Source organism: Arvicola amphibius, chromosome 4, assembly GCF_903992535.2.
Source record: "Arvicola amphibius chromosome 4, mArvAmp1.2, whole genome shotgun sequence".
NCBI lineage: Eukaryota > Metazoa > Chordata > Mammalia > Rodentia > Cricetidae > Arvicola > Arvicola amphibius.
In genome coordinates this window covers 68,571,710-68,643,019 of record NC_052050.1, presented here as the reverse complement: position 1 = coordinate 68,643,019, position 71,310 = coordinate 68,571,710, and the positions used below count along the sequence as shown (strand labels likewise).

The 71,310-nt window shown below is 47.0% G+C and overlaps 1 protein-coding gene, 1 long non-coding RNA gene and 1 other non-coding gene across 3 annotated transcripts; 2 read left to right on the top strand and 1 right to left on the bottom strand.

The window, feature by feature from the left end:
- Positions 1 to 17,803: 17,803 nt before the first annotated feature.
- On the bottom strand, positions 17,804 to 26,314 carry LOC119812710. Its single transcript, XR_005285116.1, has 3 exons — positions 26,096 to 26,314; positions 21,014 to 21,097; positions 17,804 to 18,038 (listed from the first exon to the last, which is right to left on the bottom strand). It is a non-coding gene; the product is annotated as an uncharacterized LOC119812710 (long non-coding RNA).
- Positions 26,315 to 28,515: 2,201 nt separating this feature from the next.
- Positions 28,516 to 55,006, top strand: Vdac1 (voltage dependent anion channel 1). Its single transcript, XM_042054988.1, is given in 10 exon segments — positions 28,516 to 28,537; positions 40,884 to 40,953; positions 41,565 to 41,614; positions 43,277 to 43,429; positions 43,531 to 43,583; positions 49,617 to 49,844; positions 51,436 to 51,586; positions 53,095 to 53,152; positions 54,023 to 54,057; positions 54,060 to 55,006. Coding segments are annotated over 10 exon segments (864 nt in total). The 5' UTR covers positions 28,516 to 28,528; the 3' UTR covers positions 54,117 to 55,006.
- On the top strand, positions 39,744 to 39,871 carry LOC119813839. Its single transcript, XR_005285285.1, has one exon. It is a non-coding gene; the product is annotated as a small nucleolar RNA SNORA20 (small nucleolar RNA).
- Positions 55,007 to 71,310: the final 16,304 nt, after the last annotated feature.

The window sequence follows — 71,310 nt, the reverse complement described above, 5'->3', positions numbered from 1 at the left end:
TTTTTTTCATTACTGAGACTGAACCCTGAGAGTGAACCCTGATTTCCCCGATAACACCCGGGAATGGAAGTTCCTTCCCTCTCCCATCTCCCATGGTCTGGAATGTACTGTCCACAGTCAAGGCTGCTACACTGATCTGTCCCAGACCTCTCAAGATGGTTTATGAGCCAGTCACCAGCCAGGGGACACACAGTGAACCCAGGCCCTCCCGCCAGTCAGCCTCACAGAGCATGAGCACAGAAGTCAGAGCACGAGGAACCCTTTCTGTTTTCCTTCCTTCCTCTCTCTTGTTCTTCTGCCTTTCAGACTGGCAGAAAAATGAAGAACAAATGACATCCAGCATTGTAAGGAGGAGGGAGCCGGATACTGACTGTGGATCCAAGTCTGTTTCTCAAATGTCATTTGGCAATGTCTGTAAAACTCAAATTCTATTTATGTGTGTATCTATGCATTTATTTATAAGTGTGTGTGCCCCTGCGTGTGCGTGTGCGTGCACGAGTGCACACATCACCCTGTCATAGCGTGTGTGTGGTCAGATGACAACTTCATGACGTCAGTTCTCTGCCCTCATGTAGGTTACTGGGATTGAACTCAGGTTGTCAGGCTTGACCAACAAGTGTTTTTGCCTGACCCATCTTGCCAGCCCTAATTTTTATTTATTTTCGAGACAGGGTTTCACTATGTATCTCTGGCTGTCCTGGAACTCACTATGTAGGCCAGGATGACTTCAAACACACAGAGATTCCCCCTGCGTTTGCCTCCTGAGTGCTGGAATTAAAGGTGTGCACGACCACACCCAGCATAATTTTTATTTTTAGAATGAGTGAACACGCGTTATTGAAAGGATCAAAAGTTCAAGTCAGCATCAATTGCATAGCAAGACCCTGTCTCACGAAGAAAGCGGGCTGGGTGTGCTGCCCAGGATCCCTGCATTGGACTCAGAGGTTGAGACAAGAGGATCAGGAGTTCAAGATTGTCCTCGGTTATCTACATAACAAATTCCAGACCAGCTTGGGCTACATGAGACAATATCACAAAAACAAACAAACAAAAAAACTATAGTGGACACACACACGAGAGACAGAGAGAGAGAGAGAGAGAGAGAGAGAGAGAGAGGATATGAATGAGTCATACAGGAGTAGAGGCTCATCTTGAACGCATCAGGCTCTAATGTTATGTCAGCCAGAGACTGGAAGATGCACAGCACTGCACACTAAAGAGGACCAGAGTGGCTGGAGAGATGGCTCAGTAACACTTGCTGCTATTTCAGAGAGGACCAGAGTTCAGTTACCAGCACCCAAGCTGGGTAGCTCACACCTGCTTGTGCGTCACTTCCGGAGGGCTCAAATGCCCTCTTCTAGTCTCCATGGGGACCTGCAGTTACATGTTACTGCACACAACAAATTCAAATTGAGTTACATACAACTCTCACAGATGTACCCACAAATTAATGCCTTAAAAAGGGGGCGGGGTTAGGCATGGCAAAGTACATAATCCCAGCACTTGGGAGACTGAGGAGGGCGCATCTCTGTGAGTTCAAGGACAACCTGTTCTACATAATAAATTCCAAGACAGCCTGGGCTGCACAGTAAGAGCCTGTCTCACTGAGAATAAAGATAATAATGATGAAGATGATGGTGGTGATGGAGACAGCTAGAGAAAGAGGAAATGAGAGACAAATCGCAGCCAGAGGTGTCCCTAACGCCCCCTATGTTCTAGTTCTTAGGGTTACCATAACAAACTGCACTAGCAGGTGGCTCGACACTACAGGAAGGTAGCGTCAATGGATTCCCTGAAATCTGGATGCCAGGAGACTTCTCCGCTCACTAAGACCTTGTTGCGTCCCGGCAGGTCAGCCCCACCCTTGCCACCACACTGGCAGAGCTCCTTAAGAAACCAAGTAATTAGTACTTCAGGGTAGCTTCATTCAGAAAATTACTGCAGCAAGGAGGTGTCTCATTGAGAACCAACTTAATTAAAAGACGTTTGGTGGATTCCTGTAAGAGACGAGGATGGCGCTTTCCAGAGCGGAATGGAATGTTTTACTGCATATCAAGTAGTTATTAAATCCTTAATATCCTAATTCCTGAAGAATGCCATTGTTAGGGACAACCGCACACAACAAAGGAGCGAATTGTTCCCTTCTCTTGGCTCCAAAAGCCACAGGAAATCAGAACTGGGCTCTCTGATGTGCCCCTTCCCCTGCCTCTGCTCGAGGTGAGATGAGGGAATGGGCAGCTCCGCTGGGAAACTGAGGTTTAGCTAGGTCTGGCAGCAGCCACTATAATCCTAGTACTCTGGAGACCAAAGCTGGGAATTAGGAGTTCAAGGTCATCCTCAACTACAAGATGAGTTTCAGGGTAGACTGGGCTCCATGAGACCTTGTCTTGAAACGAGATTAAAAAAAAAAAAAGTTGTGCATATTTCATACTTTAGGGGAATTCACTAGCAAACAGGGTCCAGGGCACCAACAGTTTCTTCTTCCCCCTGTTCTTAACCAGTTCTGATATTGGCGTCTAACATACCCACCGACTCCCCAGGGTCTCTGACTAAAGTTACCTTACTCAGCAAACAGAACTATGCAGATGTGAGCAAGCTGAAGACCTAGAGAGAGGTCATTCCCCTAACGGCTTGGTGACATCGCTGGGACAAGCGGCCGAAGAGATCCGCCAGCAGAAGCTGAGCCTGAAGATGTACCGGCATGGGGACCAACCAGGATGAGGCTGTGAGCCAAGGAATGGCAGCAGCAACTTCAAGAAGGGGGAAAGGGCAAGGAGAGAATTCTGAAGGCCACCGCTCTGCTGGCACCTTGGTTAGGACACAGAAAAACTGAGTCTCAAAAAAACCAAAACCAAAAAAAGATAAGAAAAACACATTTAGATGGGGAGGAACCCACACAACCTGCACAGATCATGTATGCACACAAAGCTGTGCACACATAAATATACAGATAGTTGTATACCTGAGATTCACACAGCCACGCACACTCCTGTGCCACACACAGAGCTACGGGCTAAGGAAGAGAGATGACTGTGTGCACTGTAGGAGCTAAGATGTCACCTAACTGAGCGAGGCCTTGGAAGGCTTTGTGAGTTCACAGACACCTGGGGCTTCCCTGTAGGCCCAACAGCTGAGGATGCAGGCGAGAAGAATGGCTTGGGTCTCCCACTGGTGGGGAGTAGGCCCCCCGGATGTTGGCTGCCGTTGGTGGGGCCGTTAACACGCACCTGTGTGACAGAAGCTGCGTGAGGCTAGAAAGGAGCAGCGCTCCATGCAAATGTCACACAGCAAAGAGGGGGGGTTGAGCCTTGTAGCTTAAGTGCAGCTCACGTCAATCCTAGAGCAGGCTCACGGAAGGGAAGGGGCAGGAAGCTGGCATTTCAATATAATGAAGAGACAGGGTGGGAGGCAGAGACCCCCTGCTTTACGGTTGGGAAGTCACCATCTGCTGCTTTAGCCTTTTTCTTTTTTTTTTCTTTTTCTTTTACATGTTATTATTGTGTGTCAGGAAGCACACAGGCCATGGCGGTCAGAAGACAACTTTCGGTGTTTGCTTTTGATTTTCGAGGCACGGTTCCTCTATGTGTCGTTGATCTCTTTCTACCTTTACGTGGGTCTCAGGAGCCAAACTCAAGTCACCCGGGTTGGGCGGCAAGCGCTCTAATCCTCTGAGCCGTCCCCGACACTGCTGATTCAGCTTTATCATCTCTGAAATGGCCAATGGGGACATTTCCCTAAGGGACACCCGGAGATTGGTTGAGAATGGAACTCAAACACGGTGGCTTCAGAAAATGGAGGCCTTTAACAAAATACTACCCCTCCTATTCGTGGTTCCACAGAGTAAGGGGTGCTGGTGAGAGTCCTTGGAGTCACCTCCCACCATGCGGTGGGACCTAATTCCCACCTGCTCTGAGTGACCTAATTCCTGGCCCTGGACGTGGCCCAATGCTGAGCTGGTCTTAGCCTTGCGTCTGACGCTGGCTTGCTGTGTGTTCCTCAGTAGCTCGCTTTGCCTTTCTGAACCGCAGTGGCCTCATCCTCTCCGGTTTAACTCTTGAAACTCAAGTGAGACTGTGCATCTAAATCTACCAGAGAGGCCAGGAGTCAGCTGGGAGCCCCCACTCGTTCAGGCAGTGGTGGGGTACCACTCTACAGCCATCTGCCCGTCACCGACCCTTCAGACTCTGTTCACAGATGCTGGGGACATCTGCCGATAGGCAGTCCCCACCAGCCTGTCCCCGATACCCACGCTGTGTGGAGACCACGGGAACCCTGGTCTCTGACCTACTGTGTGCACCTTCCTGGAGGCAGGTACTCCAGGGATTCCAGTTTCACCACGGAGCCCACCCAAATCTCACAGGCTGGTTGGACAGGGCCTGACTGCAGACCCTGGAGGCCTCCCGTGCCAGATGGGCTCTCATGTCTCCCTTGGGGCAGAGCACCAGGCTCTGAACACCTAGTCTGGTCCTGGAGCTAAGGGTGGAGATGAATTTGCCCTGGGGATTTGAACCAACCCAATCCACCCCCACCTGGGGTGGGGCCATTAAATGGGAAATCTGCTCCTCTCCGGGCCTAGTCATCCCCAAATACACATTACCTAGGGTTAGTGGGAGTGGCCATGGCCCCAGTCCCCAAAAGTCGTGAGCAGACAGCCTTGTTACTGAGCCCTAACCCTGCCCTGACTCATCCAGAAAGCATGTGGCCACAAGGAGCCCTGTCCCCTTTGCCTTTGGTTTCTGCTCCCCACTCAGGCAGCCTTGTTTTCAAGTCAAAACCCACAGAGCGCTTCCCCCCCCCCACTCTGATCCCCCAAACAAACAAAGGATGTTGGTCTGTGTTTTGGTTTGTTTTGAAGCTGCTGAAGAGAGTGAGGGAAATGGGGTCACCACAGGAGCTCCAGGGGTGGCAGCTGAGGGGTGCATATGGTGGCCAGGGTGGTGGTGGCCAGCCCAGAGGACTGTCTGGCAAGGTCACCCTGGGTGGGCCCTAATCTTTAGGGAATGACTCACCCACCGACAGGATTGCTCTGACCTGGGGTGGGGGTGGGGGGTCCTTGTGGAGGTCAAGGGCAGGGCCACATGGGGAAAGCAGTGGCTGGGATCCCAGGCAAGGCTAAGGAGGCCCTTTTTGGGGTGACATTAAGCAAAGCCTGTTTTTCTCTGAGATTCTGTTTCCAGCTACCAGGCTCAACCCTGATCCTGAGCTGCAGGGTCTAGACCCCTGGGAAAACACTATCAGGCCTGAGTCCAAAAGGGCTGGCTTTCCCATCCCAGGCCCCCTGCATCTCCCACTGGTCAGAAGAGGCTGGCATACTACCTGGGGCCCATGTTCCATGTCTATGCCCCTAAGGGACCTGTGACTGATCCTCAGAGGTCTGCAGGTCCTGGCATCAATAATGAAGAGGTCTAAAAAGTTTTAGCATTGACCCCGTTTCTTCTTTCCCACGCAGCAACCTGAATGCCAGCCAGCCCTTGAGGGATTGGTTTTTGAGACCAAGGTCTCAGGTAACCAGGACTGATCTGAAACTCCCCATGTAGCCAGAGACGAACTCGGACATCTGATCCTTGACTTCTACCACCCAAGTGCTGGCAACACAGGCTGGCATCAGCACATTGAATTTAAGCAGTGCCAGGGTTCAAACCCAGAGCTTCGTGCCCACTAGGCAAACTCTCACCAGCCTAGCTGTATGCCCAGCCATTTGTTTTGACACAGGTCTTTCCACACAGCCCAGGGTGGCCTTGAACTCATGCTGATCCTCCTGACTCAGCCTCTGCAGCTTAAGTCTCCCTCAGCGGTTCATGCTGAACTTAAGTCTGTGTGCTTTGGCCTTTTCTGGGTCCTTACTCCTTTTTAATGAAAGCCACAGCCCCTCTCGTGGGCACAAGATGTACAAGCCTAATTTTGCATATTATGTAGAGAGCCTCCTAGGCCTCCTAGGCTTAGTGCTTGGCCAGTTAGAGAAAATGCAAGCAGAAGCTGCCTGCGGGCCTGTTTCTCACTGTTGGAGAAGATCAAAAGACGGGGTGGGCTGTGTGGGACCCCACCTCTGGGCTCTGTTTTGTGGGTCTCCTGTCCCCAGAAGGGCTCTGCTGGTAGGTGTCGTTTGCTTTTTCATTGGCCATTAGAGGTGAATGGGAAGGTGCTTTGGGTAGAGAGGGCTCTGAAATCCACCCACCCCACGGAGACTCCACAGAGTAGTCTAGAAAACACTCCTGGGTGGACATCTCACATAAAATCACCAGTGGGCTGGGGGTGGTGGAGCACACCTAGGACCCTAGCACTTGGGAGGTGAAGGCAGGGGGACCAGGAGTTCAAAGTCAGTTTCGGCTACACTGAAGCCAAATAAAGATGGTGAGATGGTTCAGCAGGGGCTTGGTCCACAAGCCTGGTGACCTGAGTGTTCAATACCCAGATGCCACATAAAGCTGGGAGGAGAAAACTGAACCAGACTCCAGAAGGGCTTCACCTTTCACATGTGTGCTTCCTTCCCACTTCATATTCTCTCTCTCTCTCTCTCTCTCTCTCTCTCTCTCTCTCTCTCTCTCTCTCTCTCTCTCTCTCTCTCTCTCTCTCTCTCAAAGCTAAACAAACAAACCCCTCAAGTGGCCAGAGGCTAGCACTTGCTCCTTTAATCTGAGGATTCCTACCTCACTCTTTCTGTAATTTTTGGGCACCAGGAAGAAGGGATCCCTTCTCTTTGGTCATCTTCTAGCGCTATCTGGTGGCTAAATCTCTAAATAGCAACCGAGCTTCCAATAGACTTGGCCAGAGGGAGCTTCAACAAATGCAGCTAATCACAGCAAGGGAAAATGGTCTTTAGAGTGAAGGCCAGCATCTGTAGCACTCCCCAGATGATACAGCATAGACCAGGGCTGCAGAGTCACTAAGATACCTGTCTGTTGGCTTTCTGTTTCTCTGAAAAACAGCAAGGAAGGGTGAGTGGGCTGGGGGGGAGACCACCTGGGGGCCTTCCACAGAACCTTACTTCCCTGGTGTGGAATTGACCTTCACTGCCTAAGGATTCAGAGGCCTGCAGAGGAACGGGCACTGACCACCAGGATGGAGTATGGTGCAGACAGCCCACTGAGCTCATAACTGACGTCAGTGCCTGTAATGTTTCACTGAAGCCCTGTTGTCCACTTTTTGTGTATTTTAAGCCTAATGTCCTTTGAGTTAATGTGTGTGTGTGTGTGTGTGTGTATGAGAGAGGGAGTCTCTTATTTTGTAGCCCAGGCTAGCCTGTAACCGGTGATCTTCTTAGCCTTTTCAATGCTGAAATAATAAGCAGCAGCTTTTTTTTTTTTTTCCTGGAGACAGGGTTTGGTGTGGGACGTTTCTGTATTCTGTCAATTATGTTTTAAATAAACGCTAATTGGCCGGTAGCCAGGCAGGAAGTATAGGCAGGACAACCAGACAGGAAGTAGAGGCAGGGCAATGAGAACAGGAGTATCCTGGTAAGACGGAAGCTCTTTCTGCAGTCCTGTCCAGACACCGAAGAAGTGACCTACCCCGCTGAGAAAGGTACTGAGCCATGTGGCTAACACAGATAATAATAACTGGCTAATAATGGGCTATATAAGTTATAAGAGTTAATAAGAAGCCTGAGCTAATGGGCCAATCAGTTTATAACTTATGAAGACCTCTGTGTGATTTTCTTTGGGGCTTACCTGCTGTGGGAACTGGGCAGGACAGAAACCCAACAAGCAGGCCCTTCATGTTACAAGGGTTTCTCTGTCATAGCCCTGGCTGTCCTGGAACTTGCTCTGTAGACCAGTCTGGCCTTGAACTCACAGAGCTCCACCTGCTTCTGCCTTCAGAGTGCTGGGATTAAGAGCATGCGCCACCACTGCCTGGCTCTACATTTGTTTTTTTGTTTTTTTTTTTTTTTTTTTTTTTTTTTTTATGCTGCTCTGAATTAACACAAATTTAGTGAGTCAAAGAAACACTGGTTTGAGTCAGAAGTGTTGGTACAAACATATAAATCTCCACACTTGTGAGACAAAATACGATCACCAAGGCCCCTCTTGTCTACATACTGAATATGAGGCCCAGCCACAGTTACAGAATGAGAGCCTATCTCAACAAAGCCAAGCAATATTTAAGGGCTAGCATCTAGACCTGAAATGGCTTCCCTGGGTGGGAGCTAAGGTACTGTCGAGCAAGCTTCCTTCTTGGTTCTTGGGGACATCCATATGCTGGTCTCCAGCCTGAGAGCTGCATTCCTGCTATGCATGTGGCTTCCTCCTCCTGAGCCAGCAGGTGGCATCTTCTCTTGTCACAGGAGCTTCTTCTGAGTAGGCTCTACTGTCTCCCTGTCTGTTGAGTGAGTATGCATGACAGTGGTCCCATAAGGTAACAAGATAAAGAATTCCTATTGCTGCTGGGCAGCGATGGCGCACACCTTTAATCCCAGCACTCAGGAGGCAGAGGTGGGCAGATCTCTGAGTTTGAGGCCAGCCTGGTCTACGGAGCAGGTTTCAGGACAGTCAGAGCTACACAGTGATAACCTGTCTCAAAAAGCCAAAAAAAAAAAAATCCTATTGCTTCCAGGTGGTTGATCATATGTAACACATCAGTCCTGTATCCATGGTGATGCTAGAGCAAACACGCCCACCGCACTGCTAGTAATGTAAAAATAGAACATACAGGGGGCTGAGGGGCTGACTTGATAGTTGGGAATGCTTGCCGCTCCTGTAGAGAATCGGAGTTTGGTCCCCAGCCCCCACATCTCCTGCCCACACCCATCGTCCTTGCTAAAGCTGGTCCCTTTCCTGTCATGCTGCCTTGGTCTCTCGGTTGTCCCCACTCTCACGCTTTTCACCACCTCTCCCTGCAACCCGATCTCCTGGAAGGAAGGCAAGGACTCCTGCCTGCCTGGAGCCTCTAGGGTCCCGCACAGAGGCCCACCCGTGCCTCCCGCTCAGCGTTATCCCTTGATTCCTCATGAAGGAGGTTCTGAGGAGAGGATGTGGGGATGCTGAGGGTGAGGGAGACTGTGGAGGGCCTTTTCTGCCTCTTCACAATCCATCGCTCTTGAGTCTGATTAGCAATGTCTTATCACAGTGCCACTGTGGGATAGACAGTTCTTTGTCATGGAAGCCTGTCCCGTGTAGCGGCATCGCTGGGCAGGGCCCCAATGACTCCAGTATTCTAGTCACTTATCCTGGTGCCAAGATGAAACGCCTAACAAATGACTCAAGGAAGGCAAGGTTTATTCTGGCTAATGATTTGAGGGTACATCCGTGGGGGTGGGGAAACCTTGAGGCAGGGGTGTGAGGAGGCTGGTCACCTTGCATCTGCAGGCAGGAGAGGGACAGGGATGCTGGTGATCAGCTGGCTTTCTCCTGCCACCCTTTTATTCAGTTTGTTTTGGACCCCAGCTGTGGGATGGTACCACCCACATCCAGGGGCTTCCCTCCTCCGCTAATCTTCCCTGCAACCGCCCTCACAGGCACACTCGGCTGTTTCCTAGGTGATTCCAAACTCAGGCACGTTGACAGTGAAGATTAACTATGACATCCTCCTACTTCCAACCTGTGAGGATCAGAAATACCTCTAGAGGTTGCAGGATACTCCCCAGATGCAAGGATTGAATTTCCTTTAGGACCGGGTCAGGGAACCATCAGACACTCCAGTGGGGCCGAGACCTCTGCGTGAAGATGAACTGCAGCTAAGAATCGTTTTTTCCCCAGCCCGACTTTCCTCATCAGTAGATACTGACCGGTGCCTATCCCCTGAAAGGAAATGAGTTTACTTTTCAAGGGATTGCGTAGGCTTCCAAGCAAGCAATCTGTGGGGGTGCTGCCACCTGTTGGTGAGTTGTTGGAAGTGCATTTTTCGATGACCAATCCAGGATGGAGGGAAAGCAAGTAGTTGACAGTGGGCTGGCTAGTAAGGACCTCTCTAAGACTCAGCCAGGGAGTCCCAAGGAAGGCAGGGCAGAGCGTGTGGAGAGCAGAGGAGTGAGAAGAAATGGGGCATTTTACATCATGTTTGCTTAAATAGTGATGTTGAAAAGAAACCTGGGCTCAGTTCAATTCTCTTCTTCCTGTGGTTACTCACGATGACCCTACTGTAGTGATATTTTGTTTGTAATCTGACAAGTAAAGCTTGCCTGGAGATCAGAGGAGCAGAGCAGCCAGCCACAAGAGTTCTTACCTCTACCAATGCTCACATCAAAGGATCGATCCTGCCTCTCCAGACTGCATCCTTAGACTGCATCTGAACTCCTGCCCGTCTCCTCCCGCCTTATATTTCTCTCTCCACCCAGCCATGTCCCTTCCTGTCCCCACCTCCCTGGTACTGACTCCCAAGTGCGGGATCACCTTTGTGTAGCTCTGTTTCTCTTACAGACTGGATCAATTTCGTGTAGACCAGCGTGGCCTTGAACTAACAGAGATCCATCTGCTTGTCTCCGAGTCCCAGGATTTAAGCTGTGTGCCACCACTGCCTGGCCTCTAGTGGCTTAGCTCTGCTCTCTGATCTTCAGGCAAGCTTTATTTGTTAAAATACAAACAAAATATCACTACACCCACCTTCGTTAGAGCCACCGACTGTCTCTGTGTGTTTGTGTCAGGGAAGGGACCCAGTATCAATGTCCAGCTATTGCCTAGCAATAGCTGCCCTTGGTTAGACTGGTGGACATTCCAGCCCCTCCTCAAAACTGGCCTAAGTGGAAATCAGGAGGATGGCACAGCCAGGGGCCATACCTGCCATCTTCCCTGGAACCCACCTGTCCTCCTGCCCTTCTGGCTCAATGTAGCAGTATACGATAGCTAGAAGCAGCTCTAGTCAATGTAGCAGCAGCATATGATAGCTAGAAGCAGCTCTAGTCCGTGAAGCCCATGACCTCTGCTTCATCACACTGCCACCTTCATCTCTGGGCCACTCTCATCTTAAGCCAGGGGCTTCTCCAGGACTATACTTTTGTCTCCCATGATGCCAACTGCAGTATGCATGGGGCTGCATTCAGCTGGGGATTTTGCTAGTCCTAGAATCTTCCATGGTGCTGCTATAGATTACGTTCCTTGTAGCATCCCTGTTTGGGCGAAAATGGGATGAGGAGGCTGCTGGGGTCCTTTCTGCAGCTTCTTCTTTTTTTCTCTTGAAACAGGGCCTAACTGTATAACACTGACTAGGCTAGAACTTGCTACATAGGCCAGACTAGCCTCAAACCCATAGGTCCACTTCTTTCTGCCTCCCAAGTTCTGGGATTCAGGTAACTGGAGGTTTCTCTCCCGCTCGCCAGTTCCCAAATAACCACTCTGAGACTTACTATTAATTACAAGCTGTTTGAAGTATTAGCTCAGGCTTATTACTAGCTAGCTCTTACATTGAAATTAACTCATTTCTGTTAATCTGTGTATTGACTTATGGCCCATGGCTTACCGGTAACGCTCTGGCATCTCACTCTCTGGCAGCTGCTGGAGTCTCTCTTGATCCCTCCTTCCTGTATTCAGTTTGACTTTCCCGTCTAGCTATATTCTGCCCTGCCATAGGCCAAAGCAGCTTTATTCATCAACCAATAAAAGCAACACATATTCACAGCATACAGAAGGACATCCCACAACACAAGTGGGTGCCACTATGCCCAACTAGCCCCCATTGTTTGTTAAAGATAAGATTTCATGTAGTCCAGGCCTCAACCTTTCTGTGTAGACAAAGATGACCTTGAACTCTTGATCATCCTTCCTGTACTCCAGAACGATCGGATTACAGGCCCATGACACCATGACCGGTCTTTACATGTCATTTGTGTGGCATTTTGAGCAAAGTCCATCTAATCCTTTAATGAGACCTACGAAGGAAGCGACAGTGTCTGCTTCTCCCACGTCCTGTTCTGACTCAGTTCTTAGTGCTGGAGGGAGCAAGACGTGGATCAAAAACTAGGTGAGGGGCTGGAGAGATGGCTCAAAGGTTAAGAACGCTGGCTGCTCTTCCAGAGGTCATGAGTTCAATTCCCAGCAATCACATGGTGGCTCACAACCATCTGTAATGAGATCTGGTGCCCTCTTCTGGTTTGCAGGGACACATGCAGGCAGAATACTGTATGCATAATGAATAAATAAATCTTAAAAAAAAGACATGTACTTTGCAAGGAAATTTCCTGCTTTCTAAAAAAACCCTAAAAAACAAACAACTAGGTGAGTGAGGGACTTCTGAGAGTGAGGGACAGCACAGAAGCTGAGAGGCAAAAAGGCATCCAGGCATAGGCGTGCCTCCTCCTGGCATGTGGGTCCCAGACCCTGAAGAAGACACAGGGCTGCGATGGTTTGAATGAGAATGGCCCCCTTATCTTGTGTGTGTGTGTGTGTGTGTGTGTGTGTGTATGTGTGTGTTTCTCTGTGTAGCCTGGCTGTCCTGGAGCTCACTCTGTAGACCAGGCTTGTATTTAGAATTTTCTCTGGGCTGCCAACCAGCTTCCAAATAAAGACATGGAGAATGCTCAGGCTTAGGGCAGACTTGTCCCGCTGGCTCTCTTAATTTAACCTGTTTCTCCTCATTTACATCTTGCCTCTGGATTCTTTGCCTTTCTTTTATTCTGTATGTCCTACTTTCCTGATTCTTCCCTGTCTGTCTGGCTGTCTCCTGGTGTCTCCTTTTCTTTCTCCCTTCTTTCTTCTCTGAGCCTAAATTCCTCCTCCTATTTACTCTCCTATTTACCTTCTGCCTGAGGTCCCACCTACATACATTCTCCCTCATTATTAGCCATTCAGCTTCTTATTAGACCAATCAGGTGCCTTCGACAGGCAAGGTAAAACAGCAGCACATATTTACATAGTTAAACAAATCAACACATCTTTGCCTAGTTAAACAAATATTTCACAATAATGCTGGCCTCAAACTCAGAGGTCTACTTGCCTCTGCCTCCTGAACGCTGGGATTAAAGGCATGTGCCATCACTGCCCGGCTTTGGCTTATATATTTGAATGCTTGGTCCTTAGTTGGTGAACTTTTGAGGGGGGAAGAGTAGGTCTAGGTGGAGGAGGTGTATCAGTGGGGGTGGGCTTTGAGGTTTCAAAAGCCCAAGGCCAGGTCTTCTCTCTCTCTCTCTCTCTCTCTCTCTCTCTCTCTCTGCCATGTGTTTATGGTTCAGATGTAAGCCCTCAGCTACTCCTCCAGTGATATGCCTGCCTGCTGCCGCGCTCCCTGCTGTGATGGTCATGAACTGAAATAGTAAGCAAGCTCCTTTTATAAGATGCCTTGGGATGGTGTCTCTTCACAGCAACAGAAAAGTAGCTAAGCCAAGGGTTAAAGTTCATTGTTCATCCTCTCCAAAAGTTAGGTTGAAACTTAACTGCTAAGGTGACTGCAGAGGTCATTAAATCTCGAGAACTCCGAACTCATCAGATGATTAATGCCAGCGTAGCAGGAGCTGTATTCTCTTGCTCACCCAACCTTTACCTGCCATCATGTGATGTCCCCCACTCTGGGAAGAAGCACGGAGAAGCTCCTGCTACTCCTGCTAGGTCTGGTACGACACTTGCCGGTTTCTACAGCTGTGAGCCATCTGTTTCTCTTTATCGTAACTTACCCAGTCAGTGATGGCAGTACTAACGAACTAAGTGCAGGAACGATGGCTCAGCAGTTATGATGGGGCTCTGCTCTTGCAGAGGCCCCAAGTTCAGTTTGTAGCCTTCACTCTGGACAACCCACAACCATCTGTAACTCCAGCTCCAAGGAAGCTCGTGCCCTCTTCTGGCCATGGCAGGTACCTGACTTCATGTGTACTTACACATAGACACACAAAGACATACAGGTTTTAAAATGCAAAACAAAAACCCAGAAAAACATTCCGGGCCAGTGAGATGGCTCAGAGGGTGAAATTACCTGCTTCCAAGCCTGACTCCCTGAGTTCAATCCCTGGAACCCACGTAATGGAAGGAGAGAACAGAGCCAACTTCAGCAAGTTATCTCTGTCTCCACTCTGTGGCTCACACGCATTTGCACACACACACATAGTATTTAAAAAATATATATATATATATATTTTTAATCTTATATTATGAGTATTTTGCCTGCATATACATAAATATGCACACCTAGTGCCCAAAGAGGCCAGACAAGGGCACCACATCCCCTGGTGTAGATGGTTGTGAGCCACCATGTGGATACTAGGAACAGAACTTGGGCCTTCTGTAAGAATAGGAAGTACTTTAACTGCTGAGTTATCTCTATGGCCCCATTTTTTTTAAAGTGGGTTTTTCTTATTTGAGACACTCTCTCTATTATGTAGTCTAGGCTGGCCTGAACTCACAGAGATTTACCTGCCTCTGCCTTTGTCTCCCAAGTGATGGAATTAAAAATGTGCACCATTACTCCTGGGAAAATTATTTTCTTTAGTGTCCTGAAGTTCTCAGAATGGTAGTGTATACCCATAATCACAACGTTTGAGAGGCTGAGGCAGGACAATCTCTAATTCAAAGCCACTCTAGAATACAGAGGGATCCTTATTTCCAAAGAAAATTAAGAAGAAAGAAGTTTTGGATTATTTTAAAGACAGGTTAAGTGTGGTAGAGGATGCTTGTAGTCCTAGCACTTCAGGGTTTGAGGCAGAAGGATTGCCACAAGTTCAAAGCCAACTTGAGCCACAGGGCACAGGCTTCAACAGGCTAAGCCACCAGAGAAAACAGAGAATATGGTATGGAGGAACAGCAGCCATATTCTGAACACAGCCCCACTCTGGATTTCTTTTCTCTTGTTAAGGGCACACGCTCTCCAGGCTGGCAGCTCTCCCGTGCCTTAAGGTCCCTGGGGGCAACCTGTGACAGCCACATTCCCCAAAGAGAGGCAGAGACCCTTGAGGCGGGGTGAAGTTCATGAGCAGCATCCCCAGCCTTCCTTCCAGGACTCCTGGGTGTGCAACCTTTTCAGAATCTACTTCTCTCCATTTCTTTCCACCAAGCTGGGACTTCTTCAGGGCACAGTGGCAATCTCCTGTAGCCTCAGTATCCGGGAGGCAGAAGCACATGGATCTCTGTGAGTTCAAAGCCATCCTGGGAGTTCTAAGCTAGCCAGGATACATAGTGAGATCCTGTCTCAAAAAAAAAAAAAAAAAAAAAAAAAAAAAAAAAAAAAAAAAAAAAAAAAAAAACCAAAACGAAACAAAATAAGACCAAAACATTATCAATAACAAAACACAAAATTGAAATTGGGATTTTTTTTTTTTTTTTTGAGACAGGGTACCCAGGCTGGCCTGGGATGCTGCATTGACTGAGGATAACCTTGGGTTTCTGATTCTTCTACCTGTACCTCCCAAGTGCTGGGATTATAGGCATGAACCACCATGCTTGGCTTTACATTGGGATTTTTCTTCAACTGGCTTTTCCTCTAGGGTACTGCTTTAGTTATTTTTCCATTGTGTGAAGAGACATTAGGACAAAGGCAACTCTTATAAAAGATGCATCTCCTAATCCTTCCCAAACAGGGGACCAAGATTCAAACATGTGTAGTTGGGTGTTGGTTGTTTTTATTACTCTTTACTCTTGGGGGAAGGCAGCCACCCAGCTTCCAAATAAATGCACACAGAGTCTTATTCTTCCTTATGAATTCCAGGCCTTAGCTTGGCTTTTTTTCTAGCCAGTTTTTCTTAACTGGAAATTATCCCATTATCCCATCTACCTTTTGCCTCTGGGCTTTTGTCTTTCTCTAGTTCTGTATACCTTTCTTTACTTCCTTCTCCGTTGATTGCTGTGTGGCTGGGTGGCTGGCCTCTTCTTTTCTCGCTCCTTGATCTACTTTTCTCATTCCTCAATCTCCTCCTATTTATTCTCTCTGCCTGACAGCCCCACCTATCCTTTCTCCTGCCTGGCTATTGGCCGTTCAGCTCTTTATTAGACTAATCAGGTGTTTTATCTAGGCAAAGTAACACTGCTTCACAGAGTTACAAATGAAGTATAAAAGAAAGCAACACCTCTTTGCATCATCAAACAAATGTTCCACAGTATAAGCGAAAGTAACACATTTATTGTCTTAAAATAATATTCCGCAACACACATGAGCCTTGGGGACCGTTCTCATTGGAACCACCACAGGGACTTTGTATCTCTTAGGATGCTTGTGGTTTGATTTCCATAAAAGGCTTTGGAAACAATCAATCTTCTATGTTTCCCTTTACAGGCTGGGCAGGGGGTTCCGTCTCTTCTAGTCCTGCAGGATCACATGGCAGCCACCCCAAGACCCGGCACTTGCTCTCTCTCCACCCCTCCCTCCACTGGCAGATAGAATAATAAAGTGTGTGCTAGGGACTTCTCCTGTGGAGAGCAGGGGAGGTGTCCCTGATAGAAGCAGCTTTGGCATAGTGACCAGGAAAGCTTCAGGGAGGAGCTGGGGGGCGGAGGAGGAGCAAAGGTCTGACCTGCTTATGTAAGAGTCATAGACCGACTTGTTTTGTGAGCCCAGGCAGCAGAGCTGCTAACTTTAGACTAGAACCTGAGACTTATGATCCTGGAAAGGCATCCGAAGCTGGTGGCTCTGGCAAGAAGGGCTGTGTCCTGGGCTCCACAGTGTGTGCCCTGCACCTGGAAAATGGTGGCTTTAAGAGAGAGGATGGGCCTATGGGTCTGGGGGGAAGAAGTTAGGGTGTGCCACAGTGAGCCCTGAAGCTCAGTCTCCTGCCTCTTTCTTCTAGAGCACCCAGAAACCAACAAACGTGGCTGCTGACTTACTGTCTGCCTACTAGTCATTGCCAAGATCAGAAAGAACCTCTCCCTGGAGGGACAGAGAGCGAGGCATTGTAGGAGGGGCCACTGGGCAACAATGAGCCCCTCTGCTGAGGATCCCTGAGGGGGTCCAGACTTTGCATACAGCATAGTGCCTAGTTTGACATCTGATCTCAGTCTGTGTGTGTGTGTGTGTGTGTGTGTGTGTGTAATATGCATGGGGGTATGGCATTACCATAATGGAGATAATGGAGGTAATACAGACACTGCTCTTAACATAGGAAAGTCTATTAGGCTACACCCACACCCCCTCTGTGCTGACACCAACTGCAAATCTAGGGATCCCCAAGGCCACCCTCATATTTAAGAACTCATTGAAGCCGGGCGGTGGTGGCGCACGCCTTTAATCCCAGCACTCGGGAGGCAGAGGCAGGCGGATCCCTGAGTTCGAGGCCAGCCTGGTCTACAAGAGCTAGCTCCAGGACAGGCTCTAGAAACTACAGGGAAACCCTGTCTCGAAAAACCAAAAAAAAAAAAACAAAAAAAGAACTCATTGAGACCTCTGCCTTCCTCACAGTCTCAGGTAAAACCAACCCAGGGAAGAGAAGGGTGGGCAAGGCCAGGAGGATCCCCAAGAAGCTGTCTGCTGTCTCCTGCCGATGGAGTCCCCAGTTGGCCTCCACCACTCTCCCCGTGTGCCAACTCACACAGAGCACCATGCCTTGCCTTGAGACCTAGAATGTGTATTAGGGTTCCCTACTCGCTGCCCATGAGGCCAACCCCAGTCCTCCAGATCTTCCAAGGTCCAGCTGCATATGTTGGGTCAAAGCCCATAACCACATTGTTGATTTATCCTGTATGGCCAACTCTCTCTAAATGAAGATCCTCCCCTTGGGCAGTACTTTCTGGAGCTGGGGCAAAGTCCAGACCTCCCTCTGGACAGGGCTGAATTCTTCACTCGTGTGTGGATAAGTTCAACCCCCAGCCTGCAGTAGGCTGCAGAGTCCATTCTTTTTTTTAAAAAATATTTATTTATTTATTATGTATACAATATTCTGTCTGTGTGTATGTCTGCAGGCCAGAAGAGGGCACCGGACCTCATTACAGATGGTTGTGAGCCACCATGTGGTTGCTGGGGATTGAACTCAGGACCTTTGGAAGAGCAGGCAATGTTCTTAGCCACTGAGCCATCTCTCCAGCCCCTGCAGAGTCCATTCTTATGGGAAGACTGAACCCCTCAGGTCACGGTCTTCAGCTGTCCACGTCTACAGTAGAATACAGGACACAAGAGCCCAGTGGGCTGGTCACCTGCTTTCATGCTGAGGGTCACCCATCATCCACTGGTGGTGTGTCGGACACCAGTCACGTGACAGTGCTCTGAAAAAGGGACGAGGCAGACAAGTCAAAGCCAGCCCTGACTCCTGGACAGCATTCATCCCAATAAGGAAGTTAGCAAAACTGTGATTAGTCTGTTGTTCCGTGAAGGAAGCAAAGAGCTGAATGAAGAAGAAAAACACAGAAGAAAGAACCTGCCTTTGGCTTAGAGCGGAGGAAGTGACCACTGGGCCAAGGATGTAGCTCAGGGAGTGGGTCGAGCTTAGCATCTAGCACGCAGGCAGCCCCAGGAGTCAGGCTATGCCACTGCACAAACCGTGTGTGGTAGCTCATGCCTATAATCCCAGCACTAGGAGTGGAGGCAAGAGGAGTAGGAGTTCAGGTCATCCTTGACTACATAATAGTGAATTTGAGACCTGCCTGGGCTACATGAGACCATGTCTCAAGAAAAAAAAAAAAAAAACAAACAGCCATGGAGTGGCACACACTTTTGTTTCCAGCATTTGGAAACAGAGGCAGATGGATCTCTTTGAGTTCAAGGCCAGGCTGGTTCACTTAGTGAGTTTCAGGACAGCCAGAGCTACATAGTGAAACTCTTGTCTAAAAAACAATAACAATAACCACAAGGACAACAGCAAAACAACAACAACACAAACATGAAGTTGTGCCTGTTAGCAGAGGCCACCGTAACAGGTGACTTGGTCAGGTTCTTCAAAGACTTGTATCACTAAATCAAGTGACAGAGGCAGGTGCAGCTTCGTCTCTGGGGCAGACCCCATCTTTCTATTCATTGTGTAGCCTAAGAAGACAATGCCTGTCCTTGCAGTACTATGGAATCTTAGACACACACACACACACACACACACACTCCACACACACTCTGGCCAGAATGTGCTGAGGAAAGGAGAAATGCTGGCCTTTTTCCCGGCTCAGTGGTGTCCTGAGCTCAAAGGGCTCTGGTAAGAATGCAGCCTCCGTCAATTGATTTTACTTTCCACACCCAAACCCCAATCCAAGAACCTCACAGCTACCAGGGCAGGCAGATGGAGGCCTGGGTTTGCTACCCAATAGCGGAAATAGTGAGTGTCCTCACTCCAACTCAGAAACATTTTGATGCAGCAAAGGCAGCAAGAGCCTCTGCCTTCATTTAATTGTTTTTTTTTTTTTTTTTTTTTTTTTTTTTTTACTTTTTGCTCTTTTTGAATAGGGTCTTACTACGCAGCTCTGGCTGTCCTGGAACACTTTGTAGATTAGGCTGGCCTTGAACTCACAGATATTTATCTGCCACTGCTTCCAGAGTGCTGGGACTAAAGGTGTGTGCCACCACACTTGGCTAAGAAAAGATTTTAAAATACAACATGTATGTGTGCGCGCACGTATGCGTGTGGTGCCTGGTGAGGCCAGAAGACTGGAACCGAAGTTATAGGGACATGGGACATTGGTGTTGGGAGCCAGACGCAAGTCCTCTCGAAGAACAGCAAATGCTCTTAACTACTGAAATTTCTCCCTACCCTCTGTCCCCCTATTGAGACGGGGTCTCCCTCTGTAGCACAGGCTGGCCTCAGATTTACTGCAATCCTACCTTCGGTCTCCCCAATGCTGGGATTGCAGTATGTGCCACGAGCAGGCTGACTCTGTCTCGGTCTCATGATCCTAATCTAGCTGAGGACAGCTCTGAATTCTGGAATAGGCAGCCTCCACACCAAACCCCTCTCAAGTGCCGGGATTACAGGCCCCACCAGGCCTGGTGTTCCATGGTTCTGGGAATGGAATCTGGGCCATCACATCACGCTTGCTAGGGAAAAATTGCGGCAACTTGGTAAACTCAAGGCCAGCCTGGGATACAAAGTGTGTTCAAAACCAGCTGGGGCAGTTTAGCAAGACTTTGTGTTAATAGGTAAAAATTGTAGATCTGGTGTAATGGCTCAGCTGTTAAAGGTAAAGTTAAGCCTGCTGAACTGAGTTAAGTCCCCAGGACCCATGGTGGAAGGAGAGACTGACTCCTACAAACTGTTCTCCTGTGTGCTGTGACATGTGTGCATCCCTCGCAAAATCAATTACTTAACTAATTAATTAAAGACGAGGGCTGGTTATGTAGCCCAGGCTGGTCCCTAACTTCCGGGCTCTGCTTCAACCGCTCAAGTCTTGGGATTCCTGCTGTGTGCCACCACACCTGACCCTCTAAGCATCGTTGGCATACGGATGCCATGTGTCCAGCTGCCTCATGTGTCCACCACTAGCCTTTCCTGTTAGAACAGAAGGCATCCTCAAATCCTGAGCCAAGAGAAACCTGTCCTTCATTGAGTTGCTGTTGTCAAACACTGTGTTTTAGGAAAAAAAAAAGTCACCAATATGAGTCGTGTATTTTAGTTTAAACCATCTGTGAAGAGAGATTGGTTTTGCTTTCTTGAAATGAGGTCTTGCTGTGCAGCTCTAGGCTGGCCTTGAACATAAAATCCTGCTGTTGGTATGTAAAAATCATGTCCACATACACTGCCACTTATGTAACTCATAATATTTAGGTAATCATTAAAAACTTCTTAAAAGCAGGCCGGAGATGAAGTGGCTCAGAAGTTAAGAGCATTTGCTGCTCTTGTAGAGGACCCTGGTTCAGTTCCCAGCACCCACAAGGAGGTGCGCTACCATCCTTAACTCTAGCTTCAGGGGATCTGGCGCCCTCTTGCCTCCACGGGCAACGCATGCTCACGATGCACAGACACATAGGTAGGCAAGGCACTCATACACATAAAATAAAAAATAAATCTTTTTAAAAAGGCAGAAGGCCAGGCGGTGGTAGTGTATGTCTTTAATCCCAGTACCTGAGAGGCAGAGGCAGACAGATCTCTGTGAGTTCCAGGCTAGCCTGGTCTACAAAGTGAGTTCCAGGACAGCCAGAGTTGTTACATAGAGAAGCCTTGTCTCTAAAAACCAAAAACTAACCAAACATATAAAAACAAAACAAAAGGCAGGCGAGATGGGTGAGTAGGTAGAGATGTCTGGTATGTAAGCCGGCCTACCTGTGTTTAATCTGTGTGCAGAAGAGAGCTGATTACACATCGCCTTCTCACGCTCACGCACATTCTTCATGCCCCCCACACCTCCTAATAATACATAGCAAATAATTGCTTTTCAAAAGATTTCTTTAGTTGTTTCTTATGTTTATTATAATAAAAATATAATTATTAATAATTACTAATAAATTATATTTTCATATGTATGGATTTTTTTTGCCTGCCTGTATGACTGCATCATGTTTGTGCAGTGCTCACAGAGGAGGGTGTTGGGTCCTCTAGGACTGACTGGAAGGACAGGTGACTGTGAGTCACCACGTGGGTGCTGGGAAGTGAACCCAGGTCCTTTGGAAGAGCGGTTAGCGCTCTTAAACCCTGAACCATCTCTCCAGCCCCAGATTTCTTTAGTTTAATGTTATGTGTGTGAGCGCTTGCCTGCATGTATGTAGATGCACCACACAATTGCCTGGTGTCCACGGAGACCAGATTGCATGGAACTGAAATCACAGGTATTTATGAGCCACCATAAATAAAGCTGGGATTGGGACCTGGGTCCTCTGTAAGGACAACCAGTGTTTTTAATGGCTGAGCCACCTCTCATGTCTCTAGAAAGAGCGATCACAAGAAAACGTAGGGATGTGATTGACATCTGTACAGTTGTTAATGGTGATGGTTTCCTGGATGTTTGTATCTAAAGTAATGGAAACATTTTATGTTGTTTTTGTTTTTTTTCTTTTCTTTTCTCTTCTTTTTATTTCTGAGACAGGGTTTCTCTGAGTAGCATTGGCTGTCCTGGGATTCACTCTGTAGACCAAGCTGGCCTCGAACTCACAGAGATTCACCTGCCTCTGCCCCCTGAATGCTAGAATTAAATATGTGTACCACCAAACACAGCTTAAAGGTGGAAATTCTATGTATTAAGCATGTATAGTTTTTATATATGCCAGCCACACTTCAGGAAAGTTCTTTTCAATTTTTTTTGTTTCATTTATATATGTAAATGTGCACATTTGTGAATGTGTGTCACATGAGTGCAGATACCTGCAGAGGCCAGAAGAGGGGCATCAGAACCTCTGTAGCTGGAGTTACAAGTGCTTATGAGTTTCCTGATGTGGGTGCTGGGAACTGAACTCAAGTCTTCTGGAGAAGCAGGAAGTGCTCTTAACCCCTGAGACATCTTCAGTCCCAGGAAAATAGGTTTTAAAAAAGATCCTTAGTCAGGCATGGTAGTGTACGTTTTTAATCTCAGGACTTAGGGGGCAGAGACAGGAGGATTTCTTTGAGTTGAGACCAGCTTGGTTTACATAGTGAACTCCAAGTAGCCAGGAGTACATAGAGAGACCCTGTCTCAAAAAAAAAAACCCAAACAAACAAACAAAACAAAAACATCCTGCTGGTTGGTGGAGATAAGCCTTAGTAGTTAAGAGCACTGATTGCTCTTGCAAAGGACCTGGGTTCAATCCTTAGCATGAACTTGGTGGTTTGTAATTCTTAGTATCCACATTATGGTTTACAACCATCCAGGACACCAGGTGATCCGACACTACCTTCTGACCTCCAGGGACACTAGGCATGCATTTGGCACATAAACATATATACAGGCAACATACAAAAAGTAAAACAAATGGATCTTTTTAAAAAAAGCATCATTGCTGGATATGGTGGTATGGTGGTACATACCCGAGATCCCAACAGTTAGGAGGCTGAGCAGGAGGATCACCATGAGTTAAAGGTCAGCTTCAGATATAGAAAGACCCTACCTTAAGGAATATACTCACAGGGCCCCATAACCAGGACGGGTATCTCTTGCCATTGTCTGGCTTGCCGTAACATGTCTGTAGTCTGTAATGTGGTCACAGTAATGTGGACAGCATTGTGATTTTTCCCATTAACAATTATGAATGAGGATTTTCCCACAGAAATCTCTGGAACAGCCGGGCGGCGGTGGCGCACGCCTTTAATCCCAGCACTCGGGAGGCAAAGGCAGGCGGATCTCTGTGAGTTCGAGGCCAGCCTGGTCTACAAGAGCTAGTTCCAGGACAGGCTCCAAAGCCACAGAGAAACCCTGTCTCGAAAAACCAAAAAAAAAAAAAAATCTCTGGAACACTTTAGCAGGCTGCAGATGATAGGGGTGGGACAGGACTGAGGGCTCATCAATACCCAGGACCAAAAAAGATGGAGAAATCAAAGAATGGGGACCCCTGCAAGCTGTCCATAACCTGTGCATACATAAATAAAAATTGAAATATAATTACAAATAAATATCTAGTATAAGAAAGAATTTACCCAAGGATACACTGAACTAATCTAGCCTCTAAAGTAATAGAGTAAAATAGTCTTACACTCATAACTCCCTAAATCCCTTCCTAGATGGTTTACTTTGTTCTGTATGTAGTAAGCAGCAACCAGGTTTAGTACCAAAAAGAAAAAAAATCCAATGTAAACAAACTAGGCGCGCGCGCGCGCGCGCGCACACACACACACACACACACACACACACAGCTGGGAACCTACTGTCTCAGCTGGGAAGCGGCAGGGGAGGCTAGTGGCAGCATACTTTAGCCCCAGCTGACCTCTGCCCCAGCTTGGATTTTAGGGAACGTCTATTTCCACAGCTAAAGAGCTCCTCCAGGGTCTCACTGGTTCCTCCTCAGAGCCAGGGAAGAGCAGGGCTCTGTCACATAACACTGCCTCCTCCAAAGAAGCACACACTCTGGAAGTGATACTGCGTCATTTATCCCCAGAGAAACTATGGTAGGGCTGGCATGTCCCCACAAGTCAGCAAGACCTCTCTGGATTCACAAGGAATTGACTAGCTCTGGGGGTGGGTACATGAGGAAACCGGTCCAAAGCCTCTTGCAATCCCACAGTGCTTTGCTTGCTTTTCAGGGCGGACAGAGATGCAAACCGTGCGGAGGAACTTGCCGACTCCAGGACCATCCCCTTGTTTCTCTCTGACGCTGATTTTTCTTAGTTCAAATTTACAAGGAAGAATCCTACTGGTCGGGGTTGGGTCAGGTTTTCTGTGCCTGCCCAATCAGCTTAGACAGGCTGGAAGAGGAGGGGACCTGCTGCTACCTCCCCCTAAAGGCTGTGACTGGGAAGGATCAATGAGTCACCCTTCCAGTGCGGTTAGAGCCCAACCCCAAGGGCTCACTCCCTATCCTAGCTGATTTTCTTTACTTTTCGTGTGCAGTCAATTCCTTGGGATAAAAGCATTCCCTTCTGGAAGGAAAGAGATACATAAAGGGCAGGAAGCTGCCTAGCAAGCTCCAGGTCCTAGGTTCCCTCCCCAGCACCAGAAAGTAAAATAAAAAACCAGGAAGCTGTTGAAAGATCCGATGCTTGGGAAGTTCAGTTATCAGACTCGTGGGGTCCCTATCTAGATAGCCAACAGTCGCTGGAGACTCTGTTTGAACTGCCTGCTAGCTGTGCCCTGCTCCAGGGACGCATGCAGCTTCTGGGAGCTGGAAGCTATGATGGGCTGGGTTTTTCAGCTACCTTGAGTCACCTTGTAAATGCCTTCAACACCTTCCTTGGTTTGCCAAAGGAGGCTCTGGGTGGAACGCTTTAGTCTATCATCGAGTAGCTGTTTATCGTCCCCAGGAAAAGCTGTTTATCCTTCCCAGGAAAAGTGACACAAACTGCTCACTGAGTCTTAGTCAGCTACATCCCCAGCCCCATGCGTTTCATTTTAAGCTAACACCAACATTCCCAAGTTGAGGCTCTGAGAAGCCATACTTTGTGCCCATAGCCACACAGCCCAAAGCTGTCTGGAAGCTGTCTTGGTGATTTCAAACTCTACCTGGGGCAGCTGGGGAGAACAGGGGAAGCCACTAGAACTCTTCCAGGCTGAGGGACCTGAAAAGGATGCTGGGCTGGTACTTGGAGGGTGAGGAGGACCTTGAGCATTGGCTTTTTGCCCCACAACTGGGCATCAGAGCCCAGGGCCAAATGTAAGACTCTTGGAGACAAGTCTTGTTCTTTGGACTCTGTCTCATCTTGCTTGCTCCCCGGTGACTCAGCAGCTTACCTAGGCTTGCCTTACTCTGGGAGTGGGTTGGGTCTTTGTTCTCAGGTAGATCTGCAGATTTGGGAAGTTATAGAAAAACTGTGGCTTGATGGCTTGAACTCGGGTTCCTCCAAATGCTAAGCAAGCTCTGTACCACTGAACTCCATGTCTGCCTCTCCCCAAGCGCGCGCGCGCGCGCACACACACACACACACACACACACACACACACACACACACACACCACCCTTATCAGTTTCCTTCTTTCAGCCTCTTGGAACAGCTTTTTAAACAAAGAGCGGCCGCCAGTGTCCCAGCTGCCTAATTCAGCCACAACTGGCTGTGAGCAACCAACCAATTGGCGCTTCCTCCGCTGGACCCCAAAAGCCTGGATTCTCCTAGGACGTCTGCTAGTTGCAGGAAAAGGGTGTGAGATCCTCATTCACCCGCGATTACACAGATTCTCCAAGCTTGTTTTGATTTGGTTTGGCACCGGACGCTGAGAGCCACTCTAGGGAAGGAGACCATGTGCTGATACCAGGCTGGGAGAAAGTGACGGTCCGCGCCACACTGCAGGAGAGCAGACATCCAGAACCCGCGTGACCTCTCCACGCAGGGAGATTCTGCAGCGAGTTCCCCCCCAAACTCACTTTGCCTTTTCTAGTTTCTCAATTGCTTGGGAAATGGCGGCTAGCGGCTTCGCCACGAGGGAAAATTGCACGCAAATTTGCAGTGCAGAGCCGGCTGTCAGGGGAGTTTAATTCGCAAATCACTCGTTGACGCACGCGGGCGTGTCGCAAGCTCCGGAAACCTGGTGTAGTGAGGTCGGAGCGCAAGACAGTAGCCGCTCTGCCCTGTGCAGCGCCACCTCCGCAGCCCCAGTGTCCCCACTGGGCCTCAGGATGACTCGCAGTCTCGATGCTGCGCAAGGAGCTACAAGACTCCGGCGCCCCTATCCGCTGAAGTCCCCAGGCCACCGCTCAGTGTACCGGAAGCTCCCCTCCCCCGTCTTCCCAAATGCTTCCAGCAGCCTGGAGGCTCTAGCAGTGACCCGCGTGTCCCCGCGCACGCACACACCTCACGCACGTCAGCCCCACGCTTCCTTATCGCTCCGTGCCCGGGTGCACGCAGGCCTTTACGCGCTGTCGCACACGGTCACAGAGCCACTGAGGGTCAGAGCACTGCGCGAGGGGTGGGTAGAAGACCCCGGGACAGATCTGGGCGCTGTCCGAGGTGGAGCCGGGGGTGGAGCTTCGGGGCCGGGCGCGCAGAGCTGGGGCGTGTCCGCGCCGCCGTGATCCGCGCCGCTCCTCCCTCGGCCCGCTCCCTGCGCTCGCAGCCTCCTCGCCGCAGCCCCCGCCGTAGCTGTCGCTGCTCCCGCCGTCACCACCTCCGAGGTAGGCGCAGCAGAGGGCCCGGGCAATGCCTGAGTCCCTGGGGGCCTCGGGCAGCGCTCCTGGGGAATCTCGAGGGAGGCGATCGAGGGACGATCGGGCGAGGGTGCAGGGCCTAGGAGAAGGGCCCCGGGAAGGGTGAACCAGAGAGGATCATCGCAGGCCTGGAGGGTCAGCGGGTGGGTAGAGGAGGCCTGGAGGGCGGGCGCCGAGCGGATCTCTGGTGGGAGAGATCCGAGTCAGAGCATGCAAAACATCCGCAGTTGGGAGAGAGGGGCGATCGAAACAGACGAGCGGAAGGGCAAGGGCAGCCGCGTGCAGGCCCTGCGGGCCGCGGGTGTAGGTGACCTTCCCCGGCGGCGCCCTCTGGCTCTAGATCCTTCGGCGTGGATCTGGAAGAGAGACCCTTCCTCAGCCCAAGCTCTTCCCCGCCAGCCCCGAGAGCCTTTGCAGACCCAGCTTCCTCCGCCGAGGGGACGAACTCCAGGCATGGCCATACCCTGGGGCCCCTGACCCCTACACGCCCTGGTCGGCCCACACCCGGTGTAGGTGGCGCTGGGTCCCTCCCGCGCATGCCACTGCCTTCCCAGACGGAACGGGCTGTCCTGGATGGACTTAGGCCTCAGGGACAAGCACCTGGGCCTAGACTGGAGGCAAGACCGCAAGGAGAGCCGTATACCTTGGCCTCCTTGGCCTTAGCGATGGATTCCTTGTTCTGTGTCAAATGCGACTGTGCATTCGGGAAACTGTTTTCAGGGCCTGACATCTGATTGGAGGCCCACAACTCTGCGTGGTTTGTCCAAGGTCACACTGGTAGGAAGATTTCAAACTTCAGGTTTTTTTCATCTGCGAATTAGGGACAATTATATATACTTCATTGAGTTTGGGGAAAAGGATAAAATGATCCGATTAACAAGAAGCCTTTAGGCATGCAGAAGGACACCTTAGAAACTTTTACACTTGCCTTAGGAGCTTTTGAGGAGGACTGAATTCACCCCGGCACCCCCCTGCCCACCACATCATTTGTTTCACATGTGTCCTGGAAGGAACTCAAATCTATTTCTGTTATTTTAATGCCATTGATACAATGTTAGTAACAAGCATTTGTGCACCACCAGGTATTGAGTAACTGGAGGATAATTTATGAAACACTGTCAGCTGTCAAGTAGGGAGCATCAAGTCAGACTGCAGACCCAGCTGGCTTGCAGGAAGGATCTGGGCTTAGCCCAGTCCTGTACCATCTAAAGCCCCCTCCCCTTGACCAGAGAGATGGGTGAAGGGCTTCTTTACCCAGGCAGCTTTGTCTTCAGGATCTTGGGTGGAACCACTTGGCCCACAGTAGGTGGATAAGAAAGGTCTGTGGGACTAAATTCATTTTTTAAAGTGTCTATTTAAATGTACATGTCTGTGCCTATGTGAATTTGTGTGTATGCATGCAGGGGCCCTCAGAGTTCAGAAAGAGGGTATTTGGATCCCCTGAATCGGAGTTATAGGCAGTTTTGAACCGCCCGATGTGGGTCTGGGAATCAAACCTGGGACCTCGGCAAGAGCAGTATGCACTCTTAACCCCTGAGCCATCTCTCCATTTTTTTCCATACCACCCTTCACTACCCCAGCAAGTGGCACATGGTAGGCCCACATTCAGCTGTGGACTCTTGAACACCCATTAGGAGACAGGGGCATCTCACTCACTTCCGGAAGCTATCCTGGCTTTGCAGAGTCACCGACGTTTAAGGAGCTATAAGGGCACATACTCACCTACCGCGGTAGCCAAGAGAGATGAGAACCAACTCCACATTCCACAACTTCCCAGTTCTTGTGGGGACTTGTCTTGTGTTTCTGGGCTTGGAGCTAGAGTGATTCGGGTGAATGGGATTCTGGCCAAGGTCTTAGGCCCGATGCACTTTCCCCTTCTGACAGGTGTCTGTGTGGGGTGGTGTCCACTATCCTGTGGCTTCGAGTAAGGTGCACACCCCCTCCCCCTGCTGTAGCAGTGGGTGCTCCCAGGTGATTGCTTTTTTTTCCTGATCTCTAGAATGAGGCTTTAGACGGGCTGTTTGGGACTACACAGTACTCATGCTGGACCAGAGGCAGGTGTAGACTCTGGACTCTGGAGATGGTGGTGGTAAGGGTAACCCCACCCCCTTCCCACTCCCCATCATCAAGGTGATCTGAGGCCCTTTACTCTTAAAGAAATTTCCCACGGTATGAGGGACACCTGGTGGTAGTGACCGAGGGACACTGGCCGAGAACTGCCAAAGCCAGGAGGTCAACCCCCCACAGGATTCCGGTAAGGTTGTGGTCTGTAGCTTTGTGCTTTCCCCAGGTTCCTGTGGTAGTCATCAAGAAAGGAGGTTGGGAGCATGCTCAGCTGTGCCTGGGCACGGACCTCCATTTCACTGTTAGTCACGGGATCTAAGCACTTTACCTAGAGCTGAGAAAGAAAAAACTCCAGAAGGCAGCCTGGGCTCTCAACACTGACCGGACTGACGAGAGGTACTGGGTCTAGCTCAGGTTAAGTAGCTTTCCTATGTCTTGGTTTTTTTCTGTTATAGAGGGTTTTTTTTTTTTTTGCTTGTTTAGTTGTTTTATTGTGGTTTTTCTTTCTTTTTTTCTTTTTTTGCTTTTGTTTTTAAAAAGTTATTTGTTAGGAGGTGGCAGCCCATGTGGAGGCCGGAGGACAGCTTTCCGATCTTGTCTCCGCCTGAGTTTTGGGGCTGTAGCTGTGCTCCATCACACCGGGGTCCGCTGTAGAAGTGTGATTGTCTCTGTTGGCCATTCTGTGTGTATTCTGTGACCCTACTGTGTATCCTTGGTGGTTGGGCACAGGGTAGTTCTCCGCTCTTAACCCCACTGCTGCTGTGCTTTGAGGAGCTCGTAGGTGTGAGTTTGTAAAGTAGAAATCACTATCTGGTCGGGAACAGGACGAGATATGTAACTGGTGTGGGCCATCTTCAGTGGACAGTGCCCAGATGAATCAGTCCTGTTTCCAGCAAGGACCTTGGAGCTGAGTCTTAGAAGGGCTGCTTTTCCCTGGGATGACATGGGAGGTGTTCTTCCAGGCCTGGCCAGACAGCATCCAGCTGAACAATTCCTCTTTATGGACAAGGTGGACTCTGGACCCTGTGGTTCAGGGTGAGCCTTTGACAAGATGCTCAGAAACCATTATTATAATAGTGAATGTGCAAAACAAGGGCTTGGTGAGATCCTTGGCCACAGATATGGCAACAGAAGCTATTGGGTGGGCATGGAAGTACTAGTCTGGCATGCAGGAAGCCCTGGGTCCCATCTCCAGCACTGTAAGAAGTCAGTCTGACGGGGCGTACACTCTGGTAGAGGTGGAGGCAGAAGGATCAAGTTCAAGGTTATTCTTGGCAACCTAATGAGTTTGAGACTCCCTGATGGGCTACTTTATACCTTGTCTCCAACAAAAATAAACTGGGCAGTGATGGTTTACAACTTTAATCCCATCACTTGGGATTCAAGGCAGAGATAGAGGCAGATTGGGAGGCAGAGGCAGGCAGGTCTCTGAATTCGAGGCTAGCCTGATCTACAGAGTGAGTTCCAGGACTGCCAGGGCTACACAGAAAAACCAAAACCAACCAACCAACCAAACAAAAACACTATTCATCTGCTCGTCAACCAATTTGACCTATCGTCTATCATCTTGATAGAATTCTAGGATGTGGGTCCAGATGCTACTGATTCCCAAGACTGAGTGCTTAAAGAACTGTCTGTGTCAACCTCCATGCGCCTGTGAGGGCTCTTGAGGTGCCTGTGGCTATGCTGGAGCCCTGGTGTGCCTGGCTAGACCTTCGACCCTGGAGTGCTGGCTGCCTGCATAAGCCTTCCCCTCTTCACGGGTGGGTGAGTGGGTAGGCAGGCTGCCCTGAGTCAGCTGTATTCTTCCAAGCCTTTTTGGAAGACTTGCTGTTGGTGGTGTCCCAGCTTCCAGAGTGTTTTAAAATAGAAGCAACGCCTGGAAAGCCAGGCTGCCCCCTGTGAGACTCTGTGGAGGGGGGAGGGAGGGCAGCTGCGTTGGGAACATAGCCTGCTTCCAGGTCAAGGGCCAGTGCCTTGCCAGCTCTGGATCCAGTGACCGGTGACTGTTCCCTGGACTGCCTTTGCTTGCAAAGACAGTGCTGTGCTGGTGTGTGTGTGTGTGTGTGGTGTGTGTTTATGTTTATATCTGTCTGTTGTATGTGTGGGGACTCCTGAGCTGAGCCTGCCTTCTGCTGGGAAGTTGATTCTCTGCCCCTATACCACCACCTCAGTCCCAGTGGCTGGGGATAGGTAGCTGATTTTGCTGTAATTGAATCTGTCCTCTTTTATTTTTCATTTTGTGTACGTGAGTGTTCTCCCTGAACATATGTTAGCACACCACATTCATCTGGGTCCAGAAGAGAGCATCGGATCCCCTTAAACTGGAGTTACAGGTGGTTGTGAGCCCCTACGTGGGTGCTGAGAACCAAACTGTGGTCCTCTGCAAAAGCAGCCAGTGCACTTAACTGCTGAACCATCTCTCCATCCCCTAATACCTCTTGGGTCCATTTTTGCTCTGGCAAACCACCCAAAACTGTTGGAGAAACAGCAGAGCCAAAAGTTGTCCCATGATTCTCTCATTCAGAGGGGACTCCTGGATGGTGATGGGGTAGTTTGGTCACTGTGTTGGTTTGGCTCCGGACAGTATCTAGCACACTATTGTCTGGTTATCCCTGCATATAATAAGGAAGTCATTTGCAAAAATGGGACCGGGATTTAGGGTACCTGAGAAAGGGTGTGGCCGTGGGTCTTTTCAAACCCAGGGGCTCCTCTGCCTTCCTGATATCCTTCCGTAATCACCTATAGCTACCTGGATGGTCTGGGAGATGCCGTAGCAGGGTGGCTCCTGCTCTCTGGGAAGTTGTCCTGTTTCCCCCTGGCTTTTGGAGGTGCGGGTCTGAGCTCTCTGGGGGTGTTATCAGCATTCAGAAGACTTTATTTAGCCGGGCGGTGGTGGCGCACACCTTTAATCCCAGCACTCGGGAGGCAGAGGCAGACGGATCTCTGTGAGTTCGAGGCCAGCCTGGACTACAAGAGCTAGTTCCAGGACCGGCTCCAAAAAAGCCACAGAGAAACTCTGTCTCGAAAAACCAAAAAAAAAAAAAAAAAAAGAAGACTTTATTTCCCTGCTGGGTGTGAGATCCACAGCCACCCTGATGCCTGTGACACCCACAGGCAGAGCCTATGTCAGTTTTGGGGTTCTGGTGGGTACACAGTGAAGAATGAGCCTGGTCTTTTTTGTAGAGCATTGCTGCCCGCTCCCAGGCAGTTTGCCCTGGCAACTCTCACATACACTGGAGTTAAGGAGTTCTGACCTGCTCTTGGCTCCTGGGCAGAGTGGCTCAGATGTTGGTGGTCTCTTGGGAATGGAATGTGCCCCAATAGGCCTTGCCCAGTGATAGGGCTACTGTCTCAAGTTTTAGTTGGTTCTTAGAACCAATATGGACACTATCTATATAGCTCTTTTCCTTCTGGCATCTTAAAACTTTATTTTAAATCAATGGGTGTTTTGACTGCATGTATATATGTATGATGTATGTATGTATTTGTATTTGTATACCTGGTATCCTCAAAGGGCATTGGATCTCCTGGAATTGGAGTTATAGACAGTTGTAAGCTACATGTGGGTGCTGGGAATTGAACACAGGTCCTCTGGAAAAGCGGCCATTGCTTTTAACCAATCAGCCATCTCTCCAGTCCCTTCTCTTATGACAAAAAAAAAAAAAGGGGGGGGGCCAGGTGGTGGTGGTTCATGCCTTTAATCCCAGCACTCAGGAAGCAGAAACAGGCAGCAGGCAGAGACAAGCAGATCTCTGTGAGTTCAAGGCCAGCCTGGTCTGCAGAGCAAGTTCCAGGACAGGCAACAAAGCTACAGAGAAACCTTGTCTCAATACACACACAAAGATTTATTTTTTTATTTTATATTCTATATGTGTGCTATGTGTGTGCAGTGCCCAAGAAGCCAGAAGAGGGCCCAGGAGCCCTGGAGCTGGTTTTATTGATGGTTGTAAGCCCAGATCCTGTGGAGAGCAGACAGTGCTCTTGGCCTTTCTGCCTTTCCTCTAGCCCTCTGGCATCTTGACTGTCGTGACTTGTTGGAACATTGCTGACTTCCGATATCTTCCGCTCTTCACAACAAAATGTAAATAACAAAGTAGAATGAAAAATGGAAACCACATCTGACCTTCATATCTACCTTCCTGACTCCCTGTTGCCCCCCCTCCCCAGGCAGCCATCCTGTTCCTGGGACCCATCTTTCCTGTTCCCCTCCGCTCGCTCACAAGTTGGCAGATGTATAAAGAGGTGCATGTAAAAGGACCTTACATTAGTGACGAGGAGTTAGAAATTTCCTGTGGCACACTGTTTTCTTTTTATTTTTTGAGATAATGTCTCATTATGCAGCTCTGACTATCTTGAACTCACCTGGCTGTCCTTGAACTCACAGAGATCTCCTTGCTGCATGTGCCTTTAATCCACACCCAGCTTTAAACCAAACCCAGCTTGGATTTCTCTTCATTCAGCTGTATGCAGTGTTCTATGTTCTCACATACAAATCTACCATTATTTTTATTGTTTTGAGAGTCTCCTAACTCAGGTTTCTCAAATTCGTTACGTTGTCAAGGATGACCTTGAACTTTTGATCCCTCTGCTTCCCTGTCCAGCGCTGAAATTTCGGGCTTCTTCCTCCACACCCACGCCACCTCATTGTTTCAATGACTATTTCCTTAGTCTGTTAGTTCCCTGCTTTTGGTTCATTTTCCTAATGATGAGCATGTTGCTAACTTCACCTCTAGGTTTGGTGTGGTTAGGCAGTGAACATAGGTTTTTGGGTGCCCAGAACACTACAGTGGGGTGTTCCTAGGAGTAAGATTAACGCTGAGTTCATTGTCCCTTTATTGCCCTCCGAAGGGACTGTATCCGAAGGGACTGTATCCAAACCCTGTTTCCTGGATCTCAGCATTGGCATTTTGCCAGTCTTGGGGTGGTCAGTCTGCAGTGGCTCCTGGAATGAAACCCGTGCCTGGTGCTGACCTGAAACAGTAGGCGCTGAGGGTACTAGGTCCCTCAGCCTGGGCTCCCCTCTTCCCTAGAGGGGTTCCTGCTCTGGGGTCCCCCGGTCTAGTCTGCTCTGGCTCCGCAGCTGCCTTGCGTGAGAAGTGCCTACTTCCTGGTTACATTGTAATTTTCTTGTTCCTTTTGTCAGACAGAGTTTCTACTTTCCTCCTTTTGTTACAATGATACTCTTTACTAAGGGCTGTGGGCCTAATAGCCCTGGTTCATCCTGAGCTCCTCACCTGCTCCCTCCCCGCCCCTTTTATTCTCTGCCCTTCTTCCTTCCCTTAAATTTTCTGTGTGTGAGTGCTTTGCTTTTGCACATGTGTGTGTATCATGTGTCCACAGAAGCCTAGAAGAGGACGTCTAGCATTAGAGATAGCTGTGAGCCCCATGTGGGAGCTGGGGTTCAAATCCAGGTCCTCTGCCAGACTAGCAGTACTTTTAACCTCTGAACCATCTCCAGCCTTTCCTCCCCTCCATTTTTGAAACGGGGGCTTATGTGGTTTAGGCTGTTTTTGAACTCACTCTGTAGCCAACACTGGCCTTGAATCCCTTCTGTTCCTTCTGCCTCTAACTCCCAAGGGCTGGGATTATAGTCCTGTGCTACCAAGCCTGGTTTAGGTATTGCTGGGGGCCTTGTGCTAATGCTAGGCAAACACTCTACCAGCTGAGTCTCATCCCACCCCTCTGAAGCTCTCTGAAGCTGCTGCAGCAAAAAGCACTTTTCTGAACCCAGCTTGCAATAATTCTTTGGTAGGGCTGATGAGACGACTCACTAAAGGTAAAGGCTCTTGTTGCCAGGTCTGAAGACCCGAGTTCGGTTCCGAGAACCTACATGGTGGAAGGAGAGAACTTAGAACTGCTGGTTGCCCTCTGACCTCCACAGGTGCACCACGGCACACACAGGCTCACTAAATACATGTAATTAAAAATATCACATGCGCCACTCATTGCGTGTTTGAATGCCCATTGTATGCCAGGCCTTGACATCTGTAGACACATTTGGACAAACATATGCTTGAGGCTCTGAGGAGCCTTGAGTTCAGGGTGTGGGAGGAGGAGTGGAGGGTGGGAGCGTGGTGAGTGAGCAGCTGTCACTCGCATGTAGTTGATGAGTCAGGAAGATGTTGCTGTTCCCCCCACCCCACCCCCTAGGCCCCACGATGGGGGTTATGTAAGTGTGTTGTGTAGACTGCTAGGTGATATACAATCCTTCCCCTCAGAGCTTCTAGTATGGCTGGGTATCCATTCCTTAGGCTGGAGGGGTTGGCTTCATTTGTTCAAGGTCGGCCAGGGAAGACTTGGGTTGGTAGGCTGGCAGACTGGAGGGGAGGCAGGGAGCTCTGCCGCTTGTGACTTGTTGGTCCTCTTCAAAGCTGGTCTGCTTTGACGTGCCTACCCATCCTGCTGTGTTCTTGCCTCTTACTGGCATGAAGCCCCCAGGCAGTGCTTCAGTTCCAACACCCAGGCAGGGATGTAGTCCTGTCTTTTCAGGCCACCTTCTGACTGTGTGCGGGGCTGGCTGCCTGACTGTATGCAGGGCTGACTGACTGTGTGTGTATGGGGTTGACTGACTGACTGGGGCTGGCTGCCTGACTGTGTGCAGGGCTGGCTGCCTGACTGTGTGGCTGACTGTCTGACTGTGTGGGGCGGGCTGTCTGACTGTGTGTGGGGCTGGTTGCCTGACTGTGCGTAGCTGACTGTCTGACTGTGTGCGGGGCTGGCTGCCTGACTGTGTGGGGCTGACTGCCTGACTCTGTGGGGTTGACTGCCTGACTGTGTGCGGGGCTGGCTGCCTGGCCTGTGTTGGGCTGCTCTGCTTCATGCTCAGGGCTGGCTTCTGAAGGGGTGTAGGTGATGCTGCAGAGGGCCGTTCTGTGGAGATGGCTATGTATCCACAGTGCCTGATGACTGACCTTCTGGTGGGAGGAAGGCCTTGGAGGGGCCTGGGCCAGGCATCTACCTCAGGACAGGGTTAAGAGAGTGAGAGGATGCAGCCCTTCCTAACCCTCACTCATGGACTGAGGAGCTGGTGCTTTGTTCCCACCAGGGAGGCATTTCTGAGTGAGTTCTGATACAGGAGGAAATGGGTGTCTTCTGTGTGCTGTTTATTTTTGTCCGGAGATTGCACTGCTCTGGAGAGGCAGAACCCTCCTCTTGTCTCAGGCTGCCCTTAATCCTGCTGGATAAACGCTTCACAGGATGGGGCGTGGGTGCCTGGAGGGCAGAAGGGGAAGCCACTGAAACCTAGCAACAGGGGGCATTTGATGAGAGCTGAGCCATCCTCTGGCCCACGGTGGAGGGCACACCTTCCAGGCTGGATGTGGACAAGCCTGTCACCTTGTCTTAACGGCCTAGACTTGGGGACAGTATGTTCCCCTCTCTGTTCATGGGACTTAGGAAAGGGTGTTAACTTGCAAGTGGGGAAGCTGGTATCCTCAGTGGCTGACGTAAAGCGTTGGCAGCTAAGACTGTTTTTGTGTGCTGCAAGTTCACTTACATGCAGCAGGTGCCAAATAAAGGCAGCATGGTAGAATAGTCAGAGGGGCCCCATAGAACCTGTCACCCCCTCACCTCCATCCCCGCTCTGAGCTCTGGCGTCCCATCTCTTGTTCTGGACACTAATCTCCTTAGTGCTGATAATTTAGCTGATGTTTGCTGTGGGTTTTTTTTTTCTTTTTTAGCAGGTGGCTTTCCATGCTGGGCTTGGGATTAGTGTTAAAAGACGCATTTGGGGAACACTAGTGAGTGCTCTGCCATTTACTCAAGGTGGGATCTGGTCTAGATGCAGAGGTGCCTGTCTGCAGGGTGGGTCCTGGGGGTAGACTTTTCTGGAGGTCAGGGAAGAGTAGCGGGAAGGACCTGGCCTCTGATAGACTGGAGACACAGCTCTGTTGGCGGAGGCTTTGCCCAGCATGCCGAGCCCTAACACTGCACACATCCCAAATGCTTGGTTTCCTAGCTCTCTCAGATGGAGACTGGAAGATCAGAAGTTCAAGGACATCATTGTCCACGTAGTGAGTTTGAGGCCAGCCTGGGCTGTATAAGATCCTGTCTCAAAAGGAAAAAAAAAAAAAAACAAAAAAAATAAAAACTGAAAATCAGGCACATATGTGGGCACACTATCAAGATAGCTCAGGGGTTAAGAGCGCTGATGTTTTACTTTATTTATTTATTTATTTATTTATTTATTATTTTTAAATACGGTTTCTCTGTGACCCTGGTTGCCCTGGAGACCACTTGCAGTCCACGTTGGCCTCCTGAGTGCTGGGAATAAGGGTATGTTTTAACACTGGACCTGAGTTTGGTTCCCACCTCCCACTTTGGGTGGTTCACAGTCACCTGTAGCTCTAGCTCCAAGAGATCTGGTGTCTTCTGGTCTCTGCAGGCTCCTCTGCACATGTGGTGCATATGTGCACACACACACACACACACACACACACACAGGTGTATACACAAATATAAAATGAAATCTTAAAAACTGGTCAGAGTGTGGGTTTTAGCGACTTTAGATCGTGCAATGGGCCTGATCCCTCTGTTCCCACCTGTTGGGGAGGGACAGCTCTGTCTACAGATGGCTCTTTTTGTTTGCTTTATTTTGTTCATTTCTTAAATCTTTTATTTTATATGTATAAATGTTTTATCTGTGTGTCTGTGTGTGTGTGCGCGTGCGCACCATGTCGTTAGATCCCCCAGAACTGGAGTTATGGATAGTTGTGAGCCACCATGTGGGTGCTGGGAATTGAACCTGGGTCCCCTGCAAGAGCAGCAAAGTGCTCTTAAACAAGGAGCCATCTCTCCATTTCCCTGTGTTTGTGTTTTCACAGATAGCTCTTTAACCCAGGCAGAGATGGGGAATGTTCTGGGCTCTCTGCTGAGATGCTCTGCAGGTCTGCCAGGCTGCATTACCTTCCAGCCCAGGGCTGAATGCTACTGACTTTTCTTAGGAAGGGTCAGGCCCATCTGGCCTGAGGTGTGTGTGCCATTTTCCCAGGCCTGGGTGTGGAGTCTGCTGCCTGCCACTGGGGTACGTGTGCCTGCTGGAAGGGGCTGGTGGGAAGAGGAGAGTCCCCAGTTCTAGAAGAGCTAAAAGTAGGGCAGGATGAGCAGAGCCTCTGAACATGTGAAGTCCAGCCCGGACTGCAGACTTGGCATTGGAGCCCATGGTTGGGTCCACTATAGTATGCACTGAGTTTGGTTGTGGGCTGTCTTTTAATTTTTTTAATGACAATTATTTATTTATTGATAGGTTGATTTATTATGTGGAGGTCACAAGGTAACTTTTGGGAGTTGGTTCTACCTTTCTCCCTGCATGTTTCAAGGATCCCACTGAGATTGTTGGGTGTGGCAGCAGGTGCCTTTTCCTGCTGGGTTATCTTGCTGGCCCTGCTCTGGGCTCTCTGTGGTCTCTGAAGGGAAGACTTTGGTCAGTTGATTGATTGTTTCCTGGGATCACCTGAAGTCTTTCCCAGGGGGTTCCCACTTGCCAGGAACATACAAGTACATTCCTGTTTGTGAGTGTGTACATGTGTCTCACCAGGTGTACATGTGTTGCGGCATATATGAGGATTCAGTTTGATAGTTTAGGTGTACGATATTTTAAAAGTGAAAGGAACTAGACTGGGAATTTAGCTCAGTTGGCAAAGTGCCTGCCAGTGTATACAAAACCCTAAGTTTAACCCCCAGCAAAGTACAAACGAGGTGTGGTGATACGTGCCTGTAATCTCAGCAGTTTAGGGGTAGAGGATTAGAAATTCAAGGTTATCCTTTGCTATAATAGAAAGTTCCAGGCCAACCTGAACTACATGAGACCCTGCCTCAGGAAGAGGGGGAAAAAAAAGTGGAACCACTCTTTAGGTTAGTGAAGTTAATGATGCTGAGATGGGACTTTCATTCATGGTGCCTTCTCTTCTGTCCTAGAAGTCACAGTGTGCGCCGTCTCAAAGTAGGATTTTAATTTTTTCTGTACAGCTTGTCGATATAAAACCTTCCAGGAATATAATGTCATCCTTATAGCGGAGACCATCACAGTTACTCTCTTTCCCTGACCACTGAGATGCTGAATAAATATTTGACTCAGTCATGTGTAACAACCAGCACCCTCTTTTGGCCTCCTAGGGTACCTGCACCCATGTGTGCGTACTCACCCACAGGCACATTAAAAAAAAGAAAAGCTAAAAAAAAGAGTTTTTAATTTGGTGGAACCCAGGGCCTCATGTATGCTTAGTGGGTGTGCTACTACCCCTGGGCTCTAGGCTTAGCTCCCCAGATAGTATTTTGATAGTGGCTTTTGTTTTGTTTTTGTTTTCAAGATAGGGTTTCTCAGTGTGTAGCCCTGGCTGTTCTAGAACTCCCCTCTGTAAGGCAGGCTGGCTTCAAACTCAGAGACCCTCCTGCCTCTGCCTCCCAAATGCTGGTTTAAAGGTGTGCAGTACCACTGCCTGGCTGATAGTTGCTTTTAAAAATAAAGGCCCAGTGGGGCTAGAAGTGTCTCAGCAAATACTTGCTGCTCTTACAGAAGTCCCGTCTTCCATGCAGACGTAACTATCTGTAACTCCACTTCTAAGGAGTTCCAGATATTTACTGACTTTCCCCCTTTTGGCCTCCTCAGGCACCAGGCATGAGTGTTGTGCATTTACATACATGCAGGTAAATGCATAAAATAAAAACGAATAAACTTTTAAAAGCCAAGTCACACTGGAGTGCAATAAATGTTTAAAGCCTTGCTTGGTGTAACAGCACATTCCTGTAATCCCAGAGGCTGGAGGGTCAGGAGTTCAAGGTCATCCTGGGCTACTTAGTTTCCTGAGGCCCTGAGAAAATACTCTGACCAAAGCTACTTGAGGCAGTTTGTCCTGACTCAGTGTTCAAGGGTGCTGTACTCAGGGCAGGAGATGCCATATGCAGGTGTGTCTGTGTGTGTGTGTGTGTGTGTGTTTGTGTGTGTGCACCATATATGGAGCAGGAGGTGCCGTGCGCGGGAGGTCAAGGCAGCAGAGTCTTGGCAATGGGTCATAGCCAGGAAGCAAGCAGGGAGCTGCTGAGTGCTGTTCTCTGCTCCATTCCTCGGTTTAGACAGCCTGGGAGCTCAGTCTAGGGAATGGTGCAGTGAGGTCTGTTTCCTAGGTGATGCTAGATTCTGACAAGCCTGACAATATCATCCATCACAGTGAGATAGTGAGTTCCGGGGTAACCTATGCTATATGAGATTTTTGTCTAAAAACAAAAAAATGCTTCCCATTTACTTGCTGCTCTAGTCTCTCAGTGGCAGGAGTAGTGATACGCATAGGATAAAATAATATCGGGCAATTGTAAATTGAGATGAGGTGTGTTTTGTCTCCTCTGCATGGTCTAGACATTGTTCTTGGTGCCTTATATTTAAATGTGAGCAGGATTTAGTCAAGGGTGTTTGCAGTTAATACTGTTTTCATTAATTAAAAAAATACTAATGAAAATAATTGCCGGGTGTTGCTGGTGCCCATCTTCAATCCCAGTACTCCAGGAGACAGAGCCGGATCTCTGGGTTTGAGGTCAGCCTGGTCTACAGAGTGAGTTCCAAGAAAGATAGGACCTCAAAAAACAAACAAACAAAAATCTTTTTTTTTTTTTTACAATTTTTAAAAATTATATTTAGTTGTTTTATATGTGTGTGTGTGGGTGTGTGAGTGGGTGCAGAGGTCAGAGGACAACCTGCTTAGGGAGCTCTGCCCTGTGGGTCCCAAGGACTGAACTCAGGTAGCCAGGCTTGGTAGCAAAAGGCTAAAGAGCCACCGAGCCATCCCGCGGGTCCTGGATTCCCTTTTGTAGCATGGGGTTGGGTTTCTTTTCATGTGAGAAGTTGCTTACTTTGCTTGCCATACTGTAAAAGTGGTCCCCGAAATGTGGAAATGATGTGAAAAGCTGGCCCGGAGGTGGCACATGAACGTACTCCATTGATATCAGTCGAGAGAATGAAATCAGAGCCGTGTGTGGGGGGAACTCTGGTTCCCCTCTGCGCAGTCACCGGCCGAAACAGCCGACGTTTGTAAGAAGATATGTCAAATTGGCGAGAGTTCTGCAGTTCAGCAATGTAGCCGGCTCCTGGGAATGTGTCTTTCAAAGTTCATTCATTGTCAAATATTGACTGACGCTCCCTGTGCCCTAGGGCTGCTAAAGTCAGGTTGATCCCTAAGTTCCTGCAGTTCTGGCCTCAGAGGAAGGGCGAGACTGCTCACGTCACACCCACACCCGGCAGGGAAAGATGCCTGGGACTTTTAGAGCTGGGTGGTTTTTATTGGTTGTTTAATTATATCAAATAACTTTTACTGGTGGTAAACTAATTTCCATAATTACCGATGCATTCATTCATATTGGTGCTTCTTTTGTTGTGGCAGAAGATGGCTGTGCCTCCCACATATGCTGATCTTGGCAAGTCTGCCAGGGACGTCTTCACCAAGGGCTATGGTGAGTGTTGGAGGAGGGAGTCGGGAGCGATGGAGGAATGGAGGGCCTTTTACCTACAAACGGTGTTTGAGACACTTAGTGGTCAGTTCCCAGCTGCCCACAATTCCCAGCTGTGCTGTCAAAGAGCTTCCTGCGGCTGTGCGCTACCCAGTGGCGAGGCTCAGGCATTGCAGGACAAGTAGCTGACGCTCCAGCGTCTGCCGCGGTAGAGGAATGGCATTCTAAATTTAGCCTGCCGGGCTTACCAGCCCTGATGACTGTGTCCCTGCCAGCTGCTGGGAATCTCCCCCACCCCCTTCTCCCCGGCCCTGCATGGGCACAGGTGGGGCCTGCGTTCTCAGTCTGCCCCTGTTGCATCGGCTTCCCGTGAGCAGCAGCAGGGGTCAGGTACCCCCAGCGATTAGGGCTGTAGTGAGTTTCTGTAAGCATCTCCAGATGGCCAGGAGGAAGGCAGAGGTGTCCTAGCTTCAAGTTTTTATTTTTCTAGTGCTGGGGATCCAACCTAGGGCCTTGAGCTTGCTAGCAATCATTCTGTCACTGAGCTGCAGCTCCAAACCCTCTGGCTTGGTTAGTTAACCTGTTTATGGTTGTTTTTCTTTTTTCTTTTTTAGGCTTTGGCTTAATAAAACTTGATTTAAAAACGAAGTCGGAGAATGGATTGGTAAGTTGCTCTGCTTGCACGGGACAGTATATTTGTTTCTGGCCAGTAGGGGGTGCTGTGGCCAGACTGGCTGGGCCGGAAGCAGTTGCCTATTTGGATTGTGCCCTTTGTGCTTGTCTGTCATCATCATATCTGTGTGATAGGTGGTCTGGGACTGTAGTAGCTGCTGATATTCATAGGAAAATGAGAGTGGTAAAATTGTCATTATGTTTGTTGCTCTGTGGTGTTGGAAGGAAATCAAACTCTGGCCCTAACACACTTTGGGCACATGCTCTACCATTGACCTAAACCTCTAGCCTGTTACTCCTTGGTGTTTCTTACTTTAAAGTTGGCCTTTCTTCTCTTCTCTTTTTTTCTTTTTTAAAATAATTTATTTAACTTTATTTTATGTGCATTGGTGTGAAGGTGTTAGATCCCCTAGCACTGGAGTTACAGGTGTGAGCTGCCGTGTGGGTGCTGGGAACTGAAGGTGGGTCCTCCGGAAGAGCAGCCCGTGCTCTTAACCACTGAGCCATCTCTCCAGCTTCCTCCCTCCCTCCCTTCCTTCTTCCCTTCCTTCCTCCCTTTCTTTCCCTCTCTCTCCCTCCCCTCCTTCCTTCTTTTTTTCTTTAATTTTTTTTTTTAAGTTTTTTGAGACAGAGTTTCTCTGTAGTTCTGGATGTCCTGGAACTCATTCTGTGGACCAGGCTGTCCCGGGACTAAAGGTGTGTGCCACCACTGCTCAGCTGCTTTTTTTCTTTTTTAAGAGTTTTTATTTGTGTGTGTGTGTGTGTGTGTGTGTGAGCATATGTGTGTGTGTGTTTGTGCCTGCATGAGTTTGTATGTACCATATGTATGAAGGAACCTGGGGAGACCAAAAGAGGGTATTGCATCCCCTGGAACTGGGGTTACTTTTACAGGTCACTGTGAACTGCATTGTGGGTGCTGGGATTCAAACCCACATCTTCTACAAGAGCAGTGCTCTTAACTGCTGCGCTGTCTGAGCTCTGTTGACATCTGCTTTTATTTATTTATTTCATTTTGGTTTAGTTTTGTTTTTTGAGACATGACCCTGGATGCCCTAGAACTCATTGTATAGACCGGATTAAAGGCATGTTCTACCTATGTTTTTGTATGTGTGTGTGTGGGGGGGGGTGTTTGAGACAGGGTTTCTTTGTGTAACAGTCTTGGCTGTTCTGAAACTCGATTTGTAGACCAGGCTGGCCTCGAACTCACCGAGATCCGCCTGCCTCTGCCCCCCGAGTGCTGGGATTAAAGATGTGTGCTACCTATGGTTTTAATGTTTCATTATTATTTAGAGAACATTCTTGTTTTTAGATTGTTGGAAGGAAGAGTGTGGGTTTAGAATTCTGCTGTGTCAGCTTTTGCTCAATGACTCTGTCTGAGGCTGGAGGCAGCTGGAAGCTGGGTGGCTTCTTACCCAGACTTTAAGGAAGGAAGCTGTCTTCAAAGAACTCCCCAGAAGCTTCATTTTGGTAGCAGGATAATTCAGTCCTTTGTATTTTCAGTATCTAACTGAACTGTAGAAATGGTTCTAGTTGGATATGCCGGGGACTCTCTGTTGCTTAAGGTCCTGGAGAGGTACTGAGGGCGGGCTGGACTGTGGCCTGGGAGGCACTGAGGGTGGGTTGGACTGTGGGCTGAGACTCTCTTTCCTTTAAGGAATTTACCAGCTCAGGCTCCGCCAACACAGAGACCACCAAAGTGAACGGCAGCCTGGAAACCAAGTATAGATGGACTGAGTACGGCCTGACGTTTACAGAAAAGTGGAATACAGACAACACCCTGGGAACCGAGATCACCGTGGAAGACCAGGTAAGGCCTCCCCGCCAGAAGTGCCGGCTCCACCCATTCCCATCGCAGCAGCCAGGGCCCTGCCCTCAGCTAACCTGTACCACCTCTGTCTTCCCATGCAGCTCGCCCGTGGGCTGAAGCTGACCTTTGACTCATCCTTCTCACCTAACACTGGGTAAGGGTCTCGCCTTTGTCCCATGAGGACATTTTAGGATATTGTGGGCCTTGGAATCCTTCCTGACAAAGGATTTTGGTGTTAAGGGTGACATCACGTTAAAGGTAGCCTCTAAACTGGAGGGTGGGGAGGGATTGTGGAGTCAGGTCCAGCCAGGGCTAAAGTGAGATTCCATATCAAAGAACAGAAACTAATGGGACAATAGTAAGGCTGCTTTGGTCCGAGCTCTGTATATTCTGTGAGTTCTGTGGTGGTGTTTTGGCTAGGACACAGATACCCATCTGTTAATGGGCTGTGCTGTAGCAAGCACTAGAAAATACATTTATCTAACACATGGTTTTGTGTGTTCCTCTGCACATTTGGGGACTGAGGTTGCCTGGGCCAGGATGCTGTTTGCCCCCAAGGAGCTTCCCTTTTCCTTTTGACACGGGGTCTCCTGTAGCCCAGGCTGGCCTTGCACTCATTACATAGGCAAGGATGACCTTGAACTTCTGATCCTCCTGTTTCTACCTCCCAAGTACTGTGATCACGGGTGTGTGACCCAGTTTCTGGGGTAGTAAGGGTCAAAGCCGGGGTTCGTGCTCCCAGGTGAGCACTCTACCCACTGAGCTGTGTCCCCGGGGCTGAGGATTGTCCTTGGTAGTGGAGGACTCAGATCAGTGTTTGGATCCCACGATGCCCACTGTATGTCTGGCTGCAGGCAGCAGCTTTTCTGTCCCGTCGATGTGTTTTATTTAAAGCTGCCAGTAACAAAAGTGGCCAAGGCTGAAGGGCAGAAGTGGCATTTGGAAGCAGTGGCTATCTGGTCACTGCTGCCTGTTTTGTAGGTGTGGAGGGCTCTTCTCCCAGTTTTCTGAGACACTGAGATCTCTGGAGCTTAACCACAAGGTGGCTCCAGGGCTGCCAGGTCCTCTGGCCAGAAACAGACTAGGCCTGTTGGTTGTTGACACAGCAAAGAGAGCAAGCTGGCCTTCCTCAGCTCCTGAGGCTGTACAGGACTAGGCAGAATGTTTCCCTTCTAGAATAGTCTACACTCTTGTGATTTTGTGCTCGGAGTGGTGAGTCTCCTAAATTAGGGAAGGTTGTTTTGCCCACTGATGATCGAGTCTAGGCTTTTACTAAATCTCATGTCATTGTTTTTTGGTTTAGCAGGTTTTTGGTTTGGCAGGCTATTGGTTTGGCAAAACATGTATAAAATTTACCATCTGCATCATCTTTAATATTCACAGTTCATGGCATGTGTTTTTATTTTTGTGATTCTGGGCTGTTTTTTTTTTTTCTTTTTTTCTTTCTTTTTTTTTTTGATTGCCTGTCTATGCCTCCCTAGTGCTGGGATTAAAGGTGTGAGCTGCTGTGTGGGAGCTGGGAACTGAACCTGGGTCCTTCGTGAGAGCAGCCAGTGCTCTCAACTGTTGAATCATCTCTCCAGCCCTCTCAGGTTAACCTTTTATTTTGAAATAACTTTGCAGTTTTTATATAGAAAATTGTGATAGAAGTAACATGTAGAATTCTCTTCTCTTTCCCCCCCTAGCTCCTTCTAATGTTGAAATCTTCTGTCTACCATTACTTTATAACACAGCTCATAATGTATATAGAATATACAGCCATTTAAGCCGGGCAATGGTGGCACATGCCTTTAATCACAGCACTCAGGAGTCAGAGGCAGGTGGATCTCTGTGAGTTCGAGGCCAGCCTGGTCTATGGGAGCTAGTTCCAGGACAGGCTTCAAAGCCACAGAGAAACCCTGTCTCAAAAAACAAAACAACAAAAAAAAAGAATATACAGCCATTTGCTGCATAATATTTCAGTTGCACACCTATAGGAACTTGAGATGTTAACAGCTCAAACATTCCTATTGCCATCGAGGCAGAGTGTATTTCCTGAGCGATAATTGACATAAACAGCACCCACTCCGCCACCTCTCCATAGGCGCACGCCTTTAATCCCAGCACTCGGGAGGCAGAGGCAGGCAGATCTCCGAGTTCGAGGCCAGACTGGTCTACAAGAGCTAGTTCCAGGACAGGCTTTAGAAACTACAGGGAAACCCTGTCTCGAAAAACAAACAAACAAACAAAAGTCTAGCATGTACGGATATGCACATATCACAGTGTTTGGTGGTGATACAGACTGAGTGTGTGAATGGCTCATGTACTCACTGTGCGTTTTCCCATTAGAGTGTGTTCCTTGTAAAATGTTCCCTGCGAACGCCTGTGCTGGGTTCCATTGCCTGCCTTAGGCATCTATGTGTGCTCCGTCCCTTGGGTGCACCAGGAGGCCGTGACTGAGTGATTAACCACGGCCATCTGGGGTTTCTGTAAGTGCACCCCATGATGTTTGCTTAATGACTAAATGGCCCAGCGATGCAGTTTGCAGACTGTCCATGTCATTAAGCAACCGTGGCGAAGATGAGTGCCAGCAAGCGAACGTGGGTACCGCACTGTTAACTGTCGCCCTGCTGATGTTCTCGCTCTGGCTCGGGATCCAGTTCTAGCTCTTCCATTGCATCGAGCGGTCAGGTCTCCCTTGCGGTCTCTTCCTGGGACACACTCTGCGTCTTTTTCTCTTGTGACCTGGACATTTTTGAAGAATGGCTGAGAGTTCTTGGCAGAATGACCTTCTGCTTGGATTACCCTGCTAATTCTTTCTGATTGCATTCAGGTTGTGTATTTTTTGGCCGCTGAAGAAGTGGCATCTCATTGTGTCCACAGTACATGCTGTCAGGAAGACCGCCACCGTGTGTCTTTACCGGTGATACTAACCTTGATCGTGTGGCTAATGTGACATCTGCTGGGTGTCTCCCCGGGAACGCTGCTAGGCTCTAGCTTTGTTCTCAGTAGATATGAAGCGGGGAGGTACTAAGCCGCAATGTGCTTTCCCATCATGCTTTGGGTCACATCCTTTTCTCCATCATTATTCCCATCATCCCTGTCTTTCTCATGGGGTTTCCTGTAGGGAAGGGCTGTCCTACTCCCCCACTTACTGAACCAGGTTTTTTATTCTTAGATTTTATTTAGATGTATTTATCTTTATGTGTGTGAGTGTTTTGTCTACATGTATGTGTGTGCATTGTGTGTGCCTGGTGCCTATTGGGATTAGGAGAGAGCATTGGATGCCCTGGGACTGGAACTAGAGTTGGTTGTGAGCCACTGTGTGGGAATGAAGCCCATGTGGTCTGCAAGAGCACCCAGTGCTCTTGACTGCTGAACCATCTCTCTAGCCCTTTATTTAACCTCCCACCCCCACGTTTGTTCATGTGTGTGTGTGTGCGCGCGCATGTATGTGTGTACACCACAGTGTACATGTGGACATCAGAACAACTTGCTGGGTTTGGTTTTCTCTTTTCTCCATGCTAATCCCAGGGATTTGGCTCAGGTCATCAGGTTTGGCTGCAACCACCTCTACCTGCTGAGTCACCTTGCCAGTCCCTGATCAGTTTTTAATGTTAGGATAGATTCATGGACATTTATTCTGTGAGTTATGTTCCATTACATCATGTATGTCATGGCTCACGTCTCAGTTGTGACAGTTTGGAGCTTTGTCAGGTTGATATGTCTGGGCCTTTGGGGAGCTCATCTCCCTTTGATCTCATCTATGTTTCTTGTTTTAGAAGAGCTTAGACTGAAGGCTTTGTTCCCTAGTCCTGCTGTCGGTCATTCCTCCTAGGAGCCTTGGTAGGGTGTTTATAGGGTGGAGCTATAGGCACGAGGTGTGCTGGGTAGTTGTGCTTTGATGGCTCTCGACAGATTGGAAATGAACACTGGCCTTCTGAAGCTCTGGTGATGCCTAGAAAGCACTGGCCACCCTGAGCCAAATGTGGGCCACAGCTAGGCGGGACTTCAGACCCCACTAAGGGATTAGCACCCCTCCCCTCCCCCGCACAAGTGCTGCCTTCCACAGATAAGGCCTGCTTGCTAACCATCACTGTGTGTCGTGTCTCTTTTGAGTGCTTGTCAAATTAGCACCCCCGCTTAAGTAGCTTAAAAAAAAAAAATCCCAGTGACATTTGAGAAAGGAGAGCTTCCCTAGCTTCATGAGGAGCAGAGACCTGGGGATGGCTGAGTCACCCTAGCTCTGTCTCTGTCCTTTTTCTTTGGACGCATGGACCCCTGGCTAGAATCCCACGAAGCAGTGAGTGGGGGCATTGTGCAAACTGGTGTGGGTGGTGCCTGTGGCTGGTCAGAGATTCTGCCGCAGGCACCACGCTTTGGTTAATAGCTGCTTTTCCCTGGTTTTGACTTTTGAGAGAAGGTCTCATGTACCACAGTCTAGACTTGAGTTTCTATGTAACTGAGGCTGGCCTTGAACTCCCATCCTCCTGCCTCCACGTCCAGGGGTGTGCCACTCATGTTTTGTTCAGAGAGGATCTGCTATGTAGCTCAGGCTGGCCTCCAAGCTATGATCGTCTTGCCTCAGCCTTGGGAGTTCTCTTCTATCTTGTGTGTTCTGGGGGCCCAACTGAGGTCGTTAGCCTGGGCAGCAAGCACCACTACCCTAAGCCGTATTACTGGCACTAAACTAAACATCTTCTGCTATATTTTGGTCTATTGTCAATACAGTTCTTACCAGTGCTCACATTTTCCCGTCTGTGAAGCTCCCGATGGGAACCTTCTTATTTTAACAATTAGATCCATTTGCCCAGTTTCTGGTAATCTCTGATAGCTCAGAGAGCTGCTTCAGGCTTCCTTTGTAGGTTTCCTGCCCTGAATCTGTAACTGGCCATTTCCCACAAAACAGCAGGGCCTCTGGGGAGGGAATGCTTTTAGAGCCTATGGTCTGCATGCTTCAGTCTCGCTGTGAAGAGGGCCAGGAGCAGGCGGGTCAGTGTGGTCCTCGGCACTCTGTCCAGACCTGGTTTCTGTGGGCTAGGCTGAGAAAGCCATTGGCCAGGAAATCAATCTTTTTTGCAATCATGTGATATAGTTTCAATTTTATTTGATAGATTTGACCTCCAAATAAATTTTTATTTTATTGTATTTGTTTGCACATGGCATGTGCGCACCTGCCACAGTGCACTCGTGGGGGTCAGAGGGTGGCTTCAGAGTCTTTCAGCTTGTCTGGTAAGCGCTTTCTCCACTGAGCCATCTACTCAGCCCAGTAGATACTCTCTTATTCTCCGGACTTTGCTTTGGATAAAATTATGACTCACCTACCCTTGCTGAGAGACACTGGGTCTTGAGAAATAGTTGACAGATACTGAACTAACTGGCATTACTGGGCCTGAGATCAGGACTTCCAGCCCCCATGACTGAGGGACTCAGGTTCCTTATCAGCATCCAGAACTCTCTGCTGTGAACTCAAGTGGGGTCTCACAACCATGGTAGTGAAAGTTCTCCTACTGCACTCAGTAAGCAGGGGAAAGATTTATTATTTGTGTGTGTGTATGTGTGTGCGCGTGTGCGTGCACACTTACCACATAGAGGCAGGTACTTGCAGAGGCTAGAAAAGGTGTTAGATCCCCAGGAACTGGAGTTGCAGGCAGTTGTGAGCTACCAGTGTGGGTGTTAGAAACCTAATTCCAATCTTCTGCACAAGCACTTTTAGCTTCCGAGCCTTCTCTCCAGCCCCAGGGATCTGCTATTTCTCTTTTTGCTACCTACTGGGTGAGCCACAAAGGTGACCATCTCCCTCAAATTGCTGCTTGGGTAACTTTGTGATATGCAGCTCTTTGTAGGTCTGGCAGACAACAAACATGCCTAATAGATGCCAGTGTAGGGTGTTGTGTTGAGCATAGGGAGAGGCTGGAAAAGGAGCGTGGTTGGCGCTCACTTTCTGGTCTCTTCCCATGGTGTGCACAGCGCAGTGTTGATACAGCCTTTTGCAGACTAGATTTGAGCTCAGGAGAAGTTGCGCCTTGCTTGTAGCTCAGCAGCTGTTTAGGGTTAACTGGCCACCAGTCTCGCTTCTATTCCCTACCACCTCCCTCCCACTGAAATTGGGACCAGACAATGTGTTTGCATAGTTCTTTCTTAGCATGATTGTGTCAATCTGAGTTAGCTTGGCTTTTTTAATACATTTTTTTTCTTTTTCTTTTAGGAAAAAAAATGCTAAAATCAAGACAGGGTACAAGAGGGAGCATATCAACCTGGGCTGTGATGTGGACTTTGACATCGCTGGGCCCTCGATCCGGGGTGCCCTGGTGCTTGGCTATGAGGGCTGGCTCGCTGGCTACCAAATGAATTTTGAGACCTCCAAGTCCCGAGTGACCCAGAGCAACTTTGCAGTTGGCTACAAGACGGATGAATTCCAGCTCCATACTAATGTGTAAGTGTGTGTGTGGGGGAGGTGTCTCAGTCACTTTTCTAGTGCCGTGACAAAATGCCATGGCCAAAGCAACTTATAAAAGAAGGTGTTGAGAGTCCACGGCGGCATAGCAAAGGCACAGCGGCACAACAGCTGAGAGCTCACATCTTGATCCACAACCAAGAGGCAGAGAGAAAGAGAGTGCCCTGGGAATGATGGGAGTCTTAAAACCTCAAAGCCTGCCCCTAGTGACACACCTCCTCCAAGGCCACACCTCCTAATCCTTCTCAAACAGTTCCACTACCTGAGGACCAAATATTCAAATAGGGGCCAGGCTCATTCAGAATGCTGCAGGGTGCCATGGATTGGCTAGGGTGGTTGCTTTTCATTTTTTCCCAAGATTGCTTTTCAGTCATTTGGATCAGATCCCATCCCATGGTGGATAACCGGCAATGCATAGGATGTTCTCTCTGTTAATGTGCTTAGCAGTGTACTGACTGGACGGTGGGATGATGGGCAGAGAGGTTGCATGTTAGGTTGGAGAGAGTCTGTTGCTGGACTGGGAGACTGAAGGATGTTGATGATTTGAGGGAATCGAAATTTTCAACCATAAATAATCTTATTTGGGGCTGGAGGGACGCCTCATCAGATAAGAACACTTACTGCTCTCAGAGAGGATGCAAGTTTGGTTCCCAGCACTCTTGTTTTGCATGGCTTACAACCACTTTAGGGGACCCAACACTCTCTTTTGGCCCCCGAAGGGTACACCCTAGCCTCCATACATAAAAAAGAAAAAAACGGGGGCAGTTAATTTTGGGTTAGTTCCATGAAGCACTAACTTGTTCTTTCCACTAGAGGGTGCTAAAGAAGTAACGTCTTATTCAGACCAGTAATGGTATTGCTCTAAACAAATACTATTTCCACTGATAACAATGAAAGCATTTATTTGTGAGAAAACCTCTGTCTCAGTGTAAATGTGGAGGAGGTTAGAGTACAACTCACAGGGAGCCTGTTCTCTTTGGTTGTATCCAAACCACAGCACTTGCCTTCCTGGGAATGTGGGGTCTGGGCTTTCTTGCTGGCCATGTCTCTTGGCCTTTGCTTCCCTCCCGCCATCTTTGACAGAATCATCTACAAAAGTAAAGAGACAAACCGTAGAAAATAGAAAGTTCTGTAGAATCCAAATTTTCTAGTTTCTGCTTCCATTTTTAAAAAAAGTTTGTTTTTATTCATGTGTATGCGTGTGTCTATCTGTGTGAGTGTGTGTCACATGTGTGCAGGTGCCAATGGAGGCCACAAGAGGGCATCGGAGCCTCTGGAGCTGGAGTTAAGAGCACTTGTTATAGGTTGATAGATTTAGGTTCTTTGGAAAAGCAGCAAGTACTCTTAACCGCTTCAGCCCTACTGCCTCCATTTTTAAAAGAGCATTTGGAAGGCAGCTTGAGGTTTTGTGTTGGTCTGGTGGTTGTGTGGGCTGCCTTTGAGAGTTCCCAGGGGTTGGTGAGAACTCTGTTCAGTCTGTTTGTGGCACCCCAGTTCTCCTATTGGTGCTGGTGACATCTCAGCCCATGTCCCCAGACAGCTGGACATCTATTGCTGTGCTTCCTTGCAGGAATGATGGGACGGAGTTTGGTGGGTCCATCTACCAGAAGGTGAACAAGAAGTTGGAGACCGCTGTCAATCTCGCCTGGACAGCGGGGAACAGTAACACTCGCTTTGGGATAGCAGCCAAGTACCAGGTCGACCCTGACGCCTGCTTTTCGGTGGGTACTCATGAATCACCCGGCTCACGATTGAGAGACTTCTGTGCTTCAGCTTAAAGGTTCTCATTGGGCAAAGACCATTCTTGTTCTTAATCCCACTTGAAACAGATACCTCAAAAAATTTTTTTTTCTTTCTTTTTTGGGGGGGAAGGGGAGCACAGTTTTACTGTGTGGTCTTATCTGGTTAGGAACTCACTATATAGACTTCACAAAGATCCATGCACTTCTGCCTCACCAGTGCTGGGGTTAAAGTCATGTGCCACCACAACTGGTGGCTTTTTTATTTTTTGAAGACAGGGTTTTTCTGTGTAGCCCTGGCTGTCTCTGTAGACCAGGCTGGCCTTGAACTCAGAGATCCACCTGCCTCTGCCTCCTGAGTGCTGGGATTAAAGGCATACACCACCATGCCTGGCACCTTTTTAAATCATCAGCGTTTTTATTTGGGAGGAGCGGAACGCTTGTGGAGGTTGATCGGGTAACCTTCCTTAAAGACCCCCAGCGCAGAGAAAGTACGTTCCCAGACCTGGCTTTGAGTAGACTGCTGTGCTATTGAGCCTCTTTCTCTAGCCCGTCCTGTCCCATCATGCAAACTGTAAGGAGGGGTTCCCTTAAATGTTTTGTTCTTGCCCTTGTTTCCATTTTGTTTTCAGTCTCTATGGTCCACATTAAAGTATCAGTGGTCAGGATGATGGATTCTAATGGTAGAGCCTTTGCCTAGCATGGGCAAGGGCCTGGGCTTAAGCCATATTTACTTGGGGGGGAAGCAAACCAAAACAAGACCAGGCTGTTAGCTCAGCTGGGAGAAGTGCTGCTAGGATTCAGAAAGCCTGGTGCTTGATCCACAGCACAGCAGAAATAGCAGGCAGAAGAATCAGAAGTTCACGGCCTTTCTTGGTTGTGATGTAGCAAGACTTCAAAGGTACCCCTGGAAAACTTACATCGTGAGAGCGCATCTCTAAAAGGACAAAGCAGTTAGGTTGGGGTCCGGTGTGTCATCTTGTCTTGCCTACCCCCGTGGCACTGGTCAGAAGCCCCGACTGCACAAGGTTTTGTAGCGAACCCTGTTGAAAACTGGCTTTCTGTTGTCACACTATGGGAAGCCACCCTTTGGAGGTGGGAATGAGGAAGTATCATGTAGAAATTTCCTGCTGGTTGGGTGTAACTCACAGTCTGTTTTAAGTATCCTGACCTGGGAAATATGGATTTGGCTCCCTCAACATCAGCCATGCATGTAAAACCAAAGGACAAGGGCCTCCTTGTTGGGAGCCTAAAGAGATGCCTGCCAAGAGCCCTTACTCTCCTAGCTCTGTCCTTGGGAGGTCACAGGGGCAGGAAGGCACATGCACCTGCAGTTGAGTCTTAGGAGATGACATGAGCAGACACAGTTTTGCGTCTGATGGCTGGGACCTGAGAAGAAGCCCACACCTATTTGGGGGCAAACACGTGGGGCCACTGTTTTTCACAGTAGTAGGCCGCTCTTTTCATTGGGCCTATCTTTTTCCTTTCAGGCCAAAGTGAACAACTCTAGCCTGATCGGCTTAGGGTACACTCAGACCCTCAAGCCAGGTATGTATCGCCTGTGTAAAGCTTGTTAGTTCTCTGTCTTACGAAAAAGGTAATGGTTACATTTTGCAGATTTTTGCTATTGCTGTGGGGCATTGTAAATGAATGTATATAAGCGTTTGTAGTTGAATGTTTATAAAGGAGTTGGGTCATTGTCAAAAGAAAAAAAGATGCATGGAAATAGCAAGCCAGAAGGAAAGCATTGGTAATACCATGTATATGACCTTACGTCCTGGTTATTTCCTCCATCCTTTTCCTGGGGTCTGATACTTGTCCTCCAGGCTGCTGGCAGGTTTAGCTGTCAGTCATCCTCACTATAGGAAGACAAGGATGTAGGAATGGTTGGTTAGCGCCTCTACTATGCATAGCTATCCCAGCCACTCACCGGTGTGTGAGGACTCCAGGGGCTTAATCCCACTTTTGAGCCCTCAAAGCTGATTATGTGATGTGAGAGTCAAGTTCCTCTGGGAACATTAGCCCGTTCGATCTAAAATTACAAGTAAGTCCAGGAAAAGGAGTTTATTGTTATGTGTGCGCGAGGAGTATGGTTTGTACATGTTACGAGATAAACGTAAGGTTGATACAGGATAGGGTTCCCTCCAAGCAGTATTGCTCAAGCTACTTCTGTGTGGTACCAGAGGTCAAATGCTCATTGTAATGAGGGGGACAGGAAAGTGGGTTGTTCAGCAGGGTTTTCTGCTCTGAAGGGTTGCTTTGCTTGGCTGTTTGGGCCACTGCTGATTGTAGCTGGAACAAATTCGGACTTTGGTGTTAACTTTTTTTCTTCCTTTGTCTCTTACCCCTTCTTCCCCCTCTTTCCTCCAACTGTCACCCCTCCCTCCCCACACCCACGTCTTTCTCATCCCCCTGCAGGTATCAAGCTGACGCTGTCAGCTCTGCTGGATGGCTAAAGAACGTCAATGCAGGTGGCCACAAGCTTGGTCTAGGACTAGAATTTCAAGCATAAATGAATATTGTACAATCGTTAATTTTAAACTATTTGCAGTATAGCTACCTTCAGAATTTAGGGAACCTTTAATGTTGTACGTTTGGGGGATGCGAGAATCGATAAATACCACGTAGATCTCCAGGTTAAGGATGACTCGGCTTTCCGGTGTTTACCATTTCAGAGGTACAGCAGACACCCCATCCCTGAAAGGGTCCTTTTAGCTGTAGACGTGGGCTGGGGAGGAGACCCTCTAGAGATGCCGGGCCACGAGTGGAAGCTCGGAATATGCGGGCCCTTTGTAAATCTGTATCAAGTCCATGGGTGAAATTGTGACTTCCTGGGCAGCCTCGGTGTCCTGATCCTAACTGCTGAGAAGTGTGAGAACACACACCAGTGTGAGAGGGGCTTTCCCCAGGCAGTATCTGCCGTGGCCTGTTCCCGTTCCTCGCCAGTTACCTGTTTTACACCAAAAGCACTCTTCTGGTTAGCTATTTCCTTTGTGCCATTTTAGGGTGGAGAGTGGGCCGATGGAGCCAATCATTTAGGACTTCATTCTTCCTTGTGTTGTGGCATGGTTTTTTTCTTTTCTTTTCTCTTCTCTCTTCTTTTTTCTTTCCTCTCTCTCTCTCTCTCTCTCTCTCTCTCTCTCTCTCTCTCTCTCTCTCTCTGTCTGTCTCTCCATTGCACTAGAGTATGAGACAGCTTTAAGCTGGGCAGGTGATTGTGGTCACCATGACAACACTAGGGATCTAAAGTGACCTGTTAAAGCCACACCACACCACTCTTTTTTTAGCTGTTTAATGGGTACATTAGAGAGTCTTCCATTTTGTGTGGAATTAGCTCCTCCCCTTCAAATGCTGTAATTAACATCACTTAAAATAAAACTTGAATAAAATATTGAAACCTCATCCTCTTGTTGCTTTTGTTAAGAAAAATATGGGCAGGGTGGTGGTGTATGCCTTTAATCCCAGCACTCGGGAGGCAGAGGCAGGTGGATCTCTGAGTCTGTGGCCAGCCTGGTCTACAGAGCAAGTTCCAGGACAGCCAGGGCTACACAGAGAAATCTGTCTGGCCAGGGCATTGGTTTAGATTTGTACTTTTTTCCTTTGCATTCTGTGCATTGATATATTTTGCTCTTGGTGTCTCACAAGTCATCACTGACCTGATCGCATAAAAGAGCACTCCGGAGGCTGGAGAGATGGCTCAGGGTGCTTCCTCAGTGCTTCCTGCTCCTGTGATGGATCTGAGACTGCTCACAACTACCTGTAGCTCTGGATTTGGGGTATCTGACTCCCTCTTCTGCTGTCCCTAGGTACCGCACACATGACACACACATAAATAAAACACTTATGATTGGGTATGGTGATATATCCCAGCACCTTCGAGACTGAGACAAAAAGATAAAAAGATATATAGTGAGACTTTTAGACCTGAGAATCACGAGGAGAAAAGACAAAATTCATAATTCTCCAATTAAAGCAAGTTATATTTTGGGGTGCACCAAGGACTGGCCAGCTGGCTGTCTCACCCTAAGTCGGGACTTGAGAGAGCAGCCCATGCTGGCCTCTTGAGGTCCTTTTTATATAGAGGTAAGATGTTCCCAGGGAGCAGGGTGGTGGTGGTGCACACCTTTAATCCCAGCATTCGGGAGGCAGAGGCAGGCAGATCTCTGTGAGTTCGAGGCCAGCCTGGTCTACAAGAGCTAGTTCTAGGACAGGCTCCAAAGCTACAGAGAAGCCCTGTCTCGAAGAAAACACAACAAAAAAGATTGTCCCCAGGGATGAGAGTTGGCTGTCACACATTGCTAGAAAGACTAAGGACAGATGTCGTGTGAATGAGGGTGAAAGTTTAGTATAGGTTGAAAGACATGTTTTTCAGCTTACATCAGGTCTAAGAAAACAAACTTATTTTTATTTTTGGTTTTTTGAGATAGCTCTGGCTGTCCTGGAACTCATTCTGTAGAACAGGTTGGCCTTGAACTCACAGAGGTCTGCCTGCCTCTGCCTCTGGAGTATTGGGATTAAAGGCGTGCACCACCACCGCCCAGCTGAGGTTATTTCTTATAAGTGAACGTTTAGAGTCTGTCCTAGAAATTGTGCTCATGAACAACGTGGTTTCTAGGTCTGTGTAGTCAAGGGCCAGGCATAGTATTAATGCTGTTGCAGTGTCCCCGAGTATAGGGGGATTTAATTCACCAGTTTACTTACTGAATGTCTGCCTGCATTATGAGTGTATTGGATGAAATATCACTTGTAAAATGCCTCGGTTCATAATAACTCCTTAATTAAAGAATTTAGATGAGCTGGGTTGCTCAGTAGTTAGAACACTGACTGTTCTTGCAGAGAACCCAGGATTGGTCCTGGCACCCACATGGTGGCTCACAACTCTAATTCCAGTCCAGGGGATCTGATGCCACACATGGCACAAATGGCTGTGGTGACATATTTAACAAATCAAGTAGACCTGGCCAGGTTCTCCCAACATCCCTCAGTCCTTACCTGTTACAGGGTATGGCTGGTACAGCTCCCAACCCCTACTACTGATGGAGGAGAGTTATCTGTCTATGTTTCTTTCATTGGTTAATTAATAAAGAAAACTGCCTCGGCCCTTTAAGAGACAGAAATTAGGTAGGTGAGTAGTAGACAGAACAGAATTGTGGGAACAAGAAGTAGCGTGGGGGAGACGCTTCAGGCAGTCGCCATAGTGAGTCTCCATGCTGCTCCTCTCCGAGATGGACGCAGGTTAAGATCTCTCCTGGTAAGCCACACCTCGTGGTGCTACCCAGATTACTAAATATGGGTTAAAGAAAGATGTGAGAATTAGCCAATAAGAGGCTACAGATTGGCGCTCCAACGTGGTGACTAAATCCACTTAAAAACCTGAGAGGGCTTTAAATAAAGGAGAGAGAGAGTTTAACACAGCTTTTTGCTGTTTGCCTGGACGTGCCGTAGAGAGATTTCCCTGTTTTGGCAATAGCGGCAGAGAAAAGCTGAGTCATTTTTAAAACGCGTGCGCTCATGCTCCACTCCCCGGCGCGGCGGGCGAGACGGGCCGGTGACGCCCTCGGCGGACTGGGAGAGGCCTCGGGATCCCACCTCGGGCCCCGGACGGTGGCCCTTCACCTTCATTGCACACGGCATTTTAAAACGGGCTTCCTGGTGCTCTGCCGCCATGACGAGGCAGTAGCAGCTCTGGCTCTGCTCGGCCATTGCTAAACTGTGCTGACCTCAGGCAGGTCTATCGTAATTACCATAATACCAGCGCAGTTAAGGTTTAGACTTGGCTGTGTAAACAGGCGGTACCGTATTACCTCCACCTGGCGCAACTTAAGTTTTTTAAGAAGTGCTTAACCTTTTAAGAAGTGCTCCTGGATAGTAAAAAAATTACAGATTCACAATAGGAAAGATTCAGACATAGAAGGCCTTAAATGGGTCACAATGTTGGATAAATGTACGTAGGCTTGAGAGCGAAAGAGAAGAAAAAATATAGAAAATAAAGTTAATGCCTTTAAAAAAAAAAGTAAAGCCTTTAAAGAGACAGAATAAAGTAAGTGATAGAGTAAAAATAAGCCACGTAAAAATGGAAAATTCACAGAGAGTCTGGATGATGTATTTTATTTTGTTTTCTTTGAATTTTTGAACTGTAAAGGAGCTTAATACAGGAGACATTTCATTATATGGGCTGCCAGTCTAGACCAGAATGGACATCTTAACGGTATGACTTCAGGATTTGGATCTAAGAACATGATGCTTTGGAAAAGAGTTTCTTCTTTGTTTTCACAGAGGACGAGACCTCTGTGGATGCTTCTATCCTAATATGGTATGATAGACCACGCCCTCCTGAAAGGTTGCTGGTAAACATCTTCAAAAATTACTTCACTCAACCTGCCAACTGAGAGGAACCTGGCACACAGGTTTACATCATGAAAGATCTGATTAACAGCGCCCCCATTCAGAGAGGAAGCAGTTTGGAGAGAAAAAACTGCGCCCATTTTTCCCCAATATTGTTTACAAATGTTCTTTTTACATTAAAGGGGGATATGATATAGAATATGAATTTGCATGGTATTTATTTTAGGTCATTTTGTTATATGTATATGTATTTCTGATCTTGATTAAGCTATTGTGATTGTAGTTCATTTTAAAAAATTGTAATGTATAATTAGGAATATAGGTGTTAATGGATAAATCATTGATAATAGTTAAGCTTGTAGTCATGTTATTAGATTTTTCTAGATATGTAGAGATATATTTCAGTTAGATAGACATTCTTCATACTCTTCAAAGACTGCAGAATATGGCATTTAATGTTTAATAACTTAGGGTTTTCATGACAAAGAGACACGTCTGCTCCTGGCAGCACCAATCTACTTCGAGAGGAAGATGGGCATCGAAGAGAGGCTACTTATTGGAGTTTGTTAGCCATTTGGGCAAGAAAACTGCTCTTGGCTGGACTGTTCCATAAACTGGACACAAAGAACCCGCAGAGAGAGGACTGCTGAACTTGCCTAAGGTGAGATGTCTTTCGGGGTTCCTGATTCATGAAAGAGTCTGCGAGACGTTCTGCAGGACACAGCAGAAAGTGACTGAACTGTCTTTGGAATTTCCCTGCTTCATGAAAAAGTCTGCTGGACACTATGGGCCTGAAGGCTGAAGATGGATGCCCCAACGGTATACAGAGGAACTTTGGGTGACTGTCTAGGCAGCGAGTTGTCCTCTGTCATTTCTAGAGTTTGAAAGTTACAAATGACTTGTTTACTTAGGTAATATTATATCCTTCTGGAGTCTTTGATGGAGTGAAGAATAAATAGATAGTTATAGATTTCCTTAGTTATGATAAAAGATAAAATAGATTTAAATATTGTAACTGTAATACTTGCTTGATAACTGTTTGTTACTATGTAATTTTGCTATGTTAAATTTGAAGCCTTTCTTTTTTGTTTAAACAGAAAAGGGAAATGATGGAGGAGAGTATCTGTCTATGTTCTTTTATGGTTAATTAATAAAGAAAACTGCCTTGGGCCCTTTAAGAGACAGAAAATTAGGTAGGTGGAAGTAGACAGAACAGAATTGTGGGAAAAGGAAAGTAGAGTGGGGGAGACCGCTTCAGGCAGTCACATCGTGAGTCTCCATGCTGCTCCCTCTCCGAGATGGACGCAGGGTTAAGATCTCTCTGGTAAGCCACACCTCGTGGTGCTACCCCGATTACTAAATATGGGTTAAAGAAAGATGTGAGAATTAGCCAATAAGAGGCTACAGATAATGGGCCAGGCAGTGTTAAAAGAATACAGTTTCCATGTAATTATTTCGGGGTGTAAAGCTAGCCGGCGGCCGGGTGGCGGGACACAGCCCCGCCGCTTCACACTACATACTACAGTGCAGGGTTGAACTGTTTTTTTCCCCAGAGGCTCTTCCCTATATAATCTAGACATTTGGTTATCTTGCACCTTTTTGTACCTTTGCCCTCTACCTGCTGCACCTGGTCTCCCTCTCTCCTTTGTCCTCTTTCCTCCCCCTCTCCCATAAGGCCCAGCTCTGTCTGGTCGCGTGCCACTCTGGACTCTCCCAAATGTTCTTGCCTCTGGCTATGCTTTTTTTTTTCTTTTTCTTTTTTCTTTTTTTATCTAAACATTCTTCTCCTCCACTGTACCCAGGAGCAGTTGGGTCCTTTCCTTTTCATTCAGTCTCTGATGATCCTGTACTCACATGTAGAAATCCCATAGGACACATACTCGTAACTTAAAAATAGATCTGAAGCCGGGTGGTGGTGGCACACGCCTTTAGTCCTAGCACTTGGGAGCAGAAGAAGGTGGATCTCTGAGTCAATGCCAGCTAGGGCTACACAGAGAAACCCTGTCATGAAGGAAGCCAAACCAAACCAAGATAACAACAAAAAAATTGACTAACTAATCTGTCACTGAGGAGAAGAGAAACAAGTAGATCAGGGAGGAGGATGGAGGGTGTCACAGAAGCCAATCATTTGAAAACTGTCTCTAAAACAGGCAGAATGTAGGACTGAGATTATTCTCTGAAACACTGGTATTTTCTGGACCAGCAGAAAGCAAAGCTTGGGGCATTGGAAGGACAGGACCTTTGCGTGCTTGACCTGGAAGGTTTGGGCACCATTCCAGCAGAAACGCAAAGCTTGGGGCATTTGGCAGGTACAGGACCTTGTGTGCTGACCTGGAAGGTTGGGCACCATCCATGGTGCACGGACTTGGGTAGACTGAGTTGGGGTGACTGACTTCTTAGTTCTAAACACAGTCTGTTTTTGAGCTGTCCTGGGGCACAAATACATCAGATTTGGGGAGAACACAGCCCTTCTCTATCCTGCAGAGGCAGCTCCACTCATTTTGGAAAGCGAAGAGATGGCAGTGAAACTGGGCACCATAAATGACAGCTTTATGCTACACCGATCTTCCTGAAAATTAATAAAGTGGAACATAGAGGAATTGAAAACTATAGCTGTTTGTTTAGGAGACAGTCACACAATGTACCCACAGACACAAACTCTGTACCAAGGCCCTAGGCAAACGTTCTAAATTTACATTTTCATATACTGAGGGCTTTGTTTTACACAATGTAAAAGAGGGATAGGAATATATTTTTGGAAAATTTGAGGCTATTCTCAATGGCAGTCTTTCATTCTGACTTCTGGCGAATGTTCTTTTCTTTCATAACACTATCGTACTATCCGTTCTACAGTGTGCCTCACCAGGAAGCAAGGCCTGCAAAGGCTGCCTTGAGTTTGCTTTGTTTACTGATGCACCCTTAAGTACAGAGAAATGTTAAATATTTGAGGAAACACTAAAGGATAAACCGGGGTAGTTGTTCATACCTGTAATTCCAACACCTGGGAGGTGGAGGTGCAGGAGTTCAAAGTCATCCTTGGGTACAAAGGGATTTGGAGGTCAGCTTGGGCTACATGAGAACTTGTTTTTTTAAAAAAAAAAAACAAAAAAAAGGGTACTGGAAAAATTATTAGCAGTTAAGAACCACTGAGTGGTTTTCAGCATCCACATGGGGTGGCTCACACTCATGGCTATCTAACTCCCCCTTCAGGGGTCTCACACCCTCTTCTGGCATCTAAGGCACCTGCACTTACATACAATTTTTTTTAAGATTGTATTATTAATTATGTATAACATGAAGGTGCGTGGTTGATCGGCAGTCAGTTATGATTCACCAGACAAGCTTTAATAATATATATCAGTTTTAATAAAAGAAAGGAAAGGGAACTTACAAATCCAAGGTTCCAGCGGGAGCGCAGGAAAACAAAGAGCAGGCGGGCCGCCGGCCCGCAAGATTTTATAAGTCAATATTAGCCTAAGGGGGACACGCCTAAGGGGGACATGCCTAAGAGGGACACGCCTTTAGACCAAGGGGGACACGCCTTACAAAACAAGGTTTTTGGCTAGGCTTCCCCTCATCTCCCCCTTTTGTCTAAATAAGACAGAACCCAAACAAATACAACTATATTCAATAGGAACAAATAATAAAAATATAAAATTACAAACATATATTAAGAGAGAACATATACAAAAGTTTTATAAGCATTCTATTTCAAGGACGTCTAAATAATGTTAGAGGGTAAACTACAATTATCTAATCTTCAACCCATCAAAGATTGAGAAGGGAAGTAATATTACTTAAGCAACCAGGAAGTACAAACAAGAAACTTCCAAAATGTGCAACAAATGACAGAGACAACTAACTACCTGGGCAGTCACCCAAGTTTCGTTTTGCAATGTTGAGGCAACCAACTTTGACTAAGGCCTACACAACTGACATAACATTTTTCAAAGGTAAGGAACTTTTTGTAGAACTGTCCAACCCTGTCTTGGCAAGATAAGACAATCCTGTTTTTATCCATTTACGGATACTCTGAAAACTCTGTCAGTGGTCGAGGTATGGGCTTTTTCTTTGCCTAAAGGCCACTTCTGCCAAGAGAAGACAAGCTCCCAGTGGAGTGTCTTTGGTGCTCAACATTCTCTCGGGAGTAGAGTGGTGTTGCCAGGAGTGATTGTGTCTCATAAGTACCAAAACTCTAGGTTAGATTAAAGGCCATGTTCTACAGCTCTTCAAAGAGGTCGAAGATTATACTATCTATACTAATATAATTTCTATGTATCTAAAAACCTGAAAAACAACTGTGCAATAAATGAGGACAATATCCCAAACGTAAACAATGTCATTATACAAATAATATCAGAGGTAGAAATGTACATTGCAATATGATAAATATCTCAATATAACAATTGTTTTAAACAGAGGTAGAAGCATACTCTCATACAATAGAGGTAGAAGCATACTCACATACAATGTTCAATATACAAGAATCAACACCAATGCAATTTTCTAATAACAATAATTCACAAATACCAATCAATCCATCAAACCAGGTAATTCCCCCCCCCTTTTTTTTTATAAACACCCCTGAGTCCATATAATACCTCCCCATCCCCTCAACCCTATATACCACTTACTAAATGATGTCCCTAAACCAGAGGGCAAACTCTGTTGGAGAGGGGGCGTCGTTCCTCTAAGATTGCTTCTAAGCTGACATGGGGGCGACGTTTCTTCTCAGGGGGTTCCATGAAAGCAAATGATGGTAAAATTCCCAGAATAACATTTTGTCGAGGAAATTGTAACTAGCCTCTGAGTGTTTTGAGGAGGGTCCGGCCAGAGTGTTGTCAAATTGTACACCATTTGAAATTGTCTTGTGTAGTTGGTACCAAAAAAAAAACCAAAAAAAAGGTCTATTTTAGCGCTATAAAAAACATGACGTCATAGTAACCAGGTGAAATTGATGTTGTGGGGCCCCATCTTCATCCTGGAAACTTCAAGATTACTGAAGGGAAAATTTGTTGTTTGTTACAGGAAAGGTAAACATTATCTACAAAGACATATACAGACATATATATTCGATGGAAGGTATAATAAAGACAGACAGATATGAGGTAAAGGCAAAGAAAGTTTATCAAGTATCATCATCATCATCATCATCACATTATCATTATTATTATTATTATTATTATTATTATTATTCTGTCCCATTTCATGGCTCCTGACCTGAGACAGAAACTCTGAGATATCTCTTATAAACAGGCTTGGAATTGAAGAAGGACTGAGCCATAGTCCAACTCCAAAACCAGCTCTATATACATATAAATAAAGGCACAGTATATATGTAAAAAAATGTTTTATACTTACTAAACATATTCGGGTTCTGTGTTGATCCATATTAGGTTTGTAACTAGTGTCCATTGCATCAGTATTTAAATATCCAGGGTCCCTTAAGTTCTTTGAAGATGAGTGGTTCCTGTGGAGATAAGAAAGAACCCTGCCCCCAACCTATATGCTTTTCTTACCATCAGTATGATCATCATCCTGTGAATGAATTATTTTTTCTTCTCCAAGGGGCTTCTTCTCTTCAAACCGAACCTTTATTAATTTTGACGGTATCCACAATTTTTCCTCTCCTGTGGAGACAAGAGCAAAAACCCCTTCCCCAACGCAGCACATCTCCTGGCTTCCACTGCGAGGTCCGCACATCCTTGAAATAAACTGGTTGATTTAATTCAGCAGACTTTTCCATTATCCAATGTCTTTCTGCAGCCGTTGTCCCCTTCTCATTAGCGTTGAGAAAATTCAAGGTTAATAAAGCACTATGTAACCTATTCTAGGGGTATTTTCCACCCTTTCTGTTTGTTTAAACATATCCTTTATAGTTCTATTTGATCTTTCTATGACTGCTTGACCTGTAGGATTGGTATGGTATACCTGTAACATGCTTAATATTGTAATAAGCAAAAAACTGTTTCATTTTCCTAGAGACATAAGCTGGACCATTATCTGTCTTTATTGTGTAGGTTATACCCATGATGGCATAAACTTCTAATAAATGAGTGATTACTGAATCAGCTTTTTCTGAGCTTAAAGCAGTTGCCCATTGAAAACCTGAATAAGTGTCAATGGTGTGGTGTACATATTTTAATATGCCAAATTCTGCAAAGTGAAACACATCCATCTGCCAGATTTCATTCCTTGAGTGCCCTTTGGATAGCCCCTGCAGGCAGTGGTGTTTGGTTATAAAAAGAGCAAGTAGGGGCATTTCTTTTTACAATTTCCTTAGCTTGTTGCCATGTAATAGAAAATTCTTTCTTCAAGCCTTTGCTATTGACATGATGTTTTTTATGAAATTCAGAGGCCTGCAGCACACTACCAATCAACAATTGATCAATTTCTGCATTACCTTTGCTAGAGGGACCTGGCAGACCCGTATGAGATCGGATGTGTGTTATATACATAGGGCAAAGCCTGTTCCTGATCATGTCTTGTACCTGGATAAACAATGAGGTTAGTTCTGTATCATCAGGTATAAATTCAGCAGTTTCAATATGTAAGATTACTCTTTCTGCATATTGTGAATCAGTAACTATATTAAGCGGTTCTTTAAAATCCCTTACCACCATAAGAATGGCATATAATTCTGCCTTCTGGACAGAATCATAAGGGCTTTGTTCCACCTTACTCAAATCTTCTGATTTGTAACCTGCTTTCCCTGATTTATTAGCATCAGTATAAAATGTACGTGCTCCAGTTATTGGAGCATCACGGATGATCGGGGGAGAATCCAAGAAGTTCTCTTTATAAAGTTAAGCCTCTTGCTTTTCGTATAGTTGTTATTGATTTCTCCCAAAAATTAGCGCAAGCTCTTTGCCATGGTTCGTTATCTTCCCACAATTTTTTTAGTTCATCAGCAGTGAAAGGAACTATAATTTCTGCGGGGTCTATGCCTGCTAGTTGACGAAGTCTCAATTGCCTTTTATAATTAATTCAGAGACTTTTTCCACATAAGTTTTTATTTTCTTACTTGGTTTATGTGGTAAAAAGATCCATTCTAAGATAATATCATCTCTCTGCATTAAAATTCCTGTAGGAGAAATTTTGGAAGGCAATATGACGAGAATACAACTGAGCTCTGGATTCACCCTGTCCACATGTGTCTCTTGTAATTTCTCTTCAATCATTCTCAGCTCCTTTTCTGCTTCAGCTGTTAATTCTCTGGGACTGTTTAAGTCTTTTTCACCATCCAAGGTTTTATTTAAATGAATTATCATATCAGGTGTTATGCCAACAGCTGGTCGTAAGCTGGAAATGTCTCCTAACAACCTTTGAAGTCATTGAGAGTCGTAAACCGATCTCTCCTAATTTGTGCTTTTTGTGTCTTAATTTTTTGTAAACCTATTTTATAACCTAGATAATTAACAGAATCTCCTCTCTGAATTTTTCAGGAGCAATCTGCAATCCCCATTTAGGTAAAAGTATTTTTACTTCTTCAAACAGTCTTTCTAAAGTAGCCATGTTTGAATCAGATAACAGAATATCATCATGTAATGATAAATTATTGACTTGGGAATTGCTTGCGTATTATTTGCAATGGTTGATTTACAAAATATTGGCACAGGGTGGGAGAGTTCAACATTGCCCTGTGGGAGGACGGTCCACTGGTATCTCCTTGTAGGTTGAGAGTTATTATAAGTAGGCACTGTGAAGGCAAACTTTTCTCTGTCTTTTTCTTGTAAAGGTATAGTGAAGAAACAATCCTTTAAATCAATTACTATGAGAGGCCATCCTTTTGGTAATAAAGATGGCAGAGGAATTCCAGATTGCAGAGAGCCCATAGGTTGAATAACCTTATTGATAGCCCTGAGATCTGTCACCAATTCTCCACTTACCAGATTTTTTCTTAACAACAAATACAGGAGAATTCCAAGGGCTGGTAGATTCTTCTATATGTCGAGCATCTAATTGCTCTTGTACCAGCTGTTCTAAAGCCTGCAACTTTTCCTCAGCTAATGGCCATTGCTTTGTCCATATTGGTTTCTCAGTCAACCATTTTAGAGGCAGTGCTGTTCGTATCTCTGAAGGGCCATCAATTGCTTTGCATTCTTGTACAGCCCGAACAGCCGGTTTCCGCCCTTCTGTAATATCTTTTAATATTTCCCTCGGTGATAGAGGCTCTAGAAGCAGCAGGAATGTTAATTTGGGTATTCCATTGCTGCAACAGTTCACGGCCCCATAAATTCACTGCAATATTGGCTACATATGGCCTTAATTTTCCTATTTGTCCTTCTGGCCCTATGCATTCACAACCCATCTCGTGCTCTGCCTTACTTGAGATAGGGTTCCAATTCCCAGGAACTGAACATTTACATCCTGAAGAGGCCAATACGGATGCCAAGATTCTGGAGTAATGATACTTACATCCGCACCTGTGTCCAGTAGGCCAGTAATAAAAATGCCATTTAACACACTCTTAACTTTGGTCTTTGTTCATTATAAAAGTCTGCCAAAATACACGTAACTCATCTTTCAGGCCATTTTTGCTTTTAACAGCAGGCATGGGGCTTTCTAATTTTCTTGACGAGGCATGTTCTCGGCAGTAACTGGAAATGACTGGACCACATTCGCCATGGGGGCCTGCGAGAGGCCCCCCATTGAGTTTCCAGTGGCAACAGGTTGCCTTGTCTATCTCTGTTGACCTGCACTCATTTGTCCAGTGTCTGCCTTTTCCACATCTCCTACATATACCTGAAGGCTGAGTCCTCCTACGTCTGTTATTTTCTAGAAGAGGCATTATTATTATTATTGTTTATTATTATTATTGTTGTTGTTATTATTATTATTATTATTTCTGAAAATCCGTTGTCTGCAATTCCTTTTAATATGTCCCATCTTGCCACAAGTTTAAAACATTTGGTAACTTGATGCCTCCTTTTTGCATTAGAAATTGCTTCTTTCGACCCATGCTTCAGTGCAATAGTCAAATGATTCAACATTCATTGTATGTAAGACCCATTCGTCCCAAGGGCGCTGATCTCATCTTTAAAGGCCCCAGGATCCTTTTACACTCCACATTGGCATTCTCATAAGCAAAAGATTCAATTATTATACGTCTTGCTTCTGGGTCAGATATCCCTATCTGTACAGCTTTAGTTAGCCTTTGTAAAAAAATCACTAAAGGGTTCTCTCTGACCCTGTTTAACTCTGATATATGATTCCAGTCTCTGTCCGGGGTCTTAGAACCCTGTCCCAAGCCTTTAAAGCTGCTGTAAGTACATATGGATAAGGTGTGTTCATCATAATTCGCTTGTTCCAGAGGAATCGGAGAAAAGTCCTTCACCTAGGAATTTGATCTAGGGAGATCTCAATTCCCTTTGCTCTTTCCTGCTGTTCTAAAGTTTAGCCCTCTTGTCTGAACATGCATTTCCAATTTAATTGTGACCCACTCTCTAGAACAGCTGATACTAATTGTACCCAATCATGGGGCGTTGCCTTATTGCTTATAGACCAAGTTTTGAGCATCTCTCTAACAAAGGACGAATGTAGCCCAAAGTTCATAATAGCTTGTTTAATTTCTTTGAGATCATTCATACGGACGGGTTCCCATGTATATCCTTGATGACTTTAGGGTTTTTGGAACCAGTCACCTTTTCTGACGTTACTATTGGAAAGGCAGGTAGAACTTTATGGAAATTATCCCGGAGAGTTTTACTCATTGACGGAGTTAAATTTCGCCTTTGTACCGTTTGCTCCTGTTCTATAATTTCCTCAATCTTTTCTAATCTGCTTACTATTGCCTTCTGTAAGGCCTGGATCTCCTGTCCAGAATTATGCTCCAAGGCCTTCATGGAGGAGTCCAAAACATGAAGTTTGTCCAGTAGAGTTAGTATCTCATCCTTGGATAGAATTTTCATGGCATGAATTGTGCCTTCTTGTATTGACAATCTGTCAGCCAATCTGTCATATCCTTTAGACAAAATCCGATTTTCACATTCAGCAGTTTTAATTCTCTCTGATAATGTTTCAGACAGGGACTGAAGTTTACGAATCCAAATCAGCTGTTCTCTCCCTCCGCAGCAATGAGTCCTCTCCTTAATATCAGACTGTAGTTTTTCTAAATTTTGCTCATTTGACCGAGTCATATCAGACAAAGCCCTATTCCCTTCCTTGAGACCTTCAACTCTTTCTTGGTGTCAGTCTGAATTGTTTTTGCAAATACCTCGACCGACTTAAAGTTGTCACTCAAAACAGTTGTGCCCTTTCTTAAGCATTCAACCTCTGTCCTAAGAATCCTGGTTTCATTCTGTAAGGACTTTATCATTTTTCTATTTTCAAACCATGTAAGGAGAAACCAAATACGAGAAAAATTGCAAGCCCTATAAACATCCAAGTTATGGGAATATCATATGTATCCTGTAATATTTCCTACCATAGTACAATTAAATAGATTGCAGAAGCTTTCAACGGTGATATGGTCAGACTTTTTTTTTTTTTTAATCAAAAGAAATTTTACCTGAAATGACCGTTCCCTGCCAGTAGGTCGCTAGGGCAATAACCGCTCGGCCAAACCGAGTCTGCAGTACCAGCGGAGCTCGAATGTTGGGACTCCGGCAGTAACCGCTAGTCTCCGGCAGGTCAGGGCCCAGGCCGAACTCAGCCGGGACTGGTGCTGCCTGAGGGGTTAGCGAGCTCGGACTGAGTCACCCGCACACACACGTCCTTGCTCCGTACAAGCGGGGGCTGGGACAGGCTAGTCTGGGAAACTGCTCTGAAGCAATCAAGAGCCCAAGGCCGAATCCCTGCCACGCAGTGTGGGAACTGGAGCTGAAGGCTCCCAAATGCCCTAGTTGGACGCCAAATGTAGGTGCGTGGTTGATCGGCAGTTATGATTCACCAGACAAGCTTTAATATATATATATCAGTTTTAATAAAAGAAAGGAAAGGGAACTTACAAATCCAAGGTTCCAGCGAGGAGCGCAGGAAAACAAAGAGCAGGCGGGCCGCAGGCCCGCAAGATTTTATAAGTCAATATTAGCCTAAGGGGGACACGCCTAAGGGGGACATGCCTAAGAGGGACACGCCTTTAGACCAAGGGGGACACGCCTTTAGACCAAGGGGGACACGCCTTACAAAACAAGGTTTTTGGCTAGGCTTCCCCTTCATATACAATGTTCTGTCTGCATGTATTCCTGCAGGCCAGAAGAGGGTACCAGATCTTATAATGGTTGTGAGCCACCATGTGGTTGCTGGGACTTGAACTCTGGACCTCTGGAAGAGCGGCCAGTGCTTCTAACCTCTGAGCCATGTCTCCAGCTTCTTACACACAATTTTAACATTCAGTTTTTGCTGGGCATGGTGGCGCATGCCTTTGACACATTGAGTGCCACATAGAAATAGCTAAGACATACACTAGGGATGGTACATTTTTGGGCAAATTGCACATGATTTAAGTCATCATAATTACAGATCATAGTGCACTTTAGGTGTTGTTTTTCAATAATTATAATATTTTTATTTACAAAAACAATTAAACAACTAAACAATTGAAGTTCCTAGTTTTTTTTTAATGTATGGTACTGCGTAAAACATTTTCCTCTATGAAGAGGGACCAAACAAAAAAAATTTTTTGAGACAGAGTTACTCTATATTTGGCTGTCCTGGAACTCACTTCGTAGATCAGGCTGGTCTTGTACTCACAGAGATTCGCCTGCCTTCCCTCCGGAGTGCTGGGATTAAAGATGTGCACCACCATGCCCATCTTAACAAAGTTTACGTAAGTATCTAGATTCACTTCTTTTTCCCTGGGTGACATGTTGTAAGGAGGGGCAGCTTGTTTATTCCACCGCCTGGCTAGCTTACACCTGAAATAACCACACAGAAACTGTATTCATTAAAACACTGCTTGGCCCATTAGCTCTAGTTTCTTATTGGCTAATTTTTACATCTTAATATAACCCATTTCTATTAATCTGTGTATCGCCACATGACTGTGGCTTACTGGCAAGATTCTAATCAGCGTCCGTCTCAGTCAGAAGATCCATGGCTTCTCTCACTTTGCCCTTCTTCCCAGCATTCAGTTCTATCTTCTCTGTCTACCTAAGTTCCACCCTATCAACTAGGCCAAGGCAGTTTCTTTATTACCCAATGAAAGGACACACAGATGAAAGAAGGAACTACTATACCATTTCCCCCTTTCTGTTTAAACAAAAAGGAAGGCTTTAACTTTAACATAGTAAAATTACATATAACAAAACAGTTATCAAGCAAGAATTACAGTCACAATATTTATATATACTTTATCTTTTATCATAATTAAGGAAAACTATAACTATCTATTCTTCAACTCCATCAAAGACTCCAGAAGGATATAATATTACCTAGTAAACAGAAAGTGCATTGTAAGCAACTTCCAAAACTCTAGAAATGACAGAGACATCTTGCTGCCTGGACAGTTACCCAAAGTTCTTCTATACCGTTGGGGCATCCATCTTCAGCCTACAGGCCCATAGTATCCAGCAGACTTTTTCACAAAGCAGGAAAATTTAAAGACAGTTCAGTCACTTTTTTCTGTATTCTGCAGAATGTCTTACAGACTCTTTTATGAAGTAGGAGCCCTGAAGGATCATCTCACCTTTAGGCAAGTTCAGCAGTCATTTCTCTGCAGGTCCTGCATGTCCAGTGAAGCAGTCCAGGCAAGAGCAGTTTCTTGCCCAAATGGCTAGCAAACTCCATAAGGAGCCTCTTCAATGCCCATCTTCCTCTTAAAGTAGCTGGTGCTGCCAGGAGCAGACATGTCTCACTGTCTTAAGTTATTAAAACATTTAAATGCCATATTCTGAAAGACTTAAAGAATGCCTAGCTAACTGAAATATATCTCTATAAATCTAGAAAATCTAACTAACATGACTACAAGCTTGACTATTAACGATGACTCGCTATTAACCTATATTAACCTAGTCTTTCGAACTATCTTTTCTTGTTTGATCCATCAGATTAGGCCAAGGAATTTCCTGATGTTCTTCTGTGTAACTGGAAACCACTTGAGCGTTTTAGATGGTGTTTTGTGTTCATTGCAGTTTGAACCTGAGAGTTGAACGGCTCTTTGTACAGCATCTCAAACAATTCACCACCAAAAAAGAAATTGGTCACAGAGAGTACAGAGTAACACTGGGACAGACATGTAGTGACCCCAGCATGACCTTCACACATCTGTGAGTGTGGTGGTGTGTCAGTTCCAGACCAACAATTATCCGTAGCTTCCTCAGTGTAGGGGTCTTTCGGAAGCACTGTCACCTTGTGCGTCCTTACAGGTCTAATAATTTCACTGTCAGTAGAATTGTCAAACCAGTTATTTACATCTTCGA